General features: G+C 40.5%; 1 protein-coding gene and 1 long non-coding RNA gene across 3 annotated transcripts; both read left to right on the top strand.

The window, feature by feature from the left end:
- The first annotated feature begins 27,443 nt into the window (after positions 1–27,443).
- On the top strand, positions 27,444–60,069 carry LOC311085815 (uncharacterized protein). Of its 2 annotated transcripts, XM_084118437.1 has the most exons (7): positions 27,444–27,672; positions 28,004–28,327; positions 28,425–28,772; positions 57,493–57,579; positions 59,285–59,332; positions 59,478–59,558; positions 59,670–60,069. In XM_084118437.1, the coding sequence occupies exons 1-7, from the start codon at positions 27,612–27,614 to the stop codon at positions 59,723–59,725; spliced, it is 1,005 nt and encodes a 334-aa protein (XP_083974563.1). In that variant the 5' UTR covers positions 27,444–27,611; the 3' UTR covers positions 59,726–60,069. The 2 variants fall into 2 exon arrangements, with proteins under 2 accessions (XP_083974563.1, XP_083974564.1); XM_084118438.1 differs by lacking the exons at positions 57,493–57,579; positions 59,285–59,332; positions 59,478–59,558; positions 59,670–60,069 and adding exons at positions 28,887–28,928; positions 29,264–29,338; positions 30,304–31,696.
- Positions 39,307–43,350, top strand: LOC311091238. The gene is made up of 3 exons (XR_014608029.1): positions 39,307–42,855; positions 43,003–43,071; positions 43,181–43,350. It is a non-coding gene; the product is annotated as an uncharacterized lncRNA (long non-coding RNA).
- Positions 60,070–60,948: the final 879 nt, after the last annotated feature.

Consider the following 60,948-nt stretch of genomic DNA (forward strand, 5'->3'; position numbering starts at 1 on the left):
CTTTCTCAGATCTATTGATCAATGTCGATAAAGCATTAATTGTTGGAGATTTTAACATACACGTAGATAACACAAATGATGCGTTAGGGGCTGCGTTTACAGATTTATTAAACTCCTTTGGGGTCAAGCAAAACGTCACTGGTCCCACTCATCGTCTTAATCACACACTAGATTTAACTAGATTAAAAAGTTTGTTGAGACAAACTTTAAGTTGGCTTGAAAAAGCTGAACCAGAAAGTTTGAAGTTTAAAGTAATTTGAAGATTAAAGTAGTTTGAAGATTAAAGTAGTTTAAAGTTTAATTTAGTTTAAAGTTTAAAGTAGTTTGAAGTTTAAAGTGTTTTAAAGTTAAAAAGTTGCTAGGCGGTTGCTAGGGTGTTCTGGGTGGTTGCTAGGTTGTTGCTAGGTGGTTGCTAGTGTATTCTGGGTGGTTGCTTGGTGGTTGCTAGGGTGTTTTGGGTGGTTTCTTAAATTAGTTTGAAGTTTAAAGTAGTTTGAAAAGAAAGAAAGATCAGTTAGAAAGAAAGATTAGTTATATAGAAAGAAAGAAATAAAGAAATATTAAAAAGAAAGAAAGATTAGTTAGAAAGAAAGAAAGCAAGAAAGAAAGATTAGTTAGAAAGAAAGAAAGCAAGAACGAACGAAAGAAAAAGATTAGGTAGAAAGAATGAAAGAAAGATTAGTTAGAAAGAAAGAAAGAAAGAAAGAAATATTAAAAAAAGAAAGATTAGTTAGAAAGAAAGAAAGCAAGAACGAACGAAAGAAAAAGATTAGGTAGAAAGAATGAAAGAAAGATTAGTTAGAAAGAAAGAAAGAAAGAAAGATTAGTTAGAAAGAAAGAAAGCAAGAACGAACGAAAGAAAAAGATTAGGTAGAAAGAATGAAAGAAAGATTAGTTAGAAAGAAAGAAAGAAAGAAAGAAAGATTAGTTATATAGAAAGAAAGAAATAAAGAAATATTAAAAAGAAAGAAAGATTAGTTAGAAAGAAAGAAAGCAAGAAAGAAAGATTAGTTAGAAAGAAAGAAAGCAAGAACGAACGAAAGAAAAAGATTAGGTAGAAAGAATGAAAGAAAGATTAGTTAGAAAGAAAGAAAGAAAGAAAGAAATATTAAAAAAAGAAAGATTAGTTAGAAAGAAAGAAAGCAAGAACGAACGAAAGAAAAAGATTAGGTAGAAAGAATGAAAGAAAGATTAGTTAGAAAGAAAGAAAGAAAGAAAGATTAGTTAGAAAGAAAGAAAGCAAGAACGAACGAAAGAAAAAGATTAGGTAGAAAGAATGAAAGAAAGATTAGTTAGAAAGAAAGAAAGAAAGAAAGAAAGATTAGTTAGAAAGAAAGAAAGCAAGAACGAACGAAAGAAAAAGATTAGGTAGAAAGAATGAAAGAAAGATTAGTTAGAAAGAAAGAAAGAAAGAAAGATTAGTTAGAAAGAAAGAAAGCAAGAACGAACGAAAGAAAAAGATTAGGTAGAAAGAATGAAAGAAAGATTAGTTAGAAAGAAAGAAAGAAAGAAAGAAAAAATTAGTTTGAAAGAAAGATAGAAAGAAAGATTAGTTATAAAAATAATGAAAGAGAAAAAGAAAAAGAAAGAAAGAAAGAAAGATAGAAAGAAAGATTAGTTATAAAAATAATGAAAGAAAGATTAGTTAGTAAGAAAGATTAGGTAGAAAGAAAGATTAGGTAGTAAGAAAGATAGTAAGAAAGATTAGGTAGAAAAAAAATTAGGTAGAAAGAAAGAAAGAAAGAAAGAAAGAAAGAAAGAAAGAAAGAAAGAAAGAAAGAAAAAAAGAAAGAAAGAAAGAAAGATTAGTTTGAAAGAAAGAAAAAAGAAAGATAGAAAGAAAAAAGAGAAAGAAAGATTAGTTAGAAAGAAAGAAAGAAAGAAAGAAAGAAAGAAAGAAAGAAAGAAAAAATTAGTTTGAAAGAAAGATAGAAAGAAAGATTAGTTATAAAAATAATGAAAGAAAGATTAGTTAGTAAGAAAGATTAGGTAGAAAGAAAGATTAGGTAGTAAGAAAGATAGTAAGAAAGATTAGGTAGAAAAAAAATTAGGTAGAAAGAAAGAAAGAAAGAAAGAAAGAAAGAAAGAAAGAAAGAAAGAAAGAAAGAAAAAAAGAAAGAAAGATTAGGTAGAAAGAAAGAAAGAAAGAAAGAAAGAAAGATTAGTTTGAAAGAAAGAAAAAAGAAAGATAGAAAGAAAAAAGAGAAAGAAAGATTAGTTAGAAAGAAAGAAAGAAAGAAAGAAATATTAGGTAGAAAGAAATAAAGAAAGATCGATTAGTAAGAAAGAAAGAAAGAAAGAAAGATTAGAATGATGGATTAATTAGTAAGAAAGAAAGAAAGAAAGAAAGACACAGATTAAAAGAAAGAAAAATATAGATTAGTTAGAAAGAAAGATAAATTAGCTAGAAAGAAAGAAAGATAGATAGATTAGTTGGAAAGAAAGAAAGAAAGATAGATAGATAGATTAGTTGGAAAGAAAGAAAGAAAGATAGATTAGTTAGAAAGAGATAGATAGATAGATAGATAGATAGATAGATAGATAGATAGATAGATAGATAGATTAGTTAGAAAGAAAGAAAGATTGATTAGTTAGAAAGAAAGATAAATTAGTTTGAAAGAAAGAAAGATAGATTAGTTAGAAAGAGATAGAAAAGGTTTGAAGATAGATAGATAGATAGATAGATAGAAAGAAAGATAGATAGATTAGTTAGAAAGAAAGATTGATTAGTTAGAAAGATAAATTAGTTAGAAAAAAAGAAAGATGGATTAGTTAGAAAGAGAGAAAGAAAGAAAGATTGATTAGTTAGAAAGAAAGATAAATTAGTTCGAAAGAAAGAAAGATAGATTAGTTAGAAAGAGATAGATAAGGTTTGAAGATAGATAGATAGATAGATAGATAGATAGATAGATAGAAAGATAGAAAGATAGATAGATTAGTTAGAAAGAAAGATAGATTAGTTAGAAAGAAAGAAAGAAAGAAAGAAAGAAAGAAAGAAAGAAAGAAAGAAAGATAGATAGATAGATAGATAGATAGAGAAAGAAAGAAAGAAAGAAAGAAAGAAAGATTAGTTTGAAAGATAAGTTTTTATTTAACACCGTGGCTAGACTAACAAATAAACAGACATCACCTGAGCAAAATATTCCGTTACAGTTTAGTAGTAATGATTTTATGAATTTCTTCACTGAGAAAATAGAAAGCATCAGAAACACAATTGTAAATGTACAATCTTTAACGGTGTCCTATGATTCAGCCTCAATTATCGCCCCTCAAGAACAACTACAGCGCTTTACAACTATAGGACAGGAAGAGCTAAATAAACTTATCATTGCCTCTAAACCAACAACATGTTTATTAGATCCAATACCCACTAAACTACTGAAAGAAGTGTTACCTGTAGTGGAAGAGCCTCTCCTCAATATTATTAACTCGTCTTTATCTTTAGGTCATGTTCCAAGAATATTCAAGTTGGCAGTTATAAAACCTCTCATTAAGAAACCACAATTAGATAATAATAACCTAGCAAATTATAGACCCATTTCAAATCTTCCATTTATGTCTAAAATACTAGAAAAAGTGGTGTCTGCTCAACTGGGCTCTTTCTTGCAAGAAAATGATATCTATGAAAAATTTCAGTCAGGATTCAGGCCGCATCATAGCACAGAAACTGCGCTCGTTAAAATCACAAATGATTTACTTCTAGCTTCTGACCAAGGCTGTATCTCAATACTAGTTTTACTCGATCTTAGCGCTGCGTTCGATACTATAGATCATAAAATACTCTTAGATCAACTACAAAACTACACTGGTGTTCAGGGACAGGCATTAAGCTGGTTTAGATCGTACTTATCAGATCGCTACCATTTTGACTGCTTAAATGGGGAAAAATAACGTCAGTAAACTATGGAGTGCCGCAAGGATCTGTGTTAGGCCCTCTACTATTCTCAATATACTGTATATGCTGCCACTTGGTAATATTATAAGAAAACATGGAATTAATTTCCACTGTTATGCTGATGACACTCAATTATATATTCCATCACGACCAGATGAAAACACTAAATTATCTAAATTGACAGAGTGCGTTAAATATATAAAATACTGGATGACGTGTAATTTTCTGCTATTATATCAGATAAAACGGAGGTATTACTTATTAGTCCAAAAAACTGGCCACAAAACCTCTTACATACAACTTTAATTTAGAAGGATGTCCTGTTACTTTATCCACTACAGTAAAAGACCTGGGTGTTATACTAGACCGCAACCTGTCTTTCATATGTTACAAGAACAGCCTTTTTCCACCTTAGAAACATTGCTAAGCTACGTAACATGCTATCTGTTTCTGATGCAGAAAAGTTAGTTCATGCATTCATGACCTCGAGACTAGATTACTGTAATGCTTTATTAGCTGGTTGTCCTGCATCCTCAATAAACAAGCTACAGTTAGTCCAAAATGCAGCTGCTAGAGTTCTTACTAGGTCAAGGAAATGATCATATAACACCAATTCTATCATCTCTACATTGGTTACCTAAGCCCCTTTCACACAGATATTCCAGAAAATACACGGATAAAGTGACCCGGGATTTGACCCGGGTTCGTTTGATTTTGGTTCATTCACACTGCCAGTGATTTTCCGGAATTAGAGAGTGCGTTCACACACAAGCCATAAAAATCCCTTAAAGACACGTGACATCGATGTGACTCAGCAGCATCTTAAGTTTGCTTATGAGCTGCGATTTCTCTCTCGAGAAACCACGCTAAGTGCATTTTTTTCTCTGATTCAATCATAAACGTGCGCATTACGTACTGTTTCACTCGCTGGCTAACGATCCCGCGCTTCAGCGTCATATACGACACGGCATTATTACGGCTTTTGTTCACACAGCGCACGTTCCGGGACTGAACACGGCAATGTTACTAGGTCCCCAACCCGGCATCGATCCCGGCATCAATCCCGGGTCGTGTTTGCGTTCACACAGAAGGCACTCTGGCAATTTGCCGGCAATTTCCCGGGTTCAAAGCGCTGTGTGAAAGGGGCTTTATTAAGTTCTGTATCAATTTCATAGTATTACTACTGACCTATAAAGCCCTAAATGGTTTAGCTCCTGGGTATTTAACGGAACTTCTATTGCCCTACAATCCATCGCGCTCTTTAAGATCACTAAATTCGAGGCTTCTAGTCATTCCTAGGATATCTAAGTCCACTAAAGGAGGGAGGGCGTTTTCACATTTAGCTCCTAAACTCTGTAATGGCCTTCCTGATATTGTTCGAGGCTTAGATTCGCTGTCCCAGTTTAAAACTAGATTAAAGACGCATCTCTTTAGCCAAGCATTCACATAATACTTACCTTTATACTACAGTTAAATCAGATCGAATGCATTCATATTATGAACAGCAGCTATGCTAATTATTTCCCATCTGCTTTTCTGTTGTTATCTCGGGACGCTATATTGCTTTGAAACAATATGTATTGTGAAAGCACTATACAAATAAATTTGAATTGAATTGAATATAGGGTGTAGAATATTTACCATATAATATCGTAACTATTGTTTTAACGATGTGTGAGCAGACATTATCGAGGACGTCACTCACTTTGCCAAAAAACAAACAAAAATACATCTTGGGAGTCCAAACGAAGTCTTGATTTTTTGGGGTGTACTAAAATAAGTTTTCATGCTTGTTTGCTCAAAAAACACATATTTTACATTCTTACAGCTCCTCTTCTCCCCAATCTGTCTTTAACGCGCAGTTTATTTATGTATTCGATGAATACAATTAAGAAGCTCGCCTGCCATAAGTCTCTGTTTTACAAAAGATTGAGCTGAACTGACCACAGAGAAGTCTTCTGTGATCTAAATATTGTAAGTATGGAAATTCAAAATGCTTATTATTTAGGACAGTTTTGACTTACTTAACCTAACCTGAGAATAATTAAAATAAGGTTAAAGGTGTTTAAAATGACGCACCATAAAACATGGCGCCCAGCGTGATGGGGCAGATTGATTATTGATCTCTGGCCAGGATCAATGACCAATTGCTCAAAAAACAAAGACCGCCGTGTAGTAAACACAAGAGTGTAGAGTTAAATAGGAAAGAAAAAGAAATCCTATAAGACTCGATTAAAATAATAATTCTAGGAAGAATTATTGAAACAACCCAGAAAGGGTTGAATGCGCGCAATAGAGATATAATCTCAAAAGTCTAAGAAGAAGGGCTTACAGAGATTAAAAGTCTAAGTAAGAAAAAGACTTAGAGAAAGCTGTGAATATGAGAAAGGACTCGATAAAGCTCGATTAGACTAAGAATGATTCTAAATTGAATTATTTAAATGACCCAGAAGGGGTTGAGTGCGCGCATGAAAAATAATAAACCTTAAAAGCAAAAAAGGGCTATGAAGGTTTATTTAGCCGATAAAGATGTGAGATAAATCTCATAGGTCAGGTCTCAGAGAGGCTAGGAAAGCCGAAGAGACAGGGCTTCTGTGAATGGGAGGGACGCCTCCTTAACATAGACCCAGACTCTTCATTCAAGCTAATACGAGAGATCCTCGTGTACTTGTAGTGGAGAATATTGATATATGAGTTAATACATAAGTTCGAGAGTGAGAGAACTTAATCTATTAGCACTTTTGCTTCCATCCAGAGACCACTGAGAATAGAATAATTTAATGAAACAATAGCCTCAGCAGAAATACTGTGGGCACAGAAAGTAAAAGTTAAAAGACTTAAAAATAGCACGGTATATATTCAGTGTAAAAACAGAGAAGATGAGGGTATATTGACAAAAATACCAAAAGTAGGAACAATAACAATAAACGATACTAAATTAGACAAAATACAGAAAAAAAAACACCAAAAAAACCAACAAGAAATAATAGATTACAGATTGGAAAAAGTAGAAATATAAATGTTTTGGTCTAAAGTAGAGGCTATACAGGGAATGGTTGTCTTTAATAGAAACAAACAAATGATAATTAAAGTGACTGCAGTGCAGTTTAACCTGTTAGAGAGATAAGGGAGATTAAAACTAAAATCCCTGGGGTCAGTAAGAATAATTCTGGTGCAACTTACTGGAATTGCGTAGCATAAGCTGTGATGGCAGATTGTAGAACAAAAGTATTCACTACTAAATGCTCCGAGTCAAAAGCTGAATTAATAATGTCGTCCTTAATTCAAAATGAAATTAGTAGAAAGGTTATAATAATTAATTTAACCTTAATGGGAACAGGACAGTTTAAACATTCAGTAACAGCTGTGATTAATGTAATAATAACATAATAACAGGAATAATAGAGAATTTAGAAGAGGAATCTTTTAAAGTAAACCTGTTGAATAACAGAAATAGAGAGGAGTTTAAGCAAGCGTATAATAAAATAAGAGTAACAACAATGACTGCTGTAACAGCAGTCTCTAAGTTATAGAGAGACAGACACAGGTCTAGGGACTTCTGAAAACAGCTCAGACGGAGAGCAGGAAAATGATGAGTTATATTCATCTATAATAAATACAGAAAATGAAAATAGTGAAACAAAGTTAGGGATATGAAAAAGACTACAAAATAAATAAGGAGAAAAATTGCAATTGAAAAGAATAACTAAAACATTCAAAAGTAGAAGTTAAAGGAACTACATAGGAATCCTAGCAGTGAGAAGAGCGCTGATAAGAAACTGGGATAAGGAGAAAGTTCCTGACAGAGACTAGACTTATGGGCAAGTGAAAACAGCCGATCACTTCAAAAATAGCTAAAGAAAAGAGGGATGGTTAAAGTCAGGAAAACAAAATAATATGAAACAATCATATTTTAAGTAGGTTATGAATTTAAGAGAAGAATAGTGAGAGAAATGTAAAAAATAATAAAACATTAAACATTAGAAATAAAGAGACTAAAGAGAATGCTGGAAACATTAAAAAGGTCAGCAAGCAATAAAGCTCTTAAACTCAGAGATATCTGAGAACTAGGAGAGTGTAGAAGCAAAGCAGAGAAAGGATGATAGAAGGAGACCTTTGACTTCTGTTAGGAGAGGAATCCAGTCAGACAATTTAAAAACCCAAAGAAAAGTGAAGGAGAAAAATTATTGGAGCCGTAGTTAACAGATGCGGACAGAAAACTGACAAGATATCTGTAGAAAACAAAAGAATTAAGCAATCCATGAAAGAGCGGAGAGCAGATCTAAAACCCCAGAGAGTTAGAAAGATACAAAAGTAAAGGGGCTTATGAATGTTAAGAGAGATATAATTCCTGAATTTAGTCAGAAAGATAGACTAATGCATGCTACAATAAAAGGCAATAAATTGTGTTGTAGTGAATAGGCAGAAAGAAACACTTCAAGAGTGAAAAAAGCCATTTTAAGCTCTTAGAAAGAATAGATGAGGAGAAGGCTCTTGAGGTTGAGCTATAAATATAGATTTAACTGGTTATCAATTAATAGCAAGGAATAAGAAGAGCAATATACCAATACGTATAAAGTGTTAAAGCTGGGAAAATCCAGAAAATAAATTTCTGTAGAGAAGAAACTAGCAGCTATGAGTAAAAGATATGCAGAATTACCAGGTCTGCAAGAGAAAATAAATTAGATAAATAAATAAAGGAATAGACTAATTAATACTGATAAAACAATAAAGGGGCATTAAACTAAAGATAAGTATAAAATGCAAAAACCCAAACTTATTTGAGCAACAATAGGATAATAAACTCTTAGATCCAAATGTGAGGATATTAAATAAAGAGCGTAAAATGTGTAAGCTCCAATCACCGGCCCAAAGACGGTGTCCGGTGTCTTGGTTTGAAGGGAATTCAGCATGTGTGTCTTTTCGGGCGCTTCTGGAAAAATCACTTTAATTTATTAAACAGTTGATTTCCAATTTTAATTCTGACTCCATGAATAATTTAATCTTGAATTCAGTCTTAGTAAAAATCCATCCTTACAAATGCGACAGAAGAAATATGAATGTATTTAAAGGTATGATAGTATATACAGATAGATCAAAGACTCTTGAAGAGTATAATGCTCACTGGGTGTAAATTAAACACCCAGTGTTTAATTAAAAAAGTGTTTATAAATTATAATTATAATTATCCACAATTATAGGAAATATTTTGTAAACCTAAAAATGATAATACAGATAATTATATTAATAGGGGAAGACAAAAATGATAAGAAGTGATTATGTTAGAATCACACCAGAAAGAGTCAACCAAGGGTGTTGATTGTAAATAGCTGGACCTTAAATCCTATGTCAAAGTAGGAAAATAAATATATATTAGTAGCAGTAGATTGTCTTTGGGTAAATACCGTAAAATACACTATTGTAAATACCTTTATAATATATTTCCTCATGTGCATTTCTCTAGGGAGTAAAAGGGATTAATGTCGTTCCTGCTTTCCTAAGGAGTGAAATGTGTTATCAGTTTTTTTTATGGTGTGCTGCTTTTCTGATAATGAACTCAGGCCTTCTTTAGCTTTGAAGAGGACTGTTGTTCGGTAGCGTTGTGTGTGCGTTTGACATTCTTTGCAGGTTCTTAACCCTGTGATGGAAGATCTATGGACTCGAAGACACCACTCTCAGACCTGGGGCCTCATGTACAAAGACTTGCGTTGAATTCATACTAAAACATTGCGTACGGACAAAAAAATGATTCTCTGCGTACGAAGGATCCCACACATATTCTCTTTGTACATCCCAGTTAATGTAAAATTGAGCACACATGCACGAGCACAACGCCCCACCCAGTCTCCTCCCTTAATTAAATCAATTTAAATATGGTAATGAGTCCACTTTGGCAAAAGAAAGCAGTAAGAAAATGGCTAAAGCAAGCGGCAAGAAATGAAACTTTACAGAAAGTGAATTGGAGGTGCTACTATCGGAGGTAGAAACGAGAAAAAAATATTTTATTTGGAACTTTGTCCTCCGGAATTAATAACAAAAGGAAAAAATATGTGTGGGAGAGTTTGGCTGATGCCGTCAATGCAGTGGGATCTGAAAGTCGCACTGTAAATGACTCTTGTGTAATGTTTGCACCTTCACTTCATTGCCTGTAAGAGTCGCCAACGGACAAAAACAATGAGAAATGTACGTACGCCAGACATGAAATTGGCATGGAGGAACGCACATTCTCACGTTAATTTCACTGTTAGTACATCCGACCGTGAGCGTGAAAGCAAAGTTTTGTGCGTACGCAAGATTGATACATGAGGTCCCTGGAGAGGTCACTGTGGACTTGTATCTTGGAGTTGGGCGACAACTGTGCAGATTAATGACGATATGCCCACTTCTCTATCTACTACAGATTATTGTTTAGACTTAATGTTCTCTTAGCCAATCAGAAGTGAATGTTTATGGAATGCATGTCCTTGGAAAAGGTATAATTGGTGTACGATTTTTGTGTAAGGTAGAGTTAGCTTGCGACCTCCTCGTGAGACTTTGACGCTGGCTCTACCAATTTAACTGCAAACTATTCTTCAGTAAATTTTTACTTATTTGATTGAACTTCACGACTCCTGGTCTTCTTTCATCATATCTGGCAACTGTACCCCCCTTACAGGAGTAACTGACAGCATGGGTTAGATCCGTGAATATTAGACTTGATAATATAACATACTTTGTTAGAGGAAAGTTAGAGGTTATCTGGAAAACAAACTGTTTTGCACAAAGATTTGCGGTATATGCACCAGAAAGTAATGTAATTGGAAAATGTGCAGTAGGAACTTTAAAACTTTAAAAAAAGGACATAAGATGGGATGAAAAGATTGAGGAGACAAGAAGAAGACAAGAAGAAGTTAACTACTAAATAGTGTTACTAACAGTATTACTAATATAACTGTAAATAGTGTTTGTTTTTGTTTCTGTTATTATTTTGTAATTATTTCTGTTTGTATTTTAATTGTAATATGATATGCAACTGCAATCGCTCCTTTCTTAGACTGGGCAAATGTATATTGTCCATCTAAGTATGAACTGATTGTTTGTTCTTTACTGTTATTGTGAAGCGTCCTTGAGCTTGGGAAAGGCGCAATGTTAATTAGACATATTATTATTATCAACTAAACATTTTAAGGATTTAATTACTAAGAAAGATAAAGTATATATAAAAAAGAGTTGATAAACATACAGTATGGTTATTAGAAAATTAGCTTTGGAGTAAGAAGAATTTGATATTAGTGGAATAAGAAAGGAAGGAAAGGAAGAAAGTGGGTTAGTTTTACCTTTGGGGAAAAAAAAAAGAAAAAACATTGTATCTTACAAACAATGTAAAATAACTAATTAAAGACTAAAGAAAAGAAAAAAAGAAAGAGTATAAAATACTTCTAACATGCTCTTTTAATTAAAAAGAGTGAAACAATATAAAGAAATAGGTCTCTTACCTTTATTTGTGATAACTGCGTTAAAGATCCTAGAATGGAGCAGAACAAACTCATTCTAGTGTGTGTGTGTGTGTGTGTGTGTGTGTGTGTGTGTGTGTGTGTGTGAGAGAGAGAGAGAGAGAGAGAGAGAGAGAGAGAGAGAGAGAGAGAGAGAGAGAGAGAGACAGCAAGAAAGCAGATTTATGGGGTAATAAAACTACTGATAGTGTGTCTCTGGATGGAGCGAGGTTAAAGAGAATCAAATAAGCAAAGTTAAATGTGAGTAAAAGTGTTCAATAACATGTGTCATATATGATACAAAGCTAAATATGAAATGAGACTGGACATAGCAGAGCAAGTAAATGAGGCTGTAAACAAATAATGTAAATTTGTTGGCAATGGCTTGAATATCTAACACTGTAAGTATACGAATTAAGAAAACCCTTAACAGAAGGGGAATATGTGTTAGTGGATTTTTAGAAGGGGAATAAAGCCCAATTTAAAGAGAAAAATCTTCTAACACATAAAACAAGAACTTGCAACTTCAGAAGCAAAAACTGAAGAGTGTTTAAGAAGGAGCCGAATGATTAATGACTAACAGATGTCTTACGGAGAGCTCAACTTTATGTTATATCTTTCAGGAGATAGAGTCTGGATCGAGATGTTGGGCTAACAGAGGTGTTCCAGAATAACACAATGACAGGAGAAAGGCTTGTTTAAGTCAATTGTTGTAGTAACATTGATAAACATAGCAGTTGTCATTGTGTTGTTCTGGGTTGTAGTCAAAATTTTAATAACAATTTGACAATAAAAAAATCAAGACACTGTGGAAAAAAGGTGAGAAATATAGATCCTGGCTACAAAATGGATGCAACCTTTGTGATAGACAAAGAGATTGATGTGGAGGATCTAAAAGAAAAAACAATTGATTTAGAACCTAATGAATCATTATGGTAGGTGGAAAAAAAAATTAAATGTAAGACATTTAATGAAGATTGCGAGGTACAAGAGAAAAGTATACGTTATATGGAACGTTGCAGAAATTAAGAAATCCAATTCCTAGTTTTAAAATGGTATAGTGAATCCAATACAAAGCTGAAGTAACTTTAGGAGGTGAAAAGTATTCAGTAAAGAATTTTTTTTATTATATATTTTTTATTTTATTATTATAAGTTAGTATTAAAACAGATAAGTTTTCGGAAGAATGTCTAGATGACAATCGTAATGAGTGTGCTAAATGAAATACAATTGGAAATGACATATAATATGTAGTAGTAAGATATTAAGAGAATTAAGCAATCAAGTTAAAAATCAAACTTGAAAAGCTGGAGAGATGAACTGGAAATGTGAAAATAACTATAATGAAAAAACAAGTACAAAGATGAATGTTTAAGGCTAACATTTTCAGATGAAAATGAAATTAAAACTCAAAGATAGAGAGATAAAGGAGAATAATGCAGTAACTGATCAGATGATAATACAGTTTAGACTGTGTGATGTGCTGGAAGATGTGGCAATGCACAAGTATGGGGAAATAATCCCAGTCAAGGGTCTGATAAAAGGCTCATAATTAGGGCATTATAGTAAGAGTACAGTAAATAATACAGAATGGGTCAAATATGATCCTATATCTTTAGTCTTGATAAGATGAAGCAAAAACGATGAAGTAATAATTACCTGGGAGATTCCTAAAGAAATTCCAGAGTATTATATAAGGGTAAAGATCTGCCATAACAAGCATATAAAATAACATGGGATTTTATTGATAATTTGGCAGAGGATAAGGAATTGTTCGATTTGAATAATTTGAATTATTATTAATATATAAAGTATTTTGGAGGAATGAGTCCAATCATATATGCTGGATGGGCATGTTTGAATCAGACATTGGACAGTAATATTAGAAGGAACAATAGAAATCAAGGGATAAGCAGATTATTGTCTGACCCTAGTGTGACTGTATGCCACCATTTCCATTCTTAGAAAACATCAAGAATGAATGGAAAGAATGGAAAATGGTGAGCCAGAGAAAATTAGGAGTACTGTATGAAGCAACGTATGTCTAATAACATAGACGCAGAGAACTAGAGACTTGAGAGACCAGCACATCTCAACATGATATACAGCAGACTGACCCTTACACGACCTTTCAGAGGCCCGGAGGAACATGGCATGCACAACACACTACATACCGTATTTTCCGCACTATAAGGCGCACCGGATTATAAGGCGCACCTTCAATGAATGGCCTATTTTATAACTTTTTCATATATAGGGCGCACCGGATTATAAGGCGCATAGAATATAAGGCGCATACTGCAGTCAAACGTTTGACTGGGTTTGCGTTATGCAGTGGTCACCAACCTTTTCAAGCCTAAGATCACATCCAAAGTCCAAATGTAAACCAAGATCTACCACTTGCAAAAAAATATGAAAAAACAAGTGGCTGAGCTGTAAAACCTTGTTTATACTCGACGCGTCCGCATGAGCGCGTAGGTAATAAAAAAACTAATATCCGTCTGGTCGGGCAGATTCGGCTCAAAGTCATACATCTCCGGACGCGGAGGCGCGCGCGCGGCAAAAATGACGTCATTGTAACAGCGCGCGCGCCTCCGCATCCGAAGATGCATGACTTTGAGCATTATCTGCCCGAGCAGACGGATATTAGTAGTATATCTCATCACACCGGCACCCAGTTTGCGCGTCTAAATCAGTTGTATGGTCTGGTGTTCAGTCTAAAACAAAACAGTTGCGTCTAGTATAAATGCCTCGTCTGTATGGGGAGTTGCGCGCGCAGTCAGCGGAGGCTCGCGCTCCGTTGCCAGGCGAAAGTATAAACAAGGTTTAAGTCAGCGGTTGTTTTATCCATATATAAGGCGCTCCGGATTATAAGGCGCACTGTCGTTTTTTGAAAAAATTGAAGGCTTTTAAGTGCGCCTTATAGTGCGGAAAATACGGTACATACATACATACATACATATCAAAAAACTCACAGCTCCTGAGATTATCTAAAAGTGATGAAGTGCTTGAATGTTTCTAACATGAATGTTCTTCAGCATCATGAAAGAATGAAGAATAAACACCAACCTCTTTGTTCTTCAGGATCTTCAGTGTGTTTCATTCTGCAGGGTTCTGGATCACTCATGTTCTCACTGTCCTCTTTAATAAACTCAGTCTTTGCAGATTTCAGCTCTTCCTGATGCTCTGATGCTCGTCTTCACTGGTAGCTGATGGGAATTTACAGCATTTATTGGGGAATTACTGTGGGAGGAGCTTCACTGATGATGTGACTGATGTGGGAGGAGCTTCAATTATGGTCAATTTTAGTGGGAGGAGCTGATCTGCCCAAATCTAAAATAAATCAGTTACTGAGTTTGTTTTAATAGGGTCAAAGACCTGATGTCAAGTTTTAGTGTCTGTATCTAATTTCTAATTTCTAATATTATAAACATAAAAAACCCATTAAATGCAAGTAAAGTGTCTATTTTACAGTTTTTCACAATTGCTAAGTGTTAAGAGAACCAAATTGTCAATAGCCTAAACCAATTTGTTGAATAAATCACTCTTTCTGCAAAACCTTAAACAAGTTCAGGCAGTTTGACGCTGTTTGCAAATATCCTGCACTCTTTTTGCAAACCTCTAAACACATTCTCACTCGCTAAAACACATTTGACACTGTGATGCATTTGTGAAAAACTGTAATGTTTCAAAAAGCTTTTGTTTTTTGTAAATTGTATTATATTTTACATGATTGAAAACTTAGTGTGGTAAAACCTAATGAATGAAAGTATAAAGATTTAAATTTACAATGAATGAGTATTTTGGGTCTGCACTATGATCCTTAAATACAGCCTTTGAATATGTCATCAAATAATTATTCTTCTAAATATGCCTGAAAAGGTTTTTAGCAATATTTGTCTTTGACCCATGTACTGTTTTACACATTTAAGCATTTATATCAATCTGTCTGTCTATTGTAAGCAACTGATGCTAATTCACAATTAAAATAACAGCAGCTATCCAGAAAAGTGGTAAAAACTGCAAGGAAAACATATGAAAACATAAAGACAGAAATAAATGTACATATTCACAATCATCAATTACCCTCAGTCTGCTGACACCAATGAAATGAGCTTTAAGTGTCAATTTACAGGAGATCTGAAGACATCAGCATAATAAATGAGGTGAAAACAGGAACTATTGTCATGAAATAAAGAGTGTTTTCAGCAGATCTGTTAATATTGATGAGCCTCAGACTATCAACACTCATTCAACAAGCCATTCAGGATCATCAGCAGATCATCTCACTTTATTCTGAGTGTTTGCTGTTAGAAACACATTATTTGAGTCAGGATACATGATAAAAGCCTTTAAAACTGCTCTATTGAAAAACAATACTGTCATTTCTCACAATATAACCGGATAAAACCTCAATAATACAAAATAAAAACTTAAGTAACTGAATTGAAACATGGTTTGGTTTTGATAACTCATTGTCATAAAGTAATCAGATCTTTACCATGTAACATTTTTATGTGCAAAAACTGACAATGATCAGTGGCAATTATGTTTCCAGTGGCAAAATATATTCATATGTATCTGTGTTAACATTTATGTTTAGATTTATGTATCAAAATAGGGAAATATGTATAATTAATTAAATGTATTTTAGACAGCTTTCAGCATCAACTGTAGCAGAATTAATATTACAATTATTTAGTCTGTTTGTCCAAAGTAAAGTAAAGTAAAGTAAAGTAAAGTAAAGTAAAGTAAAGTAAAATCAGTGTGATGCAATTTATGTGAACGTAAAACTATCTTGAACAAAGATTATTAGGGATGAGTATGTTTATTATCTTGAGTGAACTAGACAGGAACGCTCTTCACATTACAGCCATTAATTCTGTGTTCGTGGACAAATGTGGGCACAGAAGTCTCAGGTGTGATCCAAACATTTTTTTAAGTACATGTTATATCACTATCTTCGATAAAATAAAAACTATCAATTTATGGTGTTTTTAATTTATTTTTGGGGTATTTTTGAATTGATTAACCTATAAAAGTAACATATTTTCTTTGGAAAGTATTCTTATTTTTATGTTATATTTAATATTTATTTAATTTCAGTAAAAAAATAATAATAAATATAGCTGCGAGCAGCGATTACGGGCCCAAGCCGGTGGCACCGCAACCCCGGTGCCTTCCATCGCTGCTCGCAGCTATATTTATATATATATATATATATATATATATATATATATATATATATATATATGTATATATATACATACACACACATACATACATATATATATATATATATATATATATATATATATATATATATATATATATATATTACTGTTCAAAAGTTTGGGGTCAGTAAGATTTTTAATGTTTTTAGGAGAAGTCTCTTCTGCTCACCAAGGCTGCATTTATTTGATTAAAAATACAAACAAAAACTAATATTGTGAAATATTATTCCAATTTAAAACAGCTGTTTTCAATTTTTAAATATTTTACATAGTAATTAATTTCTGTGATCAAAGTTGAGTTTTCAGCATCATTACTCCAGGGGCCGGTTTCACAAAGATAGACTTTGACTATGGCTTAGATATAGTAGATAGTCAGACTTCATATAGACATCTAAATCAGACCGTTGCACAAAGCACTTAAGACTCTAGCTGTGTCTGAAACCGCTCACTCGTTCACTCATTCACTAATCCCTACATAGTGAATGGCAGTTGAGTGCACTACATCAGCAAAGAGTGAACGAAAATGAGTGAGCGAATTCGGACGCTGACATAATTATCACGCGCCAGAGAGCTCGGACAATTTCGTCATAAACATTACCTACCCATCTTTAATATTTCCTTTTTTGGCTGTATGAATTGTATGTAACAATTGTATGTATGTATTTTTCACGTTTATTGCGTTATTTGATAAAAAAAGATAATAAAAACACTTGCTTATCATATTTATTTACTTTTTACATTTATATGTGAAAATAAAAGAGAACAAAACACTACACAGCACATTTGTTTATTCAAATATAGATATAACGGTATATATATAAATAAATAACCAGGCGTCTGGTCTTATAAATGATTGTTTTCTATCTCGCGTGCGCCGTTGCCATGGTGACATTTTTGTTTATTTTTCATTCGCGCTCTATCGCCTTATCGTGTTGGATTGTGGGAAATAGTGTCTCAGCAAGTGTACATCGGATGTACACTCGAATTCAGAGAGGATTGTGGGTAAAAGTAGTGAACGAATGTAGGGAATGATGTCGTTCACTCAGAATTCGGACACCACTACAAAATGGCCGACACCCTAAATAGTGCACTATATAGTGGATAGGGAGCGATTTCAGACACAGCTTCTGACTATCTTAAGTAGGACTACACTGCAATGCATTCTGGGTAAAATAAGACACTTTTCAAAACAAAAAACATGGCGGATCGAGTAAGCGCTTTCAACCGCTCAGTGCAGTTTACCCCAGCGGAAAATATGTGTTTGTTGGAGAAGTATAAATGACGCCGTATGTTTTTATGTTTCCACTGTTCGATCGCGCCCGTGCCTCTCTCTCTCTCTGACACACACACACTTCAGCATTGCAATCTTGACATCGCAGCCTGTTGCAGCATTCACACCAAACGCGAATAGAGCGTCAAATTCGCGTCTAGTTCGACGCTTGAACATTTTGAATCCATTCGCGCGTCCAAGGCGAATAGGACACGCATATAAAGCGAGCGTTTGAAGCGAAATAGACGGGCGTTCAGAGCTATGACTCCACTATGACTCTACTACCCCCAGTTGCGTGAGCGGTGTATTGCATTTCACGCATCGCCCGTGACGCTTGCGTCCACTGCTCAGACTAAAGGGAGCGCGTCGATCGTTGCTCGCGTTGACTATGTAACGGCCCTAACAGTTACAAGGACATTTTACTTGGGAATGTAATAACTGGAAGAAATGTTTAAATTATGAGCCATTTTCCCTTTTCTTTTGGCAGTTTGTAACTGATTGTTACTGCTGGTTGCCAAGGTAACATAGAGTCTTAGACCCAAGTTAGCCTGGGGGTAAGGTGTCTAATTTTTTTGGTCTAAATTAAGTCAGTCTTTATTTTTGTGAAACAGTCTAACTTGCATTAGACTAGTCTATGAGCAAATTTTAGACTTGTCTAACACTATAGACCGGTCTAAAATAGCTTTGTGAAACCGGCCCCAGTCTTCAGTGTCACATGAAATCATTCATCCTTCAGAAATCATTCTAATATGATGATTGATGCTCAATAAATATTCATTATTATTTTCAATGTTGAAAACAGTTGTGTACAGATTTTTTTTTTCAAAATGCTTTGATGAATGTAAAGTTCAAAAGAACAGCATTTATTTCAAATATAATTTTTTTAACATTATAAATGTCTTTACTGTAACTGTTGATCAGTTTAACTCATCCTTCATAAATAAAAGTATTGATTTATTTTATTTCTTTCCCCCAAAAATAAAATTTAAATTATTACTAACCCCAAACTTTTGAGCGGTAGTGTTATGTTACAAAAGCTTTAGATTTCAGATAAATGCTGTTCTTTTGAACTTTCTATTCATCAAAGACTGTACACAACTGTTTTCGACATTTAAAATAATAATGAATGTTTCTTGAGCATCAATCATCATATTAGAATAATTTCTGAAGGATCATGTGACAGTGACTCCGCTTTGATCACAGGAATAAATAACAGTTTAAAATATATTAAAATAGAAAGCAGCTGTTTTAAATTGGAATAATATTTTACAATATTACTGTTTTTGTTTGTATTTTTAATCAAATAAATGCAGCCTTGGTGAGCAGAAGAAACTTCTCTGTTATGTGCGCGCCACAGACTGCACGCACGTCCGCTTAGAGTTCCGCCTTTTGCGTTCCGTCAATATTACGTTATTAGAAAAATATTTTTTTAGAGAATCGATTTTTTGACATTTGTGAATCGATTCAGAATCGTCCACGTCCGCATCGCGATGCATCTAAGAATCAATTTGTTCTCCCACCCCTAGATTTCATACAACAGGTTAATAAACAGTTACAATTAAGTCACTTACATTTTAGATGCAGTATTGACTGTTTTTGTTCTGTTTCAGCAGCGAAAATAGTTAAAGATCACAGCAGAACACACGCATCACGTGTTTTCTCATAACTGAACGATTCAGCATTTTTAAGGAATCGGTTGACTCAAAGTTTGAATGATCAATCCATAAACATCTGTCTTAATCATGATCGACTCATTCGAAAGAATCGTTTGAACGAATGAATCAATGACTCGCTTATTAAGATGGATGCCTGGCGACACCTAATGGCGGTTTAGTGTTGTTTAAAAGCATCATTCTTTCCAACGTGTGTGTGATTTGTGTGTGCAACATTATCAATGTCAGTGTGGAAGTCTGTATTTTTCTTTCACTTTTATATTAGCAATTTAAAAGCACCCGCTTGTGTCACACGTCGAATAACCGGTGGGAAAATATCCTCAGACACATACCTAATAAATGTATCTTTAAATAGAATATTGGCCTACCTGGTAAAAAGTTTTATATACTATTTTGATGTGCTTTTGGACACAAGAGGGCAGTATAGCCCTATGTATGACTTGATTTTTTTTTTTACTTTACTGTTTTTAATTTTAGAATAAAATTAGAATAAAATTATTTTTAAAAACAGGATAAAATGGGTTTAGTTGTGATATTTGTATACTTTTATATAGAAATAAATGGTATATAATTACATTTTTAGAAGATTTTAGGCTTTTAGTGTTTCCTTTTTGGACATTATTTTAATCCCTCGCCATAGCAAAACTGTTTTAGATATTTATTATCCGTTCACAATTTAGCATATTTAATGTATTTTCATCACGTTGAAAAAGTCTGGTGGGAATAAAATAAATAGTGTAAGAGGAGTGGCTAAAAATTCAGAGGCTGATTTTGCAAAAAAAATCCACATTCAGACCAAAATATCTGACTTCCTGATGGCTGGAGCTAATGAATGTAAATTAGAAAGTTGTCCGGCTTGATGAGAACAATATACAAACTAATTTTTTTTTACTGTACTTAAAACTAACCCCCCCACTTTTGTCAAAAGCATGTTGAAAGTGACATACTTCCTGCTGCCAGTTGGTGGCGCTATAACTTTGACTCACAATAGTTACATCCATCTGATCGGCCTCTTACCACGAACACACTGCTGAAGTTTCATCAAGATCAGTTAATGTATGCAGAAGTTATTCCACTTCGTGTTTCTCTTTACTCGTCATAAATTCGATTCCTCGCCACGGCCAAACCATTCGAGATATCAAAAATCCGTCCGCAATTTAGCATCCTCAATGTCTTGACTACATGCACACCGAGTTTGGAGGAGACACGGTGAATTTTCTAGGAGGAGTATTTCACATTCCACAGCAAGCGTTTTCCAAACAACCCATAATAGCCGACTTCCTGTTGGGCTGGCGTAAAACTTGACCGGGGGAAAGTTGTTCGGCACGATGAGATCTATATGTGTACCGAGTTTCATATTAATTCATGCAAGCGTGTTTGATATATGGACCAAGTTTTAGAACCCCGTTCAAGGGGGCGCTGTTGAGCCCCCCAGCCACGCCCGGGTACCAGCTTCTGCCCGTCCCTGATGGCAGGGGGTTCTGACTTGTGTGCAAAGTTTCAAGAGTTTTTGAGCACGTTAAGGACCCCAAAAGCCCCTGAAACCTTGATTAACAATATAAAAGCAATAGTCAAATCCCCCCCTCCCCTCACACACACAGAGACACAGAGAGAGGGAGAGAAAATTCTTCAGAAAATCCACATTCAAACCAAAATATCTCTCTTCCTGTTGGTCGGAGATAGTTAATGTCAATTAGAAAGTTGTCCGTCTTGATGAGAACAATACACATACCAAGTTTTGTTGCTGTTGATAAAACTAACCCCCCCACTTATGACTAAAGGTGGCGCTACTGAGCCATTCCACCACGCCCGTTTCTGAAACTTTGCACATGTCTACGGGCTAATAAATGTGATGTGTCTGTCGAGTTTCATCCAATTTCAAGTATGTTAAGAGTCTCAAAAGCATCAAAAAAGAATATTAAAGTTTGAAGCGTTGCCATGGCAACAGTATTAAAGATATCAAAAATCCTTTCACAGGTCTACATCTGCCGTGTGTTTACATTATACACATAAAGTTTGAAGCAAATCGGGTAAAAATAAGAGGGTGATTTCAAAGCATTTTGAAAGGGACACACTTCCTGCTGCCAGTTGGTGGCGCTATAACTTTTACTCACAATAGTCACATCCATGTGATCGGCCTCTTACAACGAACACACTGCTGAAGTTTCATCAAGATTAGTTAATGTATGCAGAAGTTATAACACACTTCCTGTTTAATTTTTTCGCCATAAATTTGTTTCCTCGCCAAGGCCAAACTGTTCGATATATCAAAAATCCGTCCGCAATTTAGCATCCTCATTGCCTTGACTTCATGCACACCGAGTTTGGAGGCGAATCGATGAATTCCCTAGGAGGAGTACATCAAATTCCACAGCATGCGTTTCCAAACAACCCTAAATAGCTGACTTCCTGTTTGGCTGGCGTAAAAAGTAAAAGTACGAAAGTTGTTCGGCCCGATGAGATCTATATATGTACTGAGTTTCATATTATTACATACAAGCGTGTCTGATTTATGGACCAAGTTTTCGGACCCCGTTCAAGGGGGCGCTGTTGAGCCCCCCTGCCACGCCCGGGTACCAGCTTCAGCCCGGCCCTGATGGCCGCGGGTTCTGACCTGTGTGCAAAGTTTCAAGAGTTTTCGAGCATGATAAGAGCCCCAAAAGTGCCTGAAAGGTTGACAGAAAAATAATAAATAAATATAGCTGCGAGCAGCGATTACGGGCCCAAGCCGGTGGCACCGCAACCCCGATGCCTTTAGTTACCTAAAGGCACCGGGGTGGCGGTGCCGCCGGCTTTGGCCCTTCATCGCTGCTCGCAGCTATATTTATATATATATATATATATATATATATATATCTTTAATGTACTTTTATCATGTTGAAAAAGTTTGGTGTGAATAAAATAAACCACTTAGGAGGAGTAACTAAAAACTCAGAGTCTGACATATCCAAAAAATCCACATTCAAACCAAAATATCTGACTTCCTGTTGCTCGGAGCTAATGACTGTAAATTAGAAAGTTGTCCGGCTCGATGAGACCAATATGCGTACAGATTTTTGTAACTGTGGGTAAAAGTAACCCCCCCACTTTTGTCAAAAGCATTTTGAAAGTGACACACTTCCTGCTACCAGTTGGTGGCGCTATAACTTTGACTCACAATAGTTACATCCATCTGACCGGCCTCTTACCATGAACACACTGCTGAAGTTTCATCAAGATCAGTTAATGTATGCAGAAGTTATAACACTTCGTGTTTCTCTTTTCTCGCCATAAATTCGTTTCATCGCCACGGCCAAACCGTTCGAGATATCAAAAATCCATCCGCAATTTAGAATCCTCAGTGTCTTGACTTCATGCTGACCGAGTTTGGAGGCGAGTGGATGAATTCTCTAGGAGGAGTACATCAAATTCCACAGCATGCGTTTTTCAAACAACCCATAATAGCAGACTTTCTGTTGGGCGGAGCTAATAATTTAGAGTGCGGAAGTTGTTCGGCCCGATGAGATCTATATGTGTGCCGAGTTTCATATTAATTCATGCAAGAGTTTTTGATATATGGACCAAGTTTTCAGACCGTGTTCAAGGGGGTGCTGTTGAGCCCCCCTGCCACGCCCGGGTACCAGCTTCAGCCCGGCCCTGATGACCGTGGGCTCTGACCTGTGTGCAAAGTTTCAAGAGTTTTTGAGCATGTGAAGGGCCCCAAAAGCCCCTGAAACCTTGAAAAACAAAGATTAAATGGAATAGACAAATCCCCCCCACCCCCTCCACACACACACACACACAGAGAGACAAAGAGAGAGAGAGAGAAAATTCTCCAGAAAATCCACATTCAAACCAAAATATCTGACTTCCTGTGGGTCTGAGGTTATGACTGTGAATTAGAAAGGTGTCCTGCTTGATGAGAACAATACACCTACCAAGTTTTGTGATTCTAGGAAAAACTAAGCCCCCATTTTTGACTAAAGGTGGCGCTACTGAGCCATTCCACCACACCCGTTTCTGAAACTTTGCACATGTCTACTGGATAATAAATGTGATGTGTCTGTCGAGTTTCATGCATTTTCAAGCATGTGAAGAGTCTCAAAAGCATCCGAAAAGAATATTAAAGTTTGATGCGTTGCCACGGCAACAGTATCTAAGATATCAATAATCCTTTCACAGGTCTACATCTGCCGTGTGTCTACATTATACACATAAAGTTTGAAGCAAATCGGGTAAAAATAAGAAAGTGATTTCAAAGCATTTTGAAAGTGACACACTTCCTGTTGCCAGTTGGTGGCGCTATAACTTTGACTCACAAAGGTCACATCCATGTGATCGGCCTCTTACAACGAACACACTACTGAAGTTTCAGCAAGATCAGTTAATGTATGCAGAAGTTATAACACACTTCCTGTGTCCCATTATTCGCCATAAATTTGTTTCCTCGCCACGGCCAAACCGTTCGAGATATCAAAAATCTGTTCGCAAGAATTCATCCTCAATGTCTTGACTTCATTCACACCGAGTTTGGCGGCGATCGGATGAATTCCCTAGGAGGAGTATTTCACATTCCATTGTATGCGTTTTCCAAACAACGTATAATAACCGACTTCCTGTTGGTATTTTGTAAAACTTAGAGCACGAAAGTTGTGCGGCCTGATGAGATCTATATGTGTACTGAGTTTCATATTATTACATGCAAGCGTGTTTGATATATGGACCAAGATTTCGGACCCCATTCCAGGGGGCGCTGTCGAGCCCCCCTGCCACGCCCGGGTACCAGCTTCAGTCCGGCCCTGATGGCCGCGTGTTCTGACCTGTGTGCAAAGTTTCAAGAGTTTTTGAGCATGTTAAGGGCCCCAAAAGTGGCAAAAAGGCAAAAAAAAAAAAAAAAATCCTTACGAAAACAATAGGGCCTTCGCCCTTTCAGGGCTTGGGCCCTAATAATCATTCCAGTAAATTCAGATAGCTAAAACCTAAAAATGTGGTGACTTTGGTGACATCTGGTGTCTTATGTTGGTATAAAATTAACAAAAAAAAGATGGCTGTAGCACTCAATGGCACTAGATGGCTGTAGCACTCAATGGCAGCATTTGGCTGAACTCTATAAACCACTGTTATACCTAATTTAACCTCGCAAGTTTTTGACTTTATCACAAGTTAAAATTGTAATTAAAAAAAAAAAAAAAAATCTGTGTTCGGTGAGACTATACAAAGATGCCAACATATGCTTAGACAAATTAAGGAAAAGACAAAGTAGTAGACCATTTATAATTTATTTCAAACAAAAAACATCAAATTTCAATAACTCAAAACACTAATTGGTACCAAAGGTAAGAATAAACAGGTAAGAACAAACAATAATCATAGTTATAATGTGTACATGCACTTGTGCGCATGTGTGTGTTTGTGTGTGCGCGTGCACTGGTGGTTATTGAAACAAAAAAAGGTAAGTCATTGTCATTTTGTAAGTGACTTTTTATTTTAAAAAAATAACAATAAAAAAAACGGCTCATTGAATGCTTTGTTTGTGTGTGTGTGTGTGTGTGTGTGTGTGTGTTTGTGTGTGCCAGTGTCCTCTCCTGTGTCCCTTCACCCTGAAAGAGTCTGAAGCTGGAGAAGAGATTGCAGCCGCTGGTGTGTGTGTGTGTGTGTGTAGAGACAACAGAGGAGACAACATTCTGATAGCTAATGGCATCTGTAGACTTATAGACACCATACCTGTGATTTAAAGTGATTTAAAGTTAAAGATGGTCACAGTGTCACAGTGTTAAAGTCACAGTGTCCTTGACAACACATCCAAATACTCCAACCTCATTACTGTCCGTCTTTTATACAGAAACACCAATAATGATTCAAGTACCAGCGGCCCATAATTCTGTTTAATATGAAATATATTCATAAACATTCAAATATTTCAAAAAAATATTTTCTGATGTGTTTGATCAACAGGACGAGTGTCATAATTCATAATCTGTGTTGGGTTCACTCTTGATCATTATATGACAATCAGAATAAAATCATATGTTGGTTGTGTATCATCAGCTCCTGTGATTCTGGATTTTAGCATCAACACACTGCTCATATGTGTAACTCTGAAATTCACTGAAGATGAAGATAATTTCAAGGTTTATTAAACAACTAACAAAAAGAGCCAACAACACGAAACAGTTGTTATATGTACATCTAAATACACAGATGATAACGAGACAATGACAGACAGTTGTGGTGATAATAGAGTCCATGGGCTCCAGTGACCGGGCTCAGGAGGATGAAGAGCAGGTGAAGGGCAGACAGAAGGCAGGAAGGACCAGGGCAGAGCAGGCTGTGCAGGCGGACAGAGGGAGGAGCCATGGAGGAGGCAGGGCTGGCGACTCCAGGGGGCCGACTGACAGAGGCGGAGCAGGTGAAAGAGGACACCCGGATGGAGCCGCAGAGCCGACAAGCCAAGGCGATGCTGAGGATCTGGAGGGACATGGTGATGCAGACGGCTCTGGTGACTGAGGCACAGGCGGGGATCCAGAAGGCTGCGGTGCAGCCGGAGCGACAGAGGACCAAGGTGGAGCTGGAGTGACAGAGGACCAAGGTGGAGCTGGAGGGAGAGAGGAGCCCAACGGAGCCAGAGGGATGAAGGGACAAGGTGAAGCCAGAGGAGTGTAGTCCCGAGGTGAGGGCAGGCCGACGAACGACCAAGGTGAAGCCGGGGGGACGAGGGAGCCCGACGGAGCTGGTGGACTGATGTGCCAAAGTGGACTCCTGGTCGCGGAGGTCGGAGACTGGGGATCCACCGACCCTGATGGAGTGGGCGACTGGCAGACTGCGGTGAACCCACATAACCGAAGATGGACTGAGGGTGAGCTGAGCGGCTGACAGGAAGCAGTGGAGGCAGGGATGAGAGATGTTGGGCTACCAAGGCTGGCAGTGTGTGGTGCGTAGTTTGGTATCTGTGTTTTAATATATTTTAATAGATGTCTGTTGTGTTTTAAGGTCCTCTTTGCATGTGTTTAGACAGGCTGAGTGAGAGCAGTCTCCTTTACACAGCTCTCGCCCAAACCTTCGCTCTTTGAGTCACGCTGCTGCTTTGAGTCCCGTCTCAGTCTAATGCCCACGGGTGCTTGAAGTTTCTTTCTTTGGTCGGGTTGATATTATTTTGTTGTGTGTTAGTGTTTGTGTATTTATGTTTTGTACTACTGTCGCCAATCCCTGTGTAGTGATTCTTACTGTTTTGCAACAGTCTCCATCAATTGCATCGATTACCGCCATGCGGTGTTTTCGGCCATTGTGCAATATTAAAAAAGAGTTTGGTGTGATCTTTATACTTCTGTGTCAGTATCATTTTTTGTTTCTGTCTTTAAAGTTTACGGTTCTTTTGTTTATTGAGTATATTGTAATTTGTGTTATTGGATTTTGTCTTGTTACATTTTGATTATTTAGTTTGATTTATTTTCTTTCTAATGTTTTTTTTGTGTGTGTGTGTGTAGGCGCTAAGCACTCTCTGAAGCTGGCTGGTACTTTGCTGCACATTGGGCTTTACTTCACCAAGATTTGGCATTATTGCTGTGTCATTATTTGCAGTGAACTTTGTGGGTGTGATTGTGATTGGCAGTGTCCTTTTGTGTATCTGGTGCTGTCGAACTCGCCCACTCTCACATAAGAAGCCTCAGACCCCGCAACGATTGTTAATTTTCCTTTTTCCTGTTTCATTCAACCAATGACTGATTTGATTGTTTACTTCCAGTTTTAAAAGATTGTTGGCCAACTATTTTAGCTTTCATAAAAGATTATTTTTTTGAACGGGAACTTACTTGTATGTCTTTATTTGGATCGTTTTTCCCCGTTATTTTGAGCTGGTGTAGTCTCTAAGAATCGAGCCACTTGCTACATGATCATTGCTACATAAGCAATAATTAAAAAATACATTTGTACTGAAATCCACTTCAGTTCTAGTGAAGCAACACTTCTCAGGGTTTCATCACTCAGTCTGTCAGATGAGAGGAAGTTACACAACCAGAGGAGGAGCTGATGATGTTTAAAGGAAGAGCTGTAACTATATATAATGAAGAGAAAGACTGACAGAAATACAAAATGGCTGATAAGTGTGATCTGTGTCTGCTGGGACTGATCATTCTCTCTTCACTTCTCACAGGTAAAGAAATCTGTATTTTCTCTAAAGACATTTAGTGGAATTAGTCTGGAAAGAGTTCATTTGAACATGCTCAGTTTATTCTTGCACACATTCACGTTGTGATCTCAGAGTTGTGTATTGATACACACAGATCATACTGTATTATTCCTGATACTGGACATAGTGTCACTCAAACATCTGATGATGAAGAATTATCTTCATATTAAGAGTGTGTCAGTTATTTGAACAGCTCTCTGATAAAGACTAATAGTTTATTCTGGACAGTGTGTTGTTTGCTTTAAGTGAAGAAAAATACTGCATTTGAATCTTATGATTTTTACTTGTGTTTCAGGTATCAGTGGAGTGGATGATCATGTGTTCATCAGTTCTGGTGAAAATGTGCGTCTGTCCTGTAATAAAGCTCTTTCTGACTGCAAATCTAAAACTACATGGATCTACTATAACAGATTCAGTCATTCAGCAGGAGTTGAACTGATTACTAAAGGGATAAAGAATAAAGACACAGAGAGACATGAGAGACTGAGTCTGGAGTCTGACTGCTCTCTGAACATCAAGAACGTCACAGGAGAAGATTATGGATTATACATCTGCCGACAATGGACAGAACACCAACAACAAGGATCTGATGCTGATGTTTTTCTGCATGTTCTTCATGGTAAGTTTATGATTATGTGGTCAATTTAAAAAGGGCAGATTCTCCCTTTAAACTCAGATGATGATTGAAGAGTCTGTGATTTGTGTCTTGTGTTCAGTTTCAGTGTCTCTATCATCATCATCATCATCATCATCATCATCCTCACAGACTGAGATCAGTCCAGGCCGCTCTGTGACTCTCTCCTGTCAGTTGTATTCAGATTATAGATTCTCCTGTGATAATTGGGTCAGTTCTGAGGGAGTTGAGCTGTTGTGGGTGAATCAGGCTGGTGTTGATCTGAAGACAGACTCCAGATATCAGATATTATCATCATCAGATCTATATCACTGTATCATCACTCTGACTACAACACTCCTGAATGAAGATGACAACAGAGAGTGGAGATGTCAGCTTACTCTCAGAAATCAACTCAAGACCTCAGTCAGATACACTGTCAAGTATTCAGGTGAGAAAACACTCTCATGAATCAGTGTCAGAAGTTATCATGTGTTAACTAGTTAAAATATGATGATAATATTATACAGTATGAATCATTTGAACACACATTCATCCTTTACAGCTCCAGCTGATTCAACGACAGCAGTGAATCCTTCTACACAAGGTACATTATGATGCTGATGCTTTTAAGCCATTGAAGTTATTCACAGAACAGCTTTGTCTAACATAATTCTATAGAAAATATGAACGAATTACCATATAGACACTCTACCACATTATTTAAATAATGAAGTATGTAAGAGTTGAGTTGATCTTTTCCTTTTTTTGAGAGAGAGAAGAGCAATAAATGATAAATAAATCACAAGACATTAATCAAAAGTCAGAGGTGGATCAGAATCATTTGAAATGCCATTCAGTGCCGATGGCTTTTGTCTTTGTCTATAATTGTCTCCAATCTGCCCTGTCCGTCTCTGACTCTGTGCTCGATCTCTTCTTCAGTCATAGTGATTTCTGTCGCTGCAGTCGCTGTTCTCCTTCTTGCTCTTCTCTGGCTGATCTGCAGAAAAAGAGCTGGTGAGTTTTCAGATTTACTCCTTTACAACAATTAAAAACAGTTCAGATGAGCAAACAAACACATCATGTTCAGACTGTAAGTATCATAGAAACATGTGGATGATATGAAATTCTCAAACAGAAGTTTATTCCTGCTGAGAATTCCCTAATTGTCAATATTAAAGAGTTATCAAGTGAAACAACAATCGTTCCCTTTCGAAACCTTTGCTAGACGCTATGGAGGAAACTCCTTTTCTCTGAATTTTTAAGTCTTTAATTCAAAAACGCAGTGCCACTGCACAGCCATAACATATAACAAAATATATATTTTTAGGAATATTTAGAAAGATGGTATAGTCTGAAAATGCATCTTTTATTTTAACTTGTAACTTTTAAAATGTTAAATTATTCTTATTACTGTTTTTGACACATGGCACTTCTGGTTTGACATGTTTTCTCTTCAGTACTTGTCATCTACTGTTTTCAGCATGTATTTAGTGTAACACGTCTGTTGTATGCATGGTAACGACATACGCCAGGTGATTATTAGCTATATCAGTGCAGCGATCTGAGCGTGCCTATTGGCTGGTCAGTGGGAACTGCATGAATCTATGGCGAAGTCGGCGTGTCATTTTAATGCGAGAGCACAGAGCCTGCCAAAAGGGGTGGGGCCCATAATCTGCCTATAAAACAGCTCATATTCTCATAAGGAATCAGATTTATATTCCTTCAGCGACTTAACCGTCTCCCATGCGGCTATCCGGCGAGCATATTAAAAGAACAAATTTAGAAATTTCCTGCGACGTTGTTGCAAATGTCGTGTGGAGGTTGCGGCACTTGCAGAGCCCTTCTGCACCCCACTGACGAGCACAGTGAGTGTGTTTCCAGTCTGGGGAAATCCCACACTCACCGAGACGAGCTGCTCTCACTGCAAGAGTGTGTCTCTCCACTCTCTGAAAAGCTCTCTGCTCCAACCCTGTTTCTAGGAAACTCGGAGAAAGAAACAGCAGAGTCAGAGGACTGGACGATCGGACACAAGCGAGCTCACACCGGCCCAGAAGCCCCTTCTAAGTTCAGCTCTTCATACCATGGCGGTCCTCCAAGTATCGCCTGAGCATCGACAGCACCCCCACCAGTGTGTTTCCCTCCTAAATGCCAAGGACGGCCGTTCGGGTTGCTACCTTTAAAACAAATCCCCTCCCAAGTACTCCCAGGGGATTGTTTTTTCTCAGCATACTTTCATATCCAGATAGCCCCCATCACAGACCGTTTTCTCCCGGGACAAAAGGGGATACGCATCCTGAATTACCTCGATGACTGGCTCATCTCGGCCCAGTCGGAGGAAGAATTCATTTCTCACAAATATCAACTGCCTGAAAATTATGCATTTTTTTCTGGCCCTCAAAACCTTCCTACCAGACCTAATAGGACACCACGTCTTAGTCCCTTAGTCAGACAACATGACGGCAATATCCTAAATAAACCACTAAGGTGGACTCAGGTCACGGCCTCTGTACAGACTAGCCTGACGCCTTCTATTATGGGCACAACGCAACCTGCGCTCTGTGGGAGTGGTAGACTGAACCATTGGATCCCCATAGTGTCTAATAAAAGACGCAATACGGTTAAACATTTTGAAAGGGAATGTCTCGGTTACTTATGTAACCTCAGTTCCCTGAGATAACGGGAACGAGTATTACGCAGACAGCCGTGCTATGTCGCTACACGACTGGCGTTCCTCGCTTCAGTTGAATTAAACCTGATTCCTATGGTGAATATGAGCTGCTTTTATAGGCAGATGCCCCACCTCTTTCTGCAGGCTCTGTGCTCTCTCTGTGGGATGCGCTGTGATTGGCTTGCACAGACACGCCGCTTTGCCATAGGTTACTGCAGTTCCCACTGACCAGCCAATAGACACGCTCAGATCGCTGCACTGTTATTGTCACAGGTCGGGATGGGCCGAACCAGACTAATGCCCACCCCTAGACCCAGAACACTTTGAGGAGCGTGCCAGAGACGAGACCAGAGTCGAAGAATAAAGAGTAACAAATTTTATTAAGAATAAAACAATTGGTAATCCTAATCTAAAAGTCTTCTTCTCTCCCTCGTCCAGGGAGGAGTCCAAGACGGCAAGCAGACACAGTCTTCCCCACAGACGGCGATTCCCAGTAAGGAGTACCGGACAGGTAAGTATCTTACAGTATGCAGATTAACAGAGTTCCTTTCTCCAAGCAGGTATCAGGTGCACAATGGAAGGTGATGGACGGGTGAGTTCTCCGGTGAGTGGATGGCCACAGCTTCCTCTCCTCTTTCCAAGTGAAGGACAGTTCACAGCAGTCAATAATATACAGGTAGGTATCTTACGGTAAGTAGATCGACCAAGCTCCTTCCACACTGGTATCAAGTTCACAATGGGAGGTGATGATCAGGTAAGTTCTCCAGTGAGTGGATGACCACAGCTTCCTCTCCTCTTTCAAGTAGGGGACAGTTCACAGCAGTCGATAGGATACAGGTAGGTATCTTACGGTATGTAGGTTAACTGGGTTCCTTTCTCCAGGCTGGTATCAGGTACGCAATGGGAGGTGATGGACAGGTGAGTTCTCCGGTGAGTGGATAGCCACAGCTTCCTCTCCTCCTTTCAAGTGGGAGACAGTTCACAGCAGTCAATAGTATGCAGGTAGGTATCTTACGGTATGTAGGTTAACAGGACTCCTTTCTCCAGCTGGTATCGGGTACACAATGGAAGGTGGATTGGACGGGTGAGTTCTCCGGTGAGTGGATGGCCCCAGCTCCCTCTCCTCTTTTCAAGTGGGAGACAGTTCACAGCAGTCAATAGTATGCAGGTAGGTATCTTACGGTAAGTAGGTTAACAGGGCTCCTTTCTCCAGCTGGTATCAGATACACAATGGAAGGTAGGTTGGACAGGTGAGTTCTCCGGCGAGTGGATGGCCACAGCTTCCTCTCCTCTTTTCAAGTGGGAGACAGTTCACAGCAGTCAATAGTGTGCAGGTGGGTATCTTGGGCAGACGAGTGATTCGCACCCGACAGGTGGGCTTCAGGGCTGTAGCGAACTCGCAGTCACCGACTGAACTGGACTTCCTCTGGGGTAGACAGAATCATCACTTCACACAACAATATAGTTTTCTCACATGTGTCGTGGGGAAAGACGGGAACTTCACACCATCCAGGTGGGCTTCGGGGCTGCAGCGAACTCACAGTCACGGACTGGGCTGGGCTTTCTCCACAGGCGGATTTCAGGGCTGCAGCGAACTCACGGTCACGGACTGGGCTGGGCTTTCTCTAGGGCAGACAGAGTCAACACTTCACACAGCGATATAACGTTCTTATGTCGTGGAGAAAACAGGAACTTCACACCATCCAGGTGGGCTTCGGGGCTGCAGCAAACTCACAGTCACAGACTGGGCTGGGCTTTCTCTAGAGCAGACAGAGTCAATACTTCACACAGCCATCTAACGTTCTTACATACGTCGTGGAGAAGACAGGAACTTCACACCATCCAGGTGGGCTTCGGGGCTGCAGCACACTCACAGTCACAGACTGGGCTAGGCTTTCTCTAGGGCAGACAGAGTCAATACTTCACACAGCAATATAATGTTCTCACATGTGTCGCGGAGAAGACAGAAACTTCGCTCCATACAGGTGGGCTTCGGGGCTGCAGCGCACTCACAGTCACAGACTGGGCTGGGCTTTCTCTAGGGCAGACAGAGTCAATACTTCACACAGCAATATAATGTTCTCACATGTGTCGCGGAGAAGACAGAAACTTCACTCCATACAAGTGGGCTTCGGGGCTGCAGCGCACTCACAGTCACAGACTGGGCTGGGCTTTCTCTAGGGCAGGCAGAGTCAATACTTCACACAGCAATATAATGTTCTCACATGTGTCGCGGAGAAGACAGAAACTTCACTCCATACAGGTGGGCTTCGGGGCTGCAGCGCACTCGCAGTCACAGACTGGGCTGGGCTTTCTCTAGGGCAGACAGAGTCAATACTTCACACAGCAATATAATGTTCTCACATGTGTCGCGGAGAAGACAGAAACTTCACTCCATACAGGTGGGCTTCGGGGCTGCAGCGCACTCACAGTCACAGACTGGGCTGGGCTTTCTCTAGGGCAGACAGAGTCAATACTTCACACCAGCTGTCCTTCCCAAACCTTTCCTCAGTTGGACGTACTCGATCTCTCCAAGCTCTGAAGATGTACAATATACCAGCCTGCCTCTTGGGCGAGCGCACGGCAGTTAAAAGCAGACTTTCACACACTCACAGGAATTTTCACTCCAATATGCCACGCGAGGAAAGAGAAGGAACGTCAATTCAAACATTGCAAATCCACTCATTTAGTGTACTTAAGGCCAGCACTCACCCTGGGTCTCGGTTCAAAGAGCGGAGGATCGGCAGTGAGAGGAAGGAGATTTTAAACACTTCTTCATAGGCATAAACTGGATTCGCTTCACCATCCGAACGGGAAGAGGAGATAAGAATGGCAGAGAATCAGTTTAATTCACTCAGTGATATTCATACGGTACACTCCAAGCACTTCAACCCACATCTATCTCAGTATCAAACGTGTGGTAGGAGATTCAATAATCGGTTACTTATCTTCGCTCTTTCATCCAGACGATACACTTCCCTCTTTCCCTCTCTCTCTCTCCATCTTCAATTCCTCATACACACGACATTCCTTTTTCCTCGCAACGAGCCCTCAACGACACACTTCAGAGAACACTTCCCAACAGGAGCCAGCCACATCCAAACGGGAACAAAAGCACCACAAGCAGGAGAGGAACAACCCCAACTTTCTCTTCCTCTGACTTTTTATACTCTCATGAGCTAGCGTGGCCCCACTCAAACGCTCAGCGCAAATTACCCACACCTTCTGTCAATCCGCCACTAGTTTCCATAGCGACAGGCACTCACTCGGCTTTGGGACGGTGTTTCACTTCCCAAATCTCAACAGGGACGTTTCTCTAGCGGGGATAGTCCCGGGCTTATTTGTCACCCCGTGACATACCCCCCCGCCAAACCGTTCTAGTCCCGAGAACGGCCTCCTGACACCCAGTCCCCATACCTGGCTGGTGGCTGACCCCGATTCCCTCGTTGAGACCGTCGGGGAGGGGAGACAGGTGCTTCCGGCCGTGGTCCCAGGCCTAAACCTCTTGGGATTACTGCCCACCCTACCAGCGGGGGTGTCCATGACGTGTCGGCCGGCGGGTCTCTTACCACTGGCTTTGGGAAATGCGGGCAAGGGCGAATCAGATTGCGGTGTAACACCCGTTCGGGGCCTGCCCTTCCTTCTGGCCGCAGTGCGTATACCGGTTGGTCTGGATGGGGTTGTCGCTGAACGACGTACGGCTGAGCCTCCCATCGATCGCTCAACTTCCCTTTCCCCTGCCGGCGATTATCTCGCACCAACACCCTCTCACCGGGTAATAACGGGGCCTCTCGAGCCGTACGATCATACAACCTCTTATTCTTCAACGCCGTTTGGTTTATCCGGCCAGCGACTTGCTCGTATGCCGACTGCAGGCGTTGATGGTGATTTATCACCCAAGCAGATAGATTTCCTCCCTCTTCTTCCCCGGTGGTCCCCATAATCATATCCATTGGGAGTCTCACATGCCTGCCAAACATTAGGTAAGTAGGGGCGTAACCAGTGGTACTGTGTATGCTATTATTATACGCCTGTATCATCGCTGGAAGCCTGTCAGCCCAGTGGCCCTGCTGTTCCTCCTCCAAGGTACCCAATAAGCCCAATAAGGTCTGATTGAACCTCTCACACCCCCCGTTCCCTTGAGGATGATAAGGGGTCGTGTGGGTCTTCTTGCACCCGTACAGGTGACACAGCTCGCGGATCACCTTGGACTCGAAATTGGCCCCTTGATCAGAATGGAGGATTTCCGGACAACCGAACGGCTGAATTACGTATCTCCAGAGGGCATTGGCGGTAGTAAGAGCAGTTTGGTCCACCGTAGGGACGGCCCAGGCGTATTTAGTAAACAGGTCAGTGATGACAAGAATATTCTGGACCTGATCCACCGGTCGCCCCAGAGTGAGGAAGTCCATGGCCACTATGTGCAGAGGTGCCTTGGCCTGGATCGGGACCAACGGTGCCCGGGCCTCCTTCCTAGATTTAAACAAGATACAGCGTGGACACCTCTGGAGGTAAGCCCTGGTAGTGCCCTCCATTCCGGGCCAGTAAAAATGTCGTCTCAACAAGGCCAACGTCCTCTCTTGCCCCTGATGTCCCATCCGGCCATGATAGGCCTCCAACAGAGCTTGCCAACGCCCTTCAGGGACCACGATCTGACGGACCTCCTCTTCTCGGCTGGGCTCCTGCAGTGCCCTACAAAGCACCCCTTCTTTTAGGCACAGCCTCGCCCTCTGTCCCAGCAAGCCTCGCACAACTCGAGTCTCAGCTCGACGTTCCGCCCCCTCGGGCCAGATCTCCTGTTCTACCCACGTCCGTACCTTCAGCACATCCCCATCTTCGCCCTGCCACGACCTCCAGCGTGATGGATCCCACCCCCAACATGGAGGAGGGTCTTCGGACTCTTGTCCCGGTGCTTCAATGACCCCCACCATCAATCCCTCGTCGGACCCCGCTCCGGGGGCCTGTAGATGGCCTGCCGATGCTTCACCCGGTAACCTAGATAATACATCAGCATTGGTGTGTTCCTTTCCTGGTCGATACTGGATCTGGTAGTCAAAATTTGCCAGTTGTGCCACCCAGCGTTGCTCTACCGCCCCCAGCTTGGCCGTTTGTAGGTGTACCAGCGGGTTATTGTCTGTGACAACCTGTACCTTGGCTCCCCAAAGATAGTCTTTGAACTTTTCGCTTAATGCCCATTTCATGGCTAACAGCTCGAGTTTGAAGGAACTATAATTTGAGTCGTTCTTTTCGGCGGGGTGTAAGCTTCGGCTGGCATAAGCAATTACTCTTTCCGCTCCTTGCTGTTTCTGTGCCAGTACTGCACCCAAACCAAGCTGGCTGGCATCGGTGTATAGAATAAATGGTTGTGTGAAGTCGGCATAGGCTAGGATCGGGGCCTGCAACAGCTCTTGTTTAAGCCTCTGGAAGGCAGCTTCACAAGCTGGGTCCCATTGGACCGTCGGGGACCCTCGACCCCGGGTTCGCCCGGTGCCTCCAAGCAGTTGGTTAATCGGTTTAGCGATCTTGGAGAAGTCCTGTATGAATCGCCGGTAGTAACCCACAAAGCCCAGGAATGACCGCACTTGACGCACCGTCTTGGGTGATGCCCACTCTTGCACTGCCACCACCTTCTCTGGGTCAACTGAGATCCCCGCCGCACTGACCACATGTCCCAAGAACTTAACCTCCTTACGGAAGAGCTGACACTTGTCGGGCTGTAGCTTCAACCCATAACGCTCAAGGGAGCGGAAGACTTGCCCCAGATGTTCCAAGTGAGACTTAAAATCAGGAGAATAAACGATAACATCATCCAAGTAGACGAGAGTGGTGTCCATCAGCTGACTGCCCAAACAACGCTGCATCAGCCGTTGGAATGTGGCTGGAGCGTTGCAAAGCCCGAACGGCATCCGGTCCCATTCATAGAGGCCGAACGGGGTGGTGAATGCCGTCTTCTCTCGGTCATGCTCGTCCATTTGCACCTGCCAGTAGCCGCTGGCTAGATCGAGGGTGGAATACCAGGCAGCTTGAGTGAGGCTCGTGAGGGAATCTTCGACTCGTGGTAGTGGGAAAGCATCTCTTTTAGTTACCTGGTTTAACCTCCTGTAGTCCACACAGAACCTCCAGGAGCCCGTTTTCTTGCGGACCAATACTATAGGTGCGGCCCAAGGGCTGCTGCTCTCACGAATAATCCCTTTAGCAAGCATTCCCCGCAACAAGGTACGAACCTCCGGGTACAAGGTCGGGGGTACAGGTCGATAACGTTCTCGGCTCGGCGCCGCGTCTCCGGTCGGAATCTGATGTTTTACCGCATCTGTGCGGCCATAGTCCTCCTCGTGGGTGGCGAACAAATGCTGCCAATCCTTCAAGAACTCTTGGAGTTGTCCCGTTTGTTCTTCCCTCAACCCTTCGCCCCGTAAAGACTCTCCCTGCAGATGGGCCGGCAATCCTCTCCCGCTCTCCTCCACTCCCGAACCGACTCGGGCTAGGGCCACTTCAACCACCGTTGGACTCACCCGCTCAAAACTCACTTCCCCCTGCTCGTGAACCTGCTGTGGCTTCACGGATGTCACTTGGGCCAAACACTGGTGGCGGTATAGAAGCACCGGGAAGGGGTTTGTGTTCCGAACTCGGACGGGGATCCTGCCCCCTCGGACGATAGTTAGTCCTCGAGCTACTTCCACCTTAGAACCCTCGTCATGGGGTTCCACCAGGACCCACTCGTGTGGACGGTAACGTCGAGGGGGAAGCCTAACTCGGACCACAGCCTCACTTTGGGCTGGAATGGACAGGGCATAGCGACAAACCATTCTTCCCACACTCTCTCGGTCATGCTGTTGTTCGGCCAGACAAATCCGGCGGCAATCGGCCCTGACGCGGTCCCACTCTTGGCCGGCAGGTGTTGCGGCCGCTCGTGCCGGTGAACTTCGAAACAGTTCCTCCCAACAGTCCGAGATGACATTCATTCCGATCAGTGCACGATGGGACCCCAGACATGGGTCTCGGACGACCACTACCCCCTTCTGAGATACTAGAATTCCATGGATCTGTAAATCGGTCACCAAGTATCCCACATACGGGATGTCCAGCCCGTTTGCTCCACGGAGCGTCAGCCAGGGGGCCTCTGCAGGGAGTTGGCTTCCGGAACCAAACAGCTCCTGGGCCAAACTTTCTGAAAATAGGGTCACTTGGGAACCCGTATCCAAGAGACACCGGATTTTCTGCCCATTTACCTGGACCACAACCACCGGACAATGGCCAACCAAGCAGCTCTGAGAAGATATCGAAGGAGGGGGGTCTAACAAGGGGGTCCCGACCACTTGACCCACAGTGGCCGGAGACTCTAAAAACCCCCTTGTGATGCCCGTCGAGCGGAACACTGGCGAACGTAGTGCCCCGGCTCTCCACAGCCGTTACAGATGGGACGCCCATGTGCATCCCACTGAAATCGAGAGCCCACTGACCGGGGAGGACGATGTTCAAACGGGCGACCCCCATCGGAGTAGGCCCGCTCTCGAGAGTGAGGAGGGTGCTGGGGCCGTTCTCGACGTAGTTCTTCCCTCACAGATTTGGATAACTCAGACATTTGCTCACGGACATCCCTCTTTAATTCTTCCCGGAGGGCCTGCTTCCAATCGGGCGCCGCCGGGGCCGGAGGGGGTTCAACAACGTTCGTAGCCAGGCAGCTGGGGACACCCGCATGCTCCGCCTGGTCCTGCTCAAGGGCCACAGCTTCCCGTCGGAGCTCTTCGAAAGTCAAATTCGGCTCTCTCCTCAGTTGTACCCGCAAACTCTGGCGAACTGGGCCCTCCCGTAGCCCCAGCACAAATTGGTCTCGCAACAGGACCTCTTCGCCCCCCAGGCCATGATCCTGTCTCCCCGTCAGCCTAGAATACTGCTCCCGCAGTTGTAAGGTGAATGCCCGAACGGATTGTCGAGGGCCTTGCCGAGAATTAAAGAACTTCGCCCTCAGTACTGCTACCGGGGTGGTATCCCCATATTGCCCTGTGAGAAAGTCGAAAATTGCCTGGATTGTCGCTCGATTAGCTTCTGGTGCTGCTTGGACTTCCCTTCTTGCATCCCCTTCCAGGGAATTCAACACAAACTGGACCCTCTGTGTGGCGTTCAGACCCTGGAGTCCTGCCAAGTACTCGACCTGGGTTTTCCACTCCGACAGACTCACTTCAGACCCCGGGCCTCCATACCTCGGGGCCCATGGGGCACCCATGAAAATCAGCATAACAGGTGGCCGAGCCCCAGGTTCTTCCCCCTCTGCCATCACCAACTCTGGTCGCTCAACTCAAAGTGTAACCCTGCCGACTGCGCCAAATTTCTGTCACAGGTCGGGATGGGCCGAACCAGACTAATGCCCACCCCTAGACCCAGAACACTTTGAGGAGCGTGCCAGAGACGAGACCAGAGTCGAAGAATAAAGAGTAACAAATTTTATTAAGAATAAAACAATTGGTAATCCTAATCTAAAAGTCTTCTTCTCTCCCTCGTCCAGGGAGGAGTCCAAGACGGCAAGCAGACACAGTCTTCCCCACAGACGGCGATTCCCAGTAAGGAGTACCGGACAGGTAAGTATCTTACAGTATGCAGATTAACAGAGTTCCTTTCTCCAAGCAGGTATCAGGTGCACAATGGAAGGTGATGGACGGGTGAGTTCTCCGGTGAGTGGATGGCCACAGCTTCCTCTCCTCTTTCCAAGTGAAGGACAGTTCACAGCAGTCAATAATATACAGGTAGGTATCTTACGGTAAGTAGATCGACCAAGCTCCTTCCACGCTGGTATCAAGTTCACAATGGGAGGTGATGATCAGGTAAGTTCTCCAGTGAGTGGATGACCACAGCTTCCTCTCCTCTTTCAAGTAGGGGACAGTTCACAGCAGTCGATAGGATACAGGTAGGTATCTTACGGTATGTAGGTTAACTGGGTTCCTTTCTCCAGGCTGGTATCAGGTACGCAATGGGAGGTGATGGACAGGTGAGTTCTCCGGTGAGTGGATAGCCACAGCTTCCTCTCCTCCTTTCAAGTGGGAGACAGTTCACAGCAGTCAATAGTATGCAGGTAGGTATCTTACGGTATGTAGGTTAACAGGACTCCTTTCTCCAGCTGGTATCGGGTACACAATGGAAGGTGGATTGGACGGGTGAGTTCTCCGGTGAGTGGATGGCCCCAGCTCCCTCTCCTCTTTTCAAGTGGGAGACAGTTCACAGCAGTCAATAGTATGCAGGTAGGTATCTTACGGTAAGTAGGTTAACAGGGCTCCTTTCTCCAGCTGGTATCAGATACACAATGGAAGGTAGGTTGGACAGGTGAGTTCTCCGGCGAGTGGATGGCCACAGCTTCCTCTCCTCTTTTCAAGTGGGAGACAGTTCACAGCAGTCAATAGTGTGCAGGTGGGTATCTTGGGCAGACGAGTGATTCGCACCCGACAGGTGGGCTTCAGGGCTGTAGCGAACTCGCAGTCACCGACTGAACTGGACTTCCTCTGGGGTAGACAGAATCATCACTTCACACAACAATATAGTTTTCTCACATGTGTCGTGGGGAAAGACGGGAACTTCACACCATCCAGGTGGGCTTCGGGGCTGCAGCGAACTCACAGTCACGGACTGGGCTGGGCTTTCTCCACAGGCGGATTTCAGGGCTGCAGCGAACTCACGGTCACGGACTGGGCTGGGCTTTCTCTAGGGCAGACAGAGTCAACACTTCACACAGCGATATAACGTTCTTATGTCGTGGAGAAAACAGGAACTTCACACCATCCAGGTGGGCTTCGGGGCTGCAGCAAACTCACAGTCACAGACTGGGCTGGGCTTTCTCTAGAGCAGACAGAGTCAATACTTCACACAGCCATCTAACGTTCTTACATACGTCGTGGAGAAGACAGGAACTTCACACCATCCAGGTGGGCTTCGGGGCTGCAGCACACTCACAGTCACAGACTGGGCTAGGCTTTCTCTAGGGCAGACAGAGTCAATACTTCACACAGCAATATAATGTTCTCACATGTGTCGCGGAGAAGACAGAAACTTCGCTCCATACAGGTGGGCTTCGGGGCTGCAGCGCACTCACAGTCACAGACTGGGCTGGGCTTTCTCTAGGGCAGACAGAGTCAATACTTCACACAGCAATATAATGTTCTCACATGTGTCGCGGAGAAGACAGAAACTTCACTCCATACAAGTGGGCTTCGGGGCTGCAGCGCACTCACAGTCACAGACTGGGCTGGGCTTTCTCTAGGGCAGGCAGAGTCAATACTTCACACAGCAATATAATGTTCTCACATGTGTCGCGGAGAAGACAGAAACTTCACTCCATACAGGTGGGCTTCGGGGCTGCAGCGCACTCGCAGTCACAGACTGGGCTGGGCTTTCTCTAGGGCAGACAGAGTCAATACTTCACACAGCAATATAATGTTCTCACATGTGTCGCGGAGAAGACAGAAACTTCACTCCATACAGGTGGGCTTCGGGGCTGCAGCGCACTCACAGTCACAGACTGGGCTGGGCTTTCTCTAGGGCAGACAGAGTCAATACTTCACACCAGCTGTCCTTCCCAAACCTTTCCTCAGTTGGACGTACTCGATCTCTCCAAGCTCTGAAGATGTACAATATACCAGCCTGCCTCTTGGGCGAGCGCACGGCAGTTAAAAGCAGACTTTCACACACTCACAGGAATTTTCACTCCAATATGCCACGCGAGGAAAGAGAAGGAACGTCAATTCAAACATTGCAAATCCACTCATTTAGTGTACTTAAGGCCAGCACTCACCCTGGGTCTCGGTTCAAAGAGCGGAGGATCGGCAGTGAGAGGAAGGAGATTTTAAACACTTCTTCATAGGCATAAACTGGATTCGCTTCACCATCCGAACGGGAAGAGGAGATAAGAATGGCAGAGAATCAGTTTAATTCACTCAGTGATATTCATACGGTACACTCCAAGCACTTCAACCCACATCTATCTCAGTATCAAACGTGTGGTAGGAGATTCAATAATCGGTTACTTATCTTCGCTCTTTCATCCAGACGATACACTTCCCTCTTTCCCTCTCTCTCTCTCCATCTTCAATTCCTCATACACACGACATTCCTTTTTCCTCGCAACGAGCCCTCAACGACACACTTCAGAGAACACTTCCCAACAGGAGCCAGCCACATCCAAACGGGAACAAAAGCACCACAAGCAGGAGAGGAACAACCCCAACTTTCTCTTCCTCTGACTTTTTATACTCTCATGAGCTAGCGTGGCCCCACTCAAACGCTCAGCGCAAATTACCCACACCTGCTGTCAATCCGCCACTAGTTTCCATAGCGACAGGCACTCACTCGGCTTTGGGACGGTGTTTCACTTCCCAAATCTCAACAGGGACGTTTCTCTAGCGGGGATAGTCCCGGGCTTATTTGTCACCCCGTGACATTATGACTGTGCAGTGGCACTGCGTCTTTGAATTAAAGGCTTCATAATTCGGAGAAAAGGAGTTTCCCCCATAGCGTCTAGCAAAGACGCAATACTCGTTCCCATTATCTCAGCGATCCGAGGTTACGCAAAGAACTGAGACGTTTTTATTACTCACATTAATGATTGAAAAAAAATATATTAAGATTCTGTGTTTTGCACGTGTTTTTTATCATAACTCATATTTCATGAGGCACTTGTTTTCAGATAATAAAAGAGGGACTGGCGACTCTGCGGTGAGTTCATTAATGCAGTGATTTAGATTTGATTACTGTCTTTAAAGCTCAATAAAGTGTCATTCATGCAGTTTAACTGTTTGTTCTGAAGGTCAAAGATGAGAATGATCATAAAGGGACGTATGAGACGATCAACATGTCCATTCCTCCCGCTGCAAGAGCCAATGTGAGTCCACTAAATCATCAAACATTACGTTCACTGTCTGTTCAATAATGTGATTTAAAAGCTTTAGTGTTATTCTACATATTATAGTGAGAGATATGTCTGTTCTGTGTTAAACTTGACTCTCTGCACGTTTGCATTGATGTTTAGGAGCAGACAGATGATGTGACTTATTCTGAGGTCACTTCTTCCAGTACAAAGCCAGTAAAATCACTCAATGTGAGTAGAGACCAGCACATGAGTTTGACTCTCAGATAAATGAAGCTCATGCTCTAATAATAATAATCGCTGGGGTTCAAACATTGATGGACAGAATCTGTTCTTTCAGGATCATGATGATACAGTGACTTATGCTGCCATCAGAGGAAGAGAAGATCAACCGCAGGATGAACTTTACGCCTCTGTGAACAAGAGCAAGACCTTCACAAATAAACATTAATGATACAGGTCATTAATCAAGATGAATTGATACATACCTCTCTCATCTCAGTGCGTGCACTTAATCGCTTGAGCGCGCGGTGACACTTTGAAAGCACTTAGCTTACCCCAGTATATTCAATGGTATCTAGCAGCAATGAATTTAGAAGTGACCAAACACATCAACGTTTTCCCTATTTAAAAACAGTTACACGAGTAGTTATACGACCAAGTATGGTGACACAAAATAAAACGTGGCGCTTTTCTAAGCGGGTTAAAAAGGATAACTATAATGTATAGCGTAATAGCACTTTTGGGAGTACTTCGACTGGCGCAGTAAAAAGTCACGCCTGATCCTCTTCCCACTATTGACAGAAGTGAGAGGAAGACAAAACGTTGATGTGTTTGGTCACTTCTAAATTCATTGCTGCTAGATACCATTGAATATACTGTGGTAAGCTAAGTGCTTTCAAAGTGTCACCACGCGCTAGAGCGATTAAGTGCACGCACTGAGATGAGAGAGGTATGTATCAACTCGTCTTAGATAAGGGAATAACATAGTTTAATATGAAAAAACGGTAGAGTATCCCTTTAAAACATCTGACTGGTAAAATTTTGTGAAAACCTGTATGTTTAGCAGTAACTACAAAGCTATTTGAGGAAAAAAAATATTACTTATTTTCAATAAAAAAATAAAATAAAGACAAAAAAAGACTGATCTAGGACGTTCTTAATGATAACAGCACTAAACACTAGACAAGAGAGTCCATTACCACACTCTGAGCTACAAGGAAACGCTGAACATTTCGACACCGTGTTTCACAGTCTCTAGACACTTCCTCAATGTGGAATTGACTCTCTTTTGCAGCCTGTCTCTAGTGGCCAGTCGATGAATTGCAGTTTAAGTTACTTCTGTATCAGCTTCACAAGAGAGACCGGAAGGTTGCCGCCTTAAAGGTACATATCTTTTTATCGGAGAGTGATTTCTATCAGGATGACTCTGAACCAGACAATGTGAAACAGACGATTCAGAACAGGACTATGTCTTGGTCAATATTACAGAAAACAGGAGTATGTTTGGCAGTCACAGCTATTTTAAGAAAAGAAAAAAAAAGAAAATAACTGATTTTAAAATTTTAAAAAAAGAAAGAAAAATAAAAAATAGAGGGGACCTAGGATGATAACAGCACTAAACACTAGACAAGAGAGTCCATTACCACACTCTGAGCTACAAGGAAACGCTGAACATTTCGACACCATGTTTCACTTCCTCAAATCTGCTTCACAGCTTTATCAGCGCTTTAACCTGTTCTGAGAACAGAGCTATTCTCTTAACGTGTTCAAATCATCCTGCAAAATCACCATCATCTGGAAATCACACTGAATGCTGCACTTGAAGTCCATTTCAGAGTCTTGCATATCTGAGCTTTCTCTATTCTCCTGAGTAACTCTCTCAGTTAAATGATCTATAAGAGATCATTTGAGGTTTTGCATATGTGATAGTCCTATTTCTCTTTATTTTGCAGATTTTAAACACACATAAACACTAACATTTTACATGAAGCATTGGCTTTATCACATTTGCTGTCGATGAATAAATCATGTTACTGCCATGATGGTGTTGTTCCAGCATCTACCAGCAGAGGGTTGATGAGATTATTCAGTCAATTCCTGACCCAATCCCAGAGGAAAACAGTGAGGATCAGGCACTCTTTTAAAAAGACACATTTACGGATATACTTTTGGACACTATATTTATATATATCACAAAAAGGTGCTTGTATCCAGACTGTTAAATGTACAAGGGCAGCATGAATATTCTTCCACAGCTCAGGAACACTATCAACAAATTTGTACCCGCAAAAATAGTATAAATTAAAAAAATAATAAACATTATTTGTTTTAATCACACGCTCAAACACAATACAACAATGTGTGCTGTAAAGTGCCTTGTTTAATTCTTCTGAAACAGATCGTGGACAAAGCGAAGAAGGAAACAAGGAGAAACATCATTTCCAAGGTGTTTGATTTTTCGTTATACCATGTTCATGTACAGAGACTCATGTGAATGTTTAAGTCAGCAGGACTCATCAGTGTCATCTGGTTCTTGTAAAAAAACAAAAAACAAAAAATTGTGAACATGCTGATAGCACGATAAATTATAGGGCTGCACGATTTTGGGAACACATTTTAGATTTTTCTGGTCAAATATATATATATATATATATATATATATATATATATATATATATATATATATATATGAATATATATATATATATATATATATATATATATATATATATATATATATATATATATATATGAACACCAGGTTTGCTGTGCCTTGTAGGCATATATGTGTAGGGCTGCATAAAATGATAATAACAATAGCCTATAGCAGGCGCCTATAAATCGTTAAAAAGGAACACTTCTGAAACACCACTCTAGAGAAAAATATATGGATTATCATATGTTAATAGCTACCTCAACATCACGTGACTGAGACCAGCTGAAACGGACAAGGAGATCAGTGAGAGGCGTTTGTCACTGCCCCGGCACATTTGAAAGGCTGCACTGCACGGTACAATATAATGCAGGATCATACTTATGCCGAGCCACATGAGAAGGAATCCTCATAGCCAAAAAAGCAAAAAATTAAACTTAAAAGGAAACATGACTGGCGAATTCCAAAACCCAGGGTAAATATCGGGATAGCTTTTCCCAGGCGGAAAGAGCTAATGAATGAGAAAGACTTTGAAAGGGACGCTGAAGTTGCCTGCTTTCTTCTTGACAGGTAAGTCAAAGTTACGGTCTAAATTGTAAGCTTTTTTCCAGTGCTTGGTTGTGTAGTTCATTATATAGGCAGCATAACAGTAGAACATGTATAGTTAAACGCGATGAAGTCCTATTGGAAGACATGTTGTCATAGCTTCTTGGTACATAACGGCTACCATAGTTGCAACACGCATTTGAAAAAGTGAGGCGCTAGAGAGCACTATTAATTTAAAGGCAAAATGCAATTTCACCGCTAGATGGGAGAAATTCCTACACAGTGTACCTTTAAACAAACTGTTATGAAATAAAGCTGTTTTTCATTTTCATTGATGACTGATTATTACAGTGTATGGTCATAGACTGTTAATAATTTTGATTATTGGCCTATAATTCATTGTAATCAACCTAAAGGTTTTTAGACAATTTTCAATGAGGAGTAAGCTTCCATCTAATCTTCACAGCATGTCTGTTATGCGGGGATGCGCTATAAAATTATTGCGTGGCAAATGGATTATAATGTCCAAGCTGCACCTTTAAGGTGTTTCAAAATCTACAAATAAAAGTAGGCCTTCACTAATAATAATAATACAATAATACTAATAATACATTGGAAATGCTAAATCCTCTTGATCTTGATAGCTGATGCTTCTTTTGACAGTATCTCTGGATACACGATATCATGGTCTATTGGCGCAACCCGGCACGGGGGTTTATCACACAACTTTTCACACAACTAGTGTGAGCAGTGAAGGCTCGATGATTGGACCGTATAGTGTGAGCACATAAAAGGCGAGCTTTGGCTTTACATCGCATGAGATCTACTCGTTCAGTGTGGGTAGGTAACCTTGCTGAAATCACACAGTGTATGCCCTTTAACAGTTTGTAAACTGAATAATGTGAACAATACTATAGCAAATGATTTCTAAAATATGCTCAGTGTGTCACAATTACAGGTATTTTCGCAAATATATATATATGTATATATACAGTGCTCGAAGTGGGGCAGTACTCACCGGTACGCAGTGATATGTTACTCCCTGTGTCCGTCTCATGCTTTCTGCTAACATAACATGGTGTCAGAAGTTTAGGAAAAACCAGTTAACTGTTAGTTGCGATGCCACCATAAATACTCAGGAGAGAGTGTGTGCGCGGACAGAAACGAAGATTAAAGTGGAGATCGGAGAAGCCGCGAGTGAGCGAGATGGAGAAAAGAGGACAGATGAGCTGGTGAGATACAGCAGGAAAAATAAAAGGAGGAGACAATGAATGATGAAGCAGTAAGTATGCGGCATCTGATGCCGTCGCTGATGCCCCCAGGCAAGTTTGATTTCAGCCATATTAGTGAATGGCCCAAATGGATGCGACGCTTTGAGCGTTATAGAATTGCGTCAGGCCTAGACAAGCAGTCACGAGAATATCAGGTTAATACGTTTATGTATACCATCCGTGACGAAGCTGAAGTTGTCCTGAATGTTCTTCCCCTGTCTGAGAAGGAGAAAAAGTCATATGAGACAGTGGAAACGGCGTTCACATGGCATTGTGTAAGCAAACGTCATGTGATTTTTGAATGTGGACGTTTAACGCTTTTCATCACTGCTGTACATGCTCTGGCAGAACATTGTGAGTCTGGAGCTTTAAGAGACAAACTGATGAGGGACAGAATTGTCGTTGGTATACAACATGCAAGACTGTCTGAAAGTTTGCAACTTGATCCTGAGCTCAGACTGGAAAAAGCCGTGATTAAAGTGAGGCCGTGAAGAGACAGCAGCCTAAAACCAAAACAGTCAAAAAAGAAAGTGAACTGGCCAAAACAAAAGAGGCCTAGTAAAGTGGATAAAGACAGTAGATCGGCTGGGTGTGGGAAATGCAGAAATATAAAGAGACACAATTGGAGAGAGTGTCCTGCATGTGAAAGGGAAAATCCTAAATGCCACAAAAAGGAACATTTTGCAAAGCAGTGTTGGTCAGCTGGAACGGTTAATGGCCCTCGATGTTCAGGGACTATTCACACACAACGTAATGACGAGCGCGGTTGCCCAGCCCTGTTTGTTTGAACCGCGAGAGGCATCAATTGCCATCATTACGTTGTGCGTCAAGTTCAAGTGTTACTCTTTTGGCGTAAATCGATGCTTACGACCGTCCGTCGGAAGCTAGTTATTTTAGTCAATAAAGTTTTAAATATTGATATTTTTCTTACACAAACGCATCGCTTCACTTCGGCCTTTATTAACCCCCAGAGACACGTGGAGCACTTTAATGATGGATGGATGCACTTTGATGGACTTCCAAAAACAAACGGCCATTCACTGCCATTGTGAAGCTTGGAAGAGCCAGGACATTTTTTAATATAACTCCTATTGTATTCGTCTGAAAGAAAAATGTCATATACACCTAGGATGGCTTCAGGGTGAGTAAATCATGGGCTAATTTTCATTTTTTGGTGAACTATCCCTTTCAGTTTAGTTTTGCATATCATATTTCTCCATTCCCATCTAGCAAACCGTCAGGAATGCTCAGCAAGCTTTCATCAAGTAACTTCAAAAGTACGTTTATAATTTAAACTACTGGCGGTGTTTTACGACATGAAAGTGTTTACGCTTGTAAAAATCAATCACTTTAATTCCCAATTCTACCCCATTCTGTACCTAAGCAACTCTTCTAACTCCATGAGTTAAGGGTCATCACGTACAGTATTAATGCACATCAGACTTACGTGACTCTCTCCAAAACTTAACCACATTACACATTACTAACATCCTCTTTTGCACTAAACTTTGTTACTAACAAGCGTCAGCAAAGCTTCAGCATATCATAAATCTTGAATATTAAATCTCCTGAGGTAGGCATACTATCTATACAAACTTCTGTTAGTGGTGGCAGTTTCCCTTACTTATTTATTTCCTAGCCAACCCAGCTTTTTCCATCCGGCCTATCGAGGCTAACTCACTAATAACTCACTAACTCAAGCTGTCTTCTCCTCTTACTTGGCATTACTCACAACACTCTAGGCAAAGGCCTAATGGTTAGCTATGTTTAAACATTATTACATCTATGTCAATGTCTGTATTTTTCAATAATATATTTTCTTTGCCTAAATATCTTGGGTTCTTCATCCAGGGAATCCTCCAACTGGTGGGTATCGACTTCCTTTCTCAGTTCTTTTGGGGTTAGACTCCGATCCTGCCTTCATCTTCAGGCGGGAACTGAGAGTGCCTTTACGGATCTGGATTACGGACGGAGCCTACCCAAAGAATTTTAACATTGCATTTTGCATACAACTGTTAAATAAATCTTATTCATACGTTATCTTGCCTCCTGAGTCTTTCTGGTAGAAATAAAGTCAGTCTGGTTAGTAATAAGTGAAGCTGAATAATGCTGTTTGTGGAGTTGATTAATCCTCTGCTGAGATTGTCAGAGGTGCCCCTCTACACATAACAGAAGCCCAGGAACTAGAGCCAGACAGATATTTTAGAAACCTTAAAACCAATTTATTTATTTATTTATAATTCACTCAGTAAAAACTAGGGCAGATCTTCCCACAATGAATAAATACACGATTTTTACAATAGAATAAAATCTGTTCCCAAACAACAAAACAACAGCTGAGCTGTCCAAATTGCTCTTTAAGCTGGTCGTTTAAAGGTCCCGTTCTACGTGATCCCATGTTTCAAACTTTAGTTAGTGTGTAATGTTGTTGTTAGAGTATAAATAATATCTGTAAAATTATAAAGCTCAAAGTTCAATGCCAAGCGAGATATTTTATTTAAAGTCCACATGAAATCAAAATTGACCATATTTACTTTGTTTGCCTAAATTGATCGTTTTGTGGTGAACAATTCATCCATGCAAGTCAATCCACACAAAAAAAATTTTTGGCTTCGTAATCTTTAATCAAAATCTGAAAATGCCCCTCCCCTCTGCATTGGAGGACCTTCCCTGATGACGTAGGTTTGAGGACTTGGGTTGGGAAACGCTTAACCACTCCCCTCAAACCATTAGTCTGCTATGAGCGAGAGATGGAGAGGAGGAGCGCTAGAGTAAAACCCTGCCCTCTGTTCAATATTCCATTTCACTGGGAAACACGTCACAACACTGGAGAAAAGTCGTTTGCAACTTCCGGTTCACGCGGACTTTAACAGAAGTTGACTACAAAAAAACGGCTCGATTGGACTACACCCCTCTACTTCCTTCTTTAATGATGTCACCAGAACCGTGTTTAGACTAAGCTCCGCCCACAGGAACACAGGCGTATTGATGGCGAAATGTCAACAGACGTGGTTGATGTTTATCTATAATCGGATACCGCAAAAGTTTAATTCGAAGTTGTTAGTGTGCTCTGTCCATTTCACCACGGATTGTTTTTCTAACCTGGGATAATATCAAGCAGGCTTCTCTCAGCGATTCATACTGACAAAGGGCGCAATTTCAACTATATTCCAGCAAGCGGTAAGTAGTGATTTAATATGGAAGTAGCGATCAACTTAACATCGTTTCTCTGTTACACTGCACAACGAAGCTCTTACTGTATTTATATACCTCATGTTTGCATTGGTGAAATCATTAGTGAGAGTGCAGAAACTGCGTTGCAATGATAAGATCTTTCACGCGATTAACAGACTGTCATCTGCTCAATGCTCATCACTCACTGCAACCTTTTATGTGATGGGAATAGATCTAAATACTTAAACTTCTCACGATTCGTTAATCCCGATAGCTGTAATAGTAAAAACGTATAATAGCTGGAATAGTAAAAGTTTTCCAGATAGTTCCACATGTAATGCCAGATATTTCATATGCAAGTGTGGCGATACAGAGAGCCAAACAGTACTGAGGAGGTTATAGTCTAAGTGGAACCTGCCCCAAAAACACTGACTACGCCACCCTGGGAATTTCACCCAGAGAATGATTCTTTATTTCCTAATTGCAATACTATTGATTCACTTAAGGACACACAGGTAAGTAAACAATTCAGCCAGAGACGAAGTTCAATTTTTAAAAGAGATACATTTTATTCAATAATTTTAAACAATTCAGAACACATTCATACTTGCTGCTGAGGCTTACCAGTGGAGGAGAAAGGAGTCACAAGGCACGAAGAAATCCCAAGAAAGGTCACCACGTGAACACACACAAACACTGAAAAACACAGTGAACACAGCAAAGAAAATGGAGTAGACAACACAGCACGCAGGAGGGGGATACCACCACCCAGACACCAACACCACCACCTTCGGCTCTCAGCAACTGAAACAGACACACACGATCAAGGGGGATTCACTCAACAGAAAAAAGAAAAGTCAATATACTATTTAAATAAAGAACAAAATGAAATAATCTTAATCACGAAATAGCCAAACTGCCAGAACCAACAATGGTTCCAGAAGGCAGTCCACAAAAGAAAAATAGAAGATAAATTCTAAGACACTTCTCAAACAAAGAAAGACAAAATAAACATGGATTAAAGTACAATGAAACCTTGGCCAAGGAAAACAAATTCAGTAATAAGACAAAAGAAAACAAAATATAAATAAATCTATTAACTGGATTAGTTTATCTAATGAGATAAACTAGAATAACTAATAAAGAAACAAAATCACTGATAAAGAAACAAACTAGACGCACAATTTAACTAAATTGAAAACAAAATAAAAGAAAAGAAATATAAACACTCAACTCAAATTATACTGTAAAGAGCCAACCCCTTCAACTGCATTCAACTAGTTAAAACATTGGCCCACGTCAAACTAGAGTCTCGCACAGTCAAACGGATGGCCGTGAGTGTCCAGTGGCCGTGATTGCCCAGTGGCCGTGAAGGCAGAACGGGCGGGCAGAGATCGAGTAAAGTTGATGATGCAATATTCAAAATCTGCATTAAAAGACAGCTGTACAGTGATCGAGTGACGTTAGAGTTGCTGGTACATAATGTTCAGAACACAAAAGGAAACAGTTGTCCAGGACGAGCAGGTAGCGCAATCGAGTAAAATTGCTGGTATGAATGTTCAAAACGTACACATTAACAGCTGTCCAGGGCAGGCATGCAGCAATCGAGTAGAGTTGATGATACAATGTTCAAAATCTGCATTAAAGAGACAGCTGTACAGTGGTCAAGTGACGTTAGAGTTGCTGGTACGTAATGTTCAAAAAACACAAGGAAACAGCCGTCCAGGACGAGCAGGTAGCACGATCGAGTAAAGTTGCTAATACAATGTTCAAAATATACACGTTAAGCAAGCAACACTCCAGGACGGACGTGCAGAAATCAGATGACGTTAAGGTTGATTGTACAGTATTCAAAATGTGCGTTAAACAAACAGCAATCCAGGCAAAACAGCAGCTAGTGAATGAATGCTCTGCAACTGAAGTCGATCTCCCGTTGAACCAGCCCGGTTCCTGTTATTTATAAAAAAAAAAATGAATTAACCCCAAATCAAACAAATAAATCCTACACTATATATCCTACATACCGATCAAGCAGCGTTTTGTATCACCCAGGAGGAGGCAGCTCAAGGGTACAAACAGTACAGGCAGCTTTCAGTAACATCCGCTTTTGAATGCGTTGAACGATGGAGTGAAGGACTGGCCCGCCAACCGGAGATCTATGAACGTTCAATGCATAGTAAACATAACAGCGGCCGATACCAAATGGAATGAGGGCAAAGACAGCAGAGCCGCTACTTTACCTGTAGAAACGCAGCAGCAAAACACGGAGCGAGTGACCCGGAAGTATGACGCACTTCCGTCACCAGCGAGCAAGAGGCAGTCAGAAGGGCAACTACCTGTATTTATAGGGGGCTGTGGCAGCGATTGGCCAATAAAATGCCGAGTAGTTACGAGTTAAACTCATACTGCTACACAAGCATGTCAGCCAATCACAGCAGAGGGTGTTTACACTGAAGTCTCACAGCAGACACGCCCCTTCAAACAGAGTGTTCAAACCAGGGAATGAAATCAGGCTAGGAAATATGCCTTTTATTCCTAAATTATAAAAAAAATTGATCTAAAAAACATACTAACATTATAAGGGCACCCCTGGAAACATTATAAAATAATAAAAATAATCCATGGAATGGGACCTTTAAGTCAAACCAGGCCGAGGCGATCGCGAGGCACAGGGGTTCCCTGGAGGCGTGGCCGAGTGCAGACGTGTCAGAGCGGGGGATCCCGGAAGTAACGTCTTCGCCACCGGCAGCGTAACTCCTCCGACCCAAACAAGAAAGATTGCGGAAATCAATGCAAGACAAAACAGCAGCAGAGCTTGGTGCACCCATGGTTAGTTTCAGTTTCAGTCACCTTTTATAGTGCTGTGAGTTCATGATTATGATGATCGGGAGGTGTGGCAGCTATTCAGTCAATACAAACACCCACAGTAGGCTTCCGACAAGACAATGTCAACAAACACACGTGCTCATTATAAACACACATCACACGTGCTCAATATCTTTACACACAGACACTGCACGCAGGATCTCACTGCAATCGAAATCAAACACACACAAATTACAAAGGAGCCATATACTGTCCCTCAACCCACTTTACATGTCCCCATCTGACAAGACCTTCAGAGATTTAATGTCTTCTTTTATCTTCAGTTGATTTCATCTAAGGCTGGAAGTCAGTTGCAGTTCTTGTGTTTCTCTTTTCTTCATGTGGTGGGACGTACAGAGTTTCGTTTTTAATAAACTTAATGTTTTAATTGAATCTTTTAATTTAATGTTTAATGTAATGTTTTAATTTAATTAATGTAATGTAGTGTCCAATTATGAGGGAGCATATAAAAAGGGATTTGAATGCACCGTTTGTGTGTGTGTGGTCACCGCCTGTGCGTCTAAGTAAATGTTTTTCTTCTGTAACTTTATTTAAGTTTCGGTTGTTGTTGTTTTTATTTGTTTTGTTTATTTGGAGACCATTTTGTTAATTTTGTTTCTCGTTATAGGAGCCGAGGCTTCAGGGCCGGCCGCTCATAGGCCCTCGTGTGCGGTGGAGGGATTCTGTCACGGAGTGCTGTGTGTTCATGCTTGACCTTATTGGTGTGTGTGTGTGTGTGTTGTGGTGAGACCTGTGCACAGGGTGGTATAGGAGTCTTGTGCTCATTAAACTAGTTTCCCTGCCATTGGTAAGCCTCGGCCTCTTTTCATGTGTGGTTTCTTTAATGTTTGTATGTGTAACCTGCTCCTTCAGTCTTTTACACACCTGCAAACTTGTCGCTTTTCGGCGGCAATCGCCGTTTTCTTGGTCAATTGGGTCATTTACGTGAATCGCGTAGAACCGGAGAGTTATTTTTTGGGGGGGGCTATGAGCGGCCGGCCCTGAATAACTGCTCGTTATTGTGTGGTTGAAGGACCGTTTATCAGTTTGAATCAAAGCAGCGCGAGCCGATCTTGATCAAGCGACATTGTTACTTCACAGCGCTAATAAGAGATCCAGTAAAGAAAGCGTTTGAATTCGCCACAGAAGTAATAACATCGCTGCGACTCCTGCGAGATCTAGTGAGAAACATTCAGATTTCTCCGTTATTAACGGATCAAACAGCGCTGACGTGGAAACCAGGAATAAACATTGTGGCATGAATGAACTATCCAGCGTCCACAGATCAGCAACATTCACCATGGATTTACCGTAGTAACACTCACTGCAACCATGTAAGTTTGGCAGGAATAGTTGTTTTGTTTTATATGCTCCTAAGAAGAGTCAATTATAGCTCCAGAATTGCTCAAAGTAAAAAAATGTCATACTTTATGATGTTAGTTTTAATAAAAAAAAAAAAAAAAAAAGATTAAAAAAAATTAAATCCAGGAAATTTCTCTGGTATTTCTTTCTTTTTGCTGTATCAAAAATGTACCAAACCGACCCGTGACACAAGTGTATCATATCGAACCGTGAATTTTGTGAAAAGTTACACCCCTACTGTTTACACAACAGCTGATGCGAGAGTAAGTGTAACATAAAGCAATTTGGCAAACGTGTTAATCTCTTGTTGCATGGGATTAAACATGAAATTTCTGTTTAATAAAGCACTCAGAAATGTGTCATTTGCATTTGTATGTGTGTTTTCTGAATGTGTGAATTCACACCGGTCCGCCTAAACTGGGTTCAGAGATGATCACAGTTGTGTGTGGGTTTAACCAGTGCGGTCAAACTAACTGAGTTCTCACAGCCAGCGATGACATGCTTCTGAAAACACTAGAGCTCAAAGCCACAACACAAAGAGACTGTCACGCAGGTGTAGAAACACACACAAAGATGAAGATGAAGATGAATATTTAATAAATCCAACAGGTAATCCAAACAGGAACAGAGTAACATGCAACACACCCACTAAAGACGACACCAGACTCTGACTGAACCAGAACTGACTCAACATATCGCCTTGTTAAAATGTTGCCAGAGTAAAGCAGAAGATTATAATCCATGTGTAGAAACTCTTCCTGAAGACATTTAATATCTGCTTTACAGACGCTCATGAAGTTTGTGCAAATACTTTCTGTTTCACCAAACTGGAGCTGACGTTAATCATCTCAAAATACCTTAAAAACTGCTTTAGAATTCATTTTCTACAAGTTAGTCATGGATAGTGGAAACCTTTTCAGTAGCAAACTAATTTTATTACTAATAATGCAATTATTTTATTTCTAGATTTTAATGTCATGCTGGAAACTGCTAAAATAAAGAAGTGAGACTAACAGTAATTCTCTCGTGTGCAAAAGTAGCCAATAAACTGTTCAGAGCAGATGTGTGTGAGACAGTGTGTTCACAGTATATGCACTTCTCACACATTTCACACACACTTAAAGCAACACTTCACTGTGGCATCGTGTCACTAAACAGCAACTCTAGCAGGATTTAAAAACTCATTTGATCAGAACAGAGGAAGTGAATAACCAGAGGAGGAGCTGATGATGTTTAAAGGAAGAGCTGTAACTATATATAATGAAGAGAAAGACTGACAGAAACACAAAATGGCTGATAAGTGTGATCTGTGTCTGCTGGGACTGATCATTCTCTCTTCACTTCTCACAGGTAAAGAAATCTGTATTTTCTCTAAAGACAATTAGTGGAATTAGTCTGGAAAGAGTTCATTTGAACATGCTCAGTTTATTCTTGCACACATTCACGTTGTGATCTCAGAGTTGTGTATTGATACACACAGATCATACTGTATTATTCCTGATACTGGACACAGTGTCACTCAAACAGTGTGTCAGTGATTTGAACAGCTCTCTGATAAAGACTAATAGTGTATTCTGGAGAGTGTGTTGTTTTGCTTTAAATGAGGAAAAATACTATGCTTTAAAACTTCTGCTTTTTATGCTGGTATGTTTTATGTTTCATTTATTAACATATATCATAATGATCACTGAGATATATTGTGTTTCAGGTATCAGTGGAGTGGAAGAGAATGTGTTCATCAGTTCTGGTGAAAATGTGCGTCTGTCCTGTAATAAAGCTCTTTCTGACTGCAAATCAACTACATGGATCTACGCTAACAGATTCAGACATTCAGCAACAGTTGACCTGATTACTAAAGGGATAAAGAAGAAAGACACCGAGAGACATGAGAGACTGAGTCTGGAGTCTGACTGCTCTCTGAACATCAAGAACGTCACAAAAGAAGATTATGGATTATACACCTGCAGACAATGGATAGATGTGAATGGAAAAGACCAACAACAAGGAACTGATGCAAATGTTTTTCTGCATGTTCTTCATGGTAAGTTTATGATTATGTGGTCAATTTAAAATTCTCCCTCTAAACTCAGATGATGATTGAAGGGTCTGTGATTTGTGTCTTGTGTTCAGTTTCAGTGTCACCATCATCATCATCATCATCATCATCATCATCATCCTCACAGACTGAGATCAGTCCAGGCCGCTCTGTGACTCTCTCCTGTCAGTTGTATTCAGTCTCCTGTGATTATTGGGTCCGTTCTGAGGGAGTTGAGCTGTTGTGGGTGAATCAGGCTGGTGTTGATCTGAAGACAGACTCCAGATATCAGATATTATCATCATCAGATCGATATCACTGTATCATCACTCTGACTACAACACTCCTGAATGAAGATGACAACAGAGAGTGGAGATGTCAGCTTACTCACAGAAATCAACTCAAGACCTCAGTCAGATACACTGTCAAGTATTCAGGTGAGAAAACAGTGTTAGAAGAGCCTCATAATGTCAGTAACACTAAGGTCTATCAGTATCACTGAACCAGAACAAACTGAGGGAACAAAAGCTTCTTTGACTCTCACAGAAGAGTAACTCAAAGCATTGCTTCAAACTAATGAACTGCAGTGAAGTAACAGTCCAAAACGTGATGCTGGAAATAATAAAGGAATTGAAACTTGACAGCAAAAATATTAACTTTTTATGTAATATGATGATCAAAGTTAAAATATGATGGTCATATTGTACAGTATTAATGATCTGAACTAACATTCATCTTCACAGCTCAAGCTGATTCAACGACAGCAGTGAATCCAGTCCACATCACACACTCTCAGGATCCCTCAACTATAAACACACACGTTTCTAAAGGTACATCATCACTGTCTTTCTCACATCAGTGCTTTTCAGTGCATAATGCTAGAGTTATCTTCAGTGTTAACTCATCAAAATATGACTGTCATATTCTACAGTATGATTGTCACATTGAGTTGTTGTTTTAGTTTCATTTCATGGACTTTTATGGTGTGTCCCAATTAGCGTACTTATCCATATTCTAGGACATGTTTAGTATAAACAGTGAGAGTAGTGTGTTCATATAACACTCCGGTTCTTTCACTCGATTCTCCCAGAAAGCGTCACATGAAGACGATATGTTGAGCTCATCCATGCAGCGCATTCACTGTAGATCCATGAAAAACACCAAACAGACATAAAATACTGCTCATCCACTCACAAAATGATCAAAAAACATACATGTAAAAGTAAAAACAAATATACAAAATAAGAGAGAAACACAAAATAATCCGTACACTCGTAATGCTCGGCAACAAGTTTAACATATAAAACTTCAGTTATTCATCAAGTCTGGGTGTCTTATGACCCCAATATGAAATAAACTGATTAAAAAATTTTTTTTTTAAGTGTTTAGTGTGTACACACTACACACTTTTGAGTGTGTAGCAGAAGAGTAGACAAGCTTTAGGACAAACTATCACGTCATATCCCAGATAGCAACATTGTTTCGGCCCAGATCCGGCTCTCATCTGGCACATGTGGAAAGATGATCATGCAGCGAGGAATGACAGCCCTTCGTTGGACCGCTCCTGTTTGCCAGATCCACTCCTGTTTGCAAAATAGTAATAAGTGAAGCTGGTAATGCTGTTTGTGGAGTTGTTTAATCCTCCTCTGCTGAGATCTTCACAGATTTAATGTCTTCTTTTCTCTTCAGTTGATTTCATCTAAGGCTGTGTCTGAAGTCAGTTGTAGTTCTTGTGTTTCTGCTCGTCTCTTTTTCTGTTCTCTTCTTTTCCTTCAGTGATTCTGCTTGTTAACAGGCTTATTAAGGCTGAGGTGACTCCATATTTAATATACACAGACTTTGTGGCTCAGATAAGGTCCAGTTCTGGTTTATTTCTTTGCTCTTGGCTGACATGTGGCATTGCTATGGCCTGCTTGTGGCCCAGATCTGGCAAACAGGAGCGGTCCGCCAATTTAGTCAGGTGTGTATTTCCTCCATTACACCCGGTTACAAAAAGTAGAAACAAATATTGCAAAACACACTGATTAAAAACTTCACATGATATAAGGCACGAATATATTTTCACATATGTACACATATTTACACGAAGAACAATTTAAGCTTATGTTATAAGCATTTTTAAAATATATTTTCAAAATATATTTCAATATATTTAACTGTGTACCACATAAATGTGAATATATTACATTTCTGTATGGGTAAACTTCTGCCTAGCCTCTCTAAAATATGTGTGATTAACTGTACACTAATTCGTGATCGCTTCAGTCTAGAGCCAAAAACTCAAGCCCTACCCGGCCCCAGCCCGACAACGGCTGCAATTTTTCAGACCGAACCCGACCCGACCCGAGACCAACATCAGCGGCGCCGTTTCTATTATGAGCGCGCATGCTACATACACTCATTGGGAGCTGAGCCCCGCTAAAATGAAAATCCTAGAATTGCCTGTGTGAAGCTCAAGTATTATGTGATGATGATGATGATGTTGTGTATATGTGGCATTATGTGTTGAACTGAACTAACAGACGTGATCCACAGATCCAGGAGAAACTGAAGTCAGTGTGACTGCTGGATCATTATACAGAGGTACGACATTTTCATTTATACTGACAGCTTTATAACATTAAACTATCAGTCAGTCTGTAAAAGCTTCATCAATAACTGTTGATAGTTGAATACCCTTGACTTCAGTCATGTACAGTTTCTCTTCTTCCTCTCATGTTTCCTGCAGTGATTGTGATTATTGTTGAGATCGCAGTGTTTGCTGCTCCTACTGTGATTCTTCTTCAGATCATCTGTGCAAGAAGAGCTGGTGAGTTTTGAGCCGCACACAATCTGATGATTCACACTCATCTGATCTGGAACAATCTGCAATCATGATAAAAACACATACGAGAGGTCAGTCAATGCTTTTATTTTGCAGGGAGGAAGGACTCGAAGCACCCAGAGGAAATAGAGATGCCGACAATATTAGAATAAAATACTGATGAGTTTAGAGCCAATCTGCAGCAATATTTACAATAGCAAAAACTTACAGAGGATTGTTCATTGTTTTATTTTCTTCTTCTCAGAAAACAATGAAGAAATAGTGACACCAAGTTTAGATTAAATTTTCTTGTGCTTCATATATAAACTGCTTTAAATATAATATTAATACAGTAATGGACAGACTCAGACTGTATAATCTCTCTCTGTTCTGTGTGATGGAGCTGATTTGGTGAATCTTGTATCTTGTCTGTTCATTCCTGTTTTTAGCATCTTTTTTTTAAATTTTGAATGATTAATGCTAATTTTCTTAATAAAACCTCTGCAATTGTGTTTAATATGTCTCCTTTCCTGAGATGTTTGTTACAAATATGGTGATTCCCCCTCATGAGCTCGTAATGTATTGTAATATAGAATAGTAAGTGTGAGTATTAATGGGTCAAGTGTTGATGTAAAAGAAGCGTTTCAGTCGTTTCTTGAAAGTGGCTTAAGTCTCTGCGGTTCTCTTACGAGAGGTTCTCTCGTATTGCGTAAGTAGCTTACGCTTCGGGAAAGTTCTCTTTCTTCGAGATCTGAAGCCAAAAAATTATCCTTAATTTTGCATTTATTGTCAACGCAGTGCAGCGGCAGGCAGACCAAAGCAAGCTGTATAAGCGTGCTCATTGGCTGCCAGGCGGCAACTGCTTAAGCCTACCAGTGAGCCCGGCGTGACGTCACACCCAATTCGCGCCCTCCACACCCTTCTAACCGTCAAGAAGGGTGTGGCCAGTGTGTATATATTGAGGGCTCACAGGCTGAACTCTGATTTTCTTGTCTTCAGCGAAGCTCTTCGCATCGCTGGATCTTGAGAAGCCGCCGCCGTCAAAACCAGCGACCAGCAAGCTTAGGACAGCGCCTGAGGAAGCCGGCCGCCTTCGCCGCCTTCAGCCATCCGTGCCTGCTACGCTATCCGGCGACATATCCTTTTATTACTGCTAAGTGTGTTCGCCCTGCGACACACACTTTCTCTCACTGTTCTAAAAGAGCACGAGGCGTTTTTGTCAAAATGCCTCGTTTTTCCTGCGGCTCGTGCCGCGCCCCGCTCAGCAACGGAGACCGCCACCTCTTCTGCGCTCTCTGCCTGGGCCGCGAGCACGCCGCCACCGCACTCTCTACGGGCGGCTGCCCCGAGTGCGAGGAACTTTCAATGTCGACCCTGCGGGCTCGACTTGAAGTTT

Source organism: Abramis brama (genome assembly GCF_963993115.1).
Source record: "Abramis brama genome assembly, chromosome: 1".
NCBI classification, from domain to species: Eukaryota; Metazoa; Chordata; class Actinopteri; order Cypriniformes; family Leuciscidae; genus Abramis; species Abramis brama.

Bases quoted from the DNA above. Each gene is read 5' to 3' on its own strand.
- LOC311085815 (XM_084118437.1), top strand. From the start codon at position 27,612: ATGGCTGATAAGTGTGATCTGTGTCTGCTGGGACTGATCATTCTCTCT. The intron at 28,773-57,492 runs GTGAGAAAACAC...TCATCTTCACAG, and splicing joins ATACACTGTCAAGTATTCAG to CTCAAGCTGATTCAACGACA. The intron at 59,333-59,477 runs GTACGACATTTT...TGTTTCCTGCAG, and splicing joins TGCTGGATCATTATACAGAG to TGATTGTGATTATTGTTGAG.